Source organism: Sesamum indicum, linkage group LG4 (genome assembly GCF_026168435.1).
Source record: "Sesamum indicum cultivar Baizhima isolate 11 linkage group LG4, ASM2616843v1, whole genome shotgun sequence".
NCBI lineage: Eukaryota > Viridiplantae > Streptophyta > Magnoliopsida > Lamiales > Pedaliaceae > Sesamum > Sesamum indicum.
In genome coordinates, this window is record NC_142660.1 from 15,539,635 (window position 1) to 15,611,723 (window position 72,089).

At 31.2% G+C, this 72,089-nt stretch overlaps 5 protein-coding genes and 3 long non-coding RNA genes across 14 annotated transcripts; 3 read left to right on the forward strand and 5 right to left on the reverse strand.

The window, feature by feature from the left end:
- The first annotated feature begins 1,440 nt into the window (after window positions 1-1,440).
- Window positions 1,441-7,952, forward strand: CYCH;1 (cyclin H;1). 3 transcript variants are annotated; one of them, XR_847720.3, is made up of 15 exons: window positions 1,441-1,600; window positions 2,384-2,455; window positions 2,654-2,704; window positions 4,000-4,078; window positions 4,200-4,318; window positions 4,395-4,468; window positions 4,717-4,837; window positions 4,917-4,985; window positions 5,169-5,210; window positions 5,844-5,921; window positions 6,925-6,983; window positions 7,067-7,151; window positions 7,288-7,376; window positions 7,465-7,612; window positions 7,686-7,952. XR_847720.3 is itself a non-coding variant. In XM_011078375.3 (14 exons), the coding sequence occupies exons 2-14, from the start codon at window positions 2,396-2,398 to the stop codon at window positions 7,523-7,525; spliced, it is 987 nt and encodes a 328-aa protein (XP_011076677.1). In that variant the 5' UTR covers window positions 1,441-1,600; window positions 2,384-2,395; the 3' UTR covers window positions 7,526-7,952. The 3 variants fall into 3 exon arrangements, 2 of the variants coding, with proteins under 2 accessions (XP_011076677.1, XP_011076678.1); XM_011078375.3 differs by having other exon boundaries at window positions 7,465-7,952; XM_011078376.3 differs by having other exon boundaries at window positions 1,444-1,600; window positions 2,390-2,455; window positions 7,465-7,952.
- Window positions 7,953-15,148: 7,196 nt separating this feature from the next.
- Window positions 15,149-19,545, reverse strand: LOC105160980 (endoglucanase 12-like). The gene is made up of 6 exons (XM_011078528.2): window positions 19,351-19,545; window positions 18,430-18,843; window positions 17,259-17,345; window positions 17,021-17,170; window positions 16,650-16,931; window positions 15,149-15,499 (listed from the first exon to the last, which is right to left on the reverse strand). Exons 1-6 carry the CDS (start codon window positions 19,543-19,545, stop codon window positions 15,182-15,184), a joined length of 1,446 nt encoding a protein of 481 aa, XP_011076830.1. The 3' UTR covers window positions 15,149-15,181.
- Window positions 19,546-23,839: 4,294 nt separating this feature from the next.
- LOC105160876 (xylan O-acetyltransferase 1) lies at window positions 23,840-27,895 on the reverse strand. Of its 2 annotated transcripts, XM_088879388.1 has the most exons (6): window positions 27,758-27,895; window positions 26,968-27,626; window positions 26,695-26,866; window positions 25,379-25,578; window positions 25,096-25,254; window positions 23,840-24,440 (listed from the first exon to the last, which is right to left on the reverse strand). In XM_088879388.1, exons 2-6 carry the CDS (start codon window positions 27,570-27,572, stop codon window positions 24,092-24,094), a joined length of 1,485 nt encoding a protein of 494 aa, XP_088735514.1. In that variant the 5' UTR covers window positions 27,573-27,626; window positions 27,758-27,895; the 3' UTR covers window positions 23,840-24,091. The 2 variants fall into 2 exon arrangements, with proteins under 2 accessions (XP_088735514.1, XP_011076679.1); XM_011078377.3 differs by lacking the exon at window positions 27,758-27,895 and having other exon boundaries at window positions 26,968-27,717.
- Window positions 27,896-33,505: 5,610 nt separating this feature from the next.
- On the reverse strand, window positions 33,506-34,242 carry LOC148788506 (uncharacterized). Its single transcript, XR_016065357.1, has 2 exons — window positions 34,106-34,242; window positions 33,506-33,764 (listed from the first exon to the last, which is right to left on the reverse strand). It is a non-coding gene; the product is annotated as an uncharacterized LOC148788506 (long non-coding RNA).
- Window positions 34,243-35,085: 843 nt separating this feature from the next.
- LOC148788507 (uncharacterized) lies at window positions 35,086-35,857 on the forward strand. The gene is made up of 2 exons (XR_016065358.1): window positions 35,086-35,306; window positions 35,613-35,857. It is a non-coding gene; the product is annotated as an uncharacterized LOC148788507 (long non-coding RNA).
- A 2,219-nt stretch (window positions 35,858-38,076) lies between these two features.
- On the forward strand, window positions 38,077-38,601 carry LOC105160877 (uncharacterized). Its single transcript, XR_847721.2, has 2 exons — window positions 38,077-38,213; window positions 38,384-38,601. It is a non-coding gene; the product is annotated as an uncharacterized LOC105160877 (long non-coding RNA).
- A 3,431-nt stretch (window positions 38,602-42,032) lies between these two features.
- LOC105160878 (Pleckstrin homology (PH) domain superfamily protein) lies at window positions 42,033-42,851 on the reverse strand. Its single transcript, XM_011078379.3, has one exon. The coding sequence runs from the start codon at window positions 42,723-42,725 to the stop codon at window positions 42,291-42,293; it is 435 nt and encodes a 144-aa protein (XP_011076681.1). The 5' UTR covers window positions 42,726-42,851; the 3' UTR covers window positions 42,033-42,290.
- Window positions 42,852-47,705: 4,854 nt separating this feature from the next.
- LOC105160879 (flocculation FLO11-like protein) lies at window positions 47,706-52,934 on the reverse strand. Of its 4 annotated transcripts, none has more exons than XM_011078381.3 (7): window positions 52,738-52,934; window positions 52,178-52,517; window positions 51,681-51,798; window positions 50,288-50,402; window positions 48,507-49,559; window positions 47,992-48,245; window positions 47,706-47,915 (listed from the first exon to the last, which is right to left on the reverse strand). In XM_011078381.3, exons 2-7 carry the CDS (start codon window positions 52,341-52,343, stop codon window positions 47,900-47,902), a joined length of 1,722 nt encoding a protein of 573 aa, XP_011076683.1. In that variant the 5' UTR covers window positions 52,344-52,517; window positions 52,738-52,934; the 3' UTR covers window positions 47,706-47,899. The 4 variants fall into 4 exon arrangements, with proteins under 4 accessions (XP_011076683.1, XP_011076682.1, XP_011076684.1 ...); XM_011078380.3 differs by having other exon boundaries at window positions 52,178-52,622; XM_011078382.3 differs by having other exon boundaries at window positions 47,706-48,245; window positions 52,178-52,622.
- Window positions 52,935-72,089: the final 19,155 nt, after the last annotated feature.

Consider the following 72,089-nt stretch of genomic DNA (forward strand, 5'->3'; position numbering starts at 1 on the left):
ATTTTCAGCCCAATCCTCTTTTAATAGACAAAATTACCTCCATCAATATTTTTTTTTAGTTAATTCTTTACATTTTCATATTTTGTTAAGAAAAAAGTATGATAAATACTTAAAAAATATTGTTCATCAATATTTATATATAAAAAATATTATTACATCAAATTAAATTATTATACATATTTACATATGAAAATATCAAAATTTTAAGATTATTAAATATTATTTATAAGTTTTTAAAATCAAAATACATGATTTTATTTCTAAAATATTATTAATTAATTTAATTTTTGTGTTGGATATATTTTAAAATCATATTATATAAATAAATTACAATAAATAAAATTTAATTTTTTAATATAATATGTTTAGGCATAAAAATACTTAATTAAATTAATTCATTATATTAAAATTTACAAAACAAAAATATAACAAATAAATAAATAAATAAAAGTTAAAAAAAACGGATCGTGGTATCACCCCCCTCAATCGCCAGCCACTCCACTGACCCCTCCTGCGCCTCCAGTCCTCCACCCCCAGCCTCCGCCTCCCCCTGCCAACCTCCACCAGCATGCTTCTCCGTGATGTTTGGACAACTATGCCCACCCAAAGTTATGGCGACATCAGCATCTCCCCGCCCCGATTGGGGGGCGACAACGAGTTTGTTGTTGTCCGATGCCCACCTCCGCTACATACATACATATGTATATAATATATATTACATTAAATATATGTATATATAGAATTTTGTTTCATATATAATTGTGTATACTTATGTACAATTACGTGTATACATATATATAAATGCAAAAATATATTTTACTAATTACATAATATTTTTAAACTGTTCATTTATAATTAAAAAAGATCAATAATTACTAAAATAAGAACATAATAAACAAATCACTAAAAAAAATTGATACCGTTAAAGGTCATTGACAGAAGAGAAACGTGTGCAACATTTCACAAAATATATACGCTATGTTTGTTTTCATTTTCAAGTTATCTCTGGGAAGAATCAAAACACACCCAATGTTTGCCATCATTCAGAAATACCTTATCTAGGTGTTTTAAACTGTTTTAGCATAAATACATACGTATATATATATACATACATATACATAAAAATATATAAAAAAAGATATGATTTGACTATGAATTGATAATGAATAGTAATTTTTGTCTCCCAAAACACAACATTAAACATACAATACTTATTTTAAATTATTTTATAAAACAAATCCAAACATATATACTATCTCTAATACACACTTATTTATCTTTGTTTTTCTCTCTCTATCTCCATAAAACACAACAAAACACTTAAAAAACGAATCCAAACATTATGATAGAGGTTTTCATATATATTTTTAACACGATGAGTTTTTAGTCGAATTTTTAAAATACTCAAACTTATGCAATTTTTTTAAAAAATTGAAAATAAAGGAAACGAGGAGACAATGAATTAGGGGCTAGGGTTTTTTCTTTCTTGATTTTAATTATTTTCCAAAGAGGGTCACTAACTCAAGCCAACTCCCGATCCTCAAGCCTCAAAATTCCTTCCTCGACACGGACTCCGTCATCAGCGGCAGTATCAGTGACGGTAAGGGTTTTTAGCTATTGTAATGTACTATTGAGTTGATTATCGTTCCATGAGAAGAAGCCTCATTTTTAGGTTATCGTGGACAAAGTCTATTTGTTTCTTATTAGCTGTGTTGGGGTGTAAAAGCTGTGTTAGGAAGGACTCAGGTAGTTGCTCCCAAGGTTTGGATTGATCTTGAAAATGGAATTGGAAGTATCCTCTGTGTGTTCTTTGCATTTTCAGTTTCTTTTTTCTCTTTTGCAAGATTAGGATGCAGCATGGTATGTGGGAATAGAGTAGATTTGCATCTGTTTGAATGTAGAGGATTGTGCCAAAGGAGTTGAATTCTGAATGATAGATGGATCAAGTATTTGTTTGTATTGATACTGGTTTCTAAAATTACTGATATTGCAAAGTCGACATTGTTAGTGAAAGTGAAGCTGTATGCTGCATTTTGTTGAAAGGCGACAGTGGACTGCCTGCTTGTTACTATGCTACCCACCTTACTCTGCATAGCTCTTTTTTTGTTTTCATTTTTCAGCTATTGAAAAGACAGGGAAAGAAACATCCTAAGTTTTTGTCAATGCCTTCATTGAACACACAGTTCAATGCCTTTAATTTATTTTTATTTATCTTACACTAATACTAAATACAAAAATCAATTATATTGAGAACTCCCAAAAACATATACTTATCTCTATCTTCTCCTCTATCTCAATGAACTCTTATAAATAGAACCAAACAATGTCCTTAAAAAACACACTGATGTATTAGACTGATACCCTTTTTATTCTTATGTGTTAGAGACAGAGATCAATGGCGGATTTTACGACTTCGACCCACAGAGCAAATTGGATATTCACTCCTCAAGATCTTGTAATGACTATTTCCTTCATAACCCCAAACTCTTCTCTGTTTCTTCTTTTGCTCCTCATCGACCCCTGTTGATTTTGTCAAAATTTGATGTTTGTGCATGCAGCTAGGGGTTGTTCTGTTCTTATTTATCACTGCCTTTAATTTGGAAAACCATCTCCACCATGTGATGATAACCTCTTTTTTTATGATCTTTGGCAGAAGGAAAAGTACAAGGATGCTAATAAACGAGCTAAACAAGCACTTGAGAAGGTATGAATTTAGACTATTGTGGTATATATATATCAATGTGTAATTACCTGTTTCTATGTGCAATCAGCCAATAATAGAAATTAATTATGGATTTGGAACTGGGAAGTGGAATGTCATCAGATTTTCTCAACATTTTTGAGAGTAGAACCTTTATTTTTGGCCTATAAAAAAAGTCATTTCACATATTCTGCAGAGGGCATTTCCCTTTAGAAATAGATAAATTTTTTACTTTTTTAGATACATAAGCGCATGGTCACAGGGAGTAAATATGTATCCTAATTCATACAATTGTTCAGTGTGAGATTTCTAGTTAAAGTTCACTATCAAGGCACGTCAGAACTGTCATTCGCAATGCTTTATGATGCAATGTGCTTTATTATTTGATCCTTACTCTTGCTGCTGCTTCCAGGATTTTTGAAACTACGGATGTGTTTGCGCACGTGTGTGTTAGGCCTGATTTCACATAAATATTCATTTCTTTCTGAGAGCCCGACTTAACTGTTGCATTTGTTTGATTCTGAAACCTATTTTTGTATAAGCATCCACAGTGAGATGTCATCACAATATGTTTTCCGATAAGTATCTATAATTCGATATCTCTTTAGGTTTATCCTAAATATGTGAACAATTATCATGTGATGAGAGATTTGCAATATTTGTCAAGATGGGTTGCGAGATAGACAAAATGATCAACAGCTTTCCAACAAAATAAAAGGGCTAAGCAATAGAGAAATCAAAATCTAGCAATTGTAATAAGACTATTCTTAAGGACTGAAAATCATTTGTTCATTTTCTTTTTGTGATTACAAAAAATGCATTTATTTGAACCTACTGTCAGAGCTAAAGGGGGGTTACCCAGCATTGTACATGTGCACAAGCGCAACCCAGTGCATGGTGGCTTTGCCCCTTCTTGTTATGGCTGAGTGGGAAAATGGGGAACTAGCTCTTTTGGGTAGAACCTAGCAAACATGGATGTGCTGGGTCTTTGTGCGTCATGGGAGTTGAATTTGGTTAATGAACTTGCATACTTACTGTTGTGAAAAGTTGGTGGTACTGGAATGACAAGACTACAGTTAGTCTTAGAGGTCTTATTTCCTGGAAACAAGCTGGCATCAGTGGGAAATTAATAGTTCTTCCAGAGATGTGGATGAAGGATTTTAACAGTGCTGGCATCTTCTTGCTCTCTGATTTTAGTTCTCAAGTCCGTAAAATTAATCACAAACTTATTGTTGAAGTATTTTCTGCATCAAATATGACATTCCAAATGATGTTAAGACTGTAATATGTTGTGAAAGTATGGAGCAACGCGGATGGAAGTAGATATTGATGGATCGTTCTCTTATGCTGAACCCCAAAATGATGCGAAAGATAATGGTGAGTTCCTCATCTTAGAGAACGCACTTTACATCTGTTAAATATCACAAATTTTTGTTGGTTAATGTAAGAGAAAATAATAATTTTGTAATTCCTTGTGTGTTATTCTTTGGTGTTTTAGCTGACAAGCATTCACGCCCTAAAGCACTCAAGATAGAAGAAGAACAACTTTTGCGGGCTTTTTACGAGTTCAAAATTCAAGACGTTTGTGATGCCTTCAAGTTTCCACGTAAAATTCAAGTAAGTACATCTCTGGGAACAATTAAGCAAACTGTAGGTGAATTGCTATTCAAACTTAAGTTGTTCTTTTCTGCAGGCAACTGCTCTTATTTATTTTAAAAGGTTTTACTTGGAATGGTCAGTGATGGAGCATCACCCAAAGAATATCATGTACGGCTACTTCTTGATTACCTCTTCTCTTTGTGGCTATCATTTTTTTATTTTGAAATTCAAGAAACAAAAGCAATAAGCAAGACAAAATGAACTTCGTTCTTAGCTGTATTTTGCGGTTCACAATTGATGATTGCCACTGTATGCTTTCTGTGCGTGTCACTGTTTGTGCTGTTATGATTCTGGATGCCATATGCTTAACCTAGGATTTTTACTAGATAACTCAAACGACTAATTGGCTTCTGCAGGTTAACATGCATATATGCTGCCTGTAAGGCAGAGGAGAACCATGTATCGGCAGAGGAGCTTGGGAAAGGGATTGAACAGGATCATCAGATGATCCTTAATAATGAAATGCTTGTTCTGCAGGCATGAATATTACATACTTTTACTGTATCTTATTTGTTGTAGTTTGCTAATACTTTGATACTAGTTTCTGTCATTGCAGAGTTTAGGATTCGACCTTATTGTTTATGCACCATATCGGGCACTTGAGGGCTTTGTCAGTGATTTGGAGGTCCTCTTCCAATTTATTCTGTACTTTTGGTGTAGTTGTATGCGACAAAGAAAAGATTAATAACTTTTCTTTTATTGCTATTATTTTTTATATGTTTTAGCTTAATTATTACTTCTTTTGTTGATTGATACATTTTCATTGCATATGATGATCATATTATGATGATTCTTCTTCTCTCTGTAGGAGTCCTATGATGCAAAACTGGGGCAATCTGAGACGATAAAGGTACTTTACATCTCTCTGAGTTCCTTAAACATTTTTTCATCTTTTCTGCATTATGTAAATGCATTATTATTGTTTTGTGAGTAATATCTTACAAAAAGGTCAAGTTCAGAAGGGCTAATGACTAATTGTGTTGACCTTTCGAATGATTTTTTTCTTTTCACATTTGAATTGGTTTAATTTCTTTGCACTATTACTGATATTATTTAATGTAAGAAATTTCATTGATGAACCTTTTGTTATACTTTATACGGAGAATTCGTTATTGCTTTGTAGATTTAACAGATGTTAATTGATAGTGATTAGGCTCTGAAATCCTCCAGTTTCTGTAAATCTGATGAATATTTTGGGTTGGTAGGAAGATGCCAGAGATATGCACTTATCATGGTTGCTAGGAGTGTATAACTATGAGAATAAAATTTTATCCTACTGTTCTGAGAATGTAGCCAATTACAATATGATATATCTGTCTGGTATCAATTTGTGTCAAAGTTTATAGATTTGAATATATGTGTTAACTAGGTGCCTGAGACACTGATCCTCATAATCCAAGAAGTTAATTATGCATGACATTAACTACTAGACTTCCTAATTATGTTCCATATTCATGCTTTCACACTTTCGTATTGGCTGTAGAGTTTGCATGAATCCGCAAAAGCAGAAGTTGATAAAATTATGCGTACGGATGCTCCTCTGCTATACCCACCAGGGCAGGTATTGTTACCTTAATGTGAAGTCCTCTTCCCCAGATTTTTGCTTGGTTGACTTAATTTCAAATTTGCAATATCTAATGTTACATTTGCTTCTCATATTTTCCTGTAAATTTAGGTATGAAAATATGAAATTTTGTGAGTTTCTGAGAATGAGTGATCTTAAAACGTAGTATGAGATGGGAAGCAACTTCTGTAGCCTCTTTTTAAGAAGTTTCAGTATTCATTGCTGAAATTAACTACATTGTTGGGAAGAATGTATTTGCTTCTTTCTCTGTTTGTTGACTGATGTTCTTATTCTAGGAGACTTGTTTTGCCAAAACTTCACAATGGACTTAACAATGTAAGCATTTGCTTAAAATGAATTGGTTATTGCAAAGTGCTCCATGCATCGTGGGAGCTGTTTTGACATGTGTTCAATATCAATCTCGTCGTGTTACATCTGCATTGTTGATGAGTTGTTTCCTGATGTGAACTGTGCACAGAGAGAATGATTGAATTACTTTTCAACAGATTTCATTGAGTATTCCTGGTACATTTTATCGGTGGGCAGGGTTCTTTACCTCAGTGAAGAAGCAATTCTGTGTATAATTGATTGAGCATTGAGGTTGACAGATATCTTTGGTTCAACTATGTTATGTTAAAGGTGTCCTGAAGATGGACAGATATCAATCCGCATCACCCATTCAACCAAATTGGACCTTTAAGTACATAATGTGATTGGATGTTGCCCTCAATTTTGGGGTAAAAAAAATCAAAAGTTAGATCGTATATGAATTTTCCAACTTTTACATCAAATTTTATGACAAGTCAAATTTGTACCTCAAAGGATGAAGAGAGTGTGTTGGTATGATTTGTCAATCTGTTAGTTCTGATCACCCTTTTTCATGGTTCATGCGTATACTAATCTGCTTCTATTTCTGCTGGCCCACTACTCCTGCTGGGTATGATTTGTTCTGTATAAGCTTTTGATCAATAGCTTTGTGACTTGTCTATTTCTTGTGTAGCTGGCATTGGCAGCTTTACGTAGGGCTTGCGAGGTTCATAAACTTATTGACTTCGAAAGGTTCAAAAGCCGTCAACCTCTGAGCAAACTGTGTTAGAGAACACTTATTCTTGGAGATAACTTTGGCACTGAACCTTGTGCAGATACCTTCAAAACATGTTCTCTCGGCAGCATCCTGCTCATGCAACTTCAGAGCTCAACCTTGCACTGAATGTCATTGATATGCTGGTATAGTTTCAAATCCTGACCTGATGACATTCTTCCACCATCATGTCCAGGGTTATGTGCTTTTGGCTATAGTTGAAAGCGACTTCTATGTTGCTGGTTTTGACTCACCTGGTTAAAATTTTGGAATGTTATACAGATAAATAAGCTCGAGACCCCTACCTCCAAAGATGTAAAGCACATTGACAGGAAACTTAAGTCCTGTTTGGATCCAAGTTCACATGACAAGTACTTCTACAGACTTAGCATTTTACTCCCTCCCTCATTCTTGTCTCTCGCCGTCATATAAAGCATGTTTTCCCCCATTCCAATGCAGGAGTAAGAAACGAAAGCACAGATCTAAGGAGAGTTCAACTGAAATGCAAGACATGCTATGATGTTGAGGAGGGTTATTTATCACAACTTGGGTGGATCTGCTTGTTATGCTTCATCCATATTATACTGCAAGCTCCCATCTTATCATGGTTGAAGCTGACCCCTTTTAGCTTGAACAGAATATGGTTTGGTTAGAGGCTAACATGGTGATCTCATTTTCAGTAAATGGCTCCATCTTTGGCAGACGACCGTATTGCCTGAGGAGAAAGATTCTATCGATGAAATCACGCTGGATACAACCCCATAGAAAAAGAATATCTGAATATTGTAATTCACGTGTGAATGCTCATGTATTTCGTGTACCTTTGCTATATGTTTATACAGATGTCGAAAAATGTACTGTTGTACGTATTTGGTGGTGCGGATATGCATATGTTTTGCCACATTTCATTAGATATTTTGAAGTGGGAATATCAATATTCCTGTAAAGCATGCCTCTAACTTTCTTGGTTAAGCTTGTAAGGCAGAAAGATTGCTTTGTGGAGAAAGCAGAAGATTAAACTAGTTGCATTCAGGCTTTACCTCTTGTCCTTCTAAAATTACTATAATCTCTTGTTCTAAGTTCACAATATTTGTGTGCTAGTGTTCTCTATTTGGAAGTGGTTATGATATTTAGAAATTCTATAGGATGCATTTGGTTGGAATTACAAGTGCAATAGGGTGTTTGGTTAAGTTTATAATTTATAAACATTTACATCTTATAACAAATTTCAGTGGTTTAAAGATGTAAATCCTATTTCAAAATTAAATTGATAAATAAGAGGTCAGAGTTTATAAAATAAGCGAGTTTGTTTGATATGATAAGCCTTTTATATTGTAATAAAAAAGAATTTGTTCCCAAAAAAAAAAAAAAAAAACCCATTAAACTATTAAAGGGGGTGTTCGCGAAAATTTTTATTTATGAAAAAATGAATTTTGTAGAAAAAGTTGAAAGTTGTAGTAGAATTAAAAGTGAATAGTTTTGTAAAAAAATAAAAAGCAAACAAAAGTTAAATTAGATAGTGTTTGAGGAAAAATCATTTCTAAAACAAATTTAATTGTTTAAAGACTATTTTATCTCTATATGTTAAAAGAATATTATTTTTTATTATATTTTTATTTGTTATCTGTCAATAATAATTATTTTTCATAAAATATAATAAATTTTATTTTAATTAGTATATATCACATTTAATTTTTATGAAATATTAATAGAATGAATGTTTAATTTAATAATTCTTCCACTAAGTAATATAATTGTTGATTCAAAATACAATAATAATTAAACTTGCATAAAAGAAAAAAAAATCATTTTATTAATTAATCATAACCATTTAATTTATATATATTTTTTATGATAAATGAATAATATAATTAGATAATATAATAAATAAAATATAAAAATTATAAAATATTTAATATATGAAAGTGTAAATTTGATTATTGTTAAATTATTCGAATTATCTAAAAATTTCAATATCAATTTTAAATATGAAAATTTAAAATAAATTAAAAACAATAAAGTTGAATTAAAATTATTATAATGAGGTTAAAGTAGTAAAAACTAAAGTTGAATTTATTTATAAGTAAAAGCTGGCATATCAAACACCTTGAAAGTACTTTTTTGAAACCAAAAGTTGAAAAGCTCTCGTGCAAACACTCCCAAAATCTAAGTATCATGTAAATAAATATTTTTGATTGGGAAATAAAATATCTATTATGTGAAGAGTAAAATAAAATTAACAAAATATTGATGGTGTTTTTGTTTCTTGAAAGACCTCAAAATCTCGTAAGAACATATGAGTTGAGCTTAAGATACTAAACTTCTTATTCTGGGCTCTAATAAGTTTTTTTTTTTTTAAAAAAAAATATTCATTTTAAGTACCATCTTTTTATTTAATATATAAATTCTCAAATATTTTATAAAATATTGTCAAAAGCTTATAAATTTAGTTAAACAGCATCCAAGTTTTCCACTTTCATTAGTTCTATGAGAAAGTAATTGCAAGATTTGAAAGGGGGCAAATTTTTGTGGGGTGTTTTTATAATTTTTTAAAAAGGCGAGGTATACTCAATAATTACATTAATGGTTAGTTCATAGACCTAGTATGTAATCTATAAAAATTTGCAAAAATAGTTTTTAATAATTGTAAAAAAACTCTAACAACCTCTTTTTTTTTTTTAAATAAAAACGATGAATACATAATTTATAATAATATCAATAAATTGAGTAATACATTGATTCGATCAATAAATTTAAATTTATAGCAATATTTCAAAATACTCACATCAGACCAATACTTATTATGATGAATTATTTATATTAAGTGAGATAAATACTCACAGATCTAGTGGGACTCTAATCCATGATCTCGAACTTATTCATGAAACCTCAACTTTAACTAGTAAACTAGTACATCATCAGTAAAAACTCAAACTTAAAAACCTTGCTAAGGGTCCTAATTAGGTTAACTCGTATGTTCTGGAATTATCTCACAGCTTCTGAGGCGACCCATTCCCTTCTGGAATAATGTTGCTACCTTTGCCTTTTTATTTTGGGTAAATTACAATAATTTTTCTTGAGGTTTGACATAATTATGAGTATCCCTTGTTGAAAAATTATCAATACTTCTCTGATTTTAACGGCCGTCAAACAATTAGCCCAATCGATTAAGTTTTCATCTAGTTTTTATGGTGAATTGATTAAAATGCCACTGTGAATTAACAAATATAATTTTACTTATTTTTTTAATTTTTTATGGACTACGTGGATAATTTTTTTTAAAAAATTTTTAAAATTTTTTCATCTATCGTGTCCGATTTTTTTACAAATTTTATTTTTTTAAAATACAATAAGGACAAAATTGATAATTTCATACATCCATCTAAAGATCAATTAATTTAATCAAATATTATGAAAATATTTATAATTTTTAAATAATAAAAAATATTTGTAATTTTTGCCAAATCTCAAAAAAGTCATTGTAATTTACCCTTTTATTTTTCCCACTGCAACACGGAAATCTCAAGCTGGTATTAGTATGAGTTTAGTGAATTGGCTTGTATGACAGTAACAACATCTTGTATTTATTTATGATCATGTCTTAAGAATTATGGTAAAATAAATAATACGGTTAAAAATATATTTTATTCTCCTGAACTATTTTTAAGGTAATATTTATTTTTTTAAACTAATAAATTTAACACGTATTCCCTGTAATTACATATTTGACAGTATTATCCTTATATTATATATACTAGTAATTTGTGATGCACTCTGTGTGTGTGCAACTCTTATAAATATAATTTAAAATAAAATATTTATAAAATACTTATTATTTAATAAAATAATAGAAAATATTAATAAAAATAAAAAAGTGACCAGAAGAATGAATGAAAATAAAATAAAAAAAATAAATAGCTATTGAAAGATAATGAGGAATGAAAAGTTAGATGGGTGGGTGGAAAGTTAATAAATAATTTAATAAATTAAATTAAATATTAAAATATATACATATTTGTAGTTCAAAGAATAAAAGAAACTTTCATGTAAAACTACTTATGAAAGTAATAAGTTAGTATATAATATAAATACACAACAAATATAAATATCCCAATAATTCTTAAACGAAAAATGATATTATATACGCTTAATTAAAAGTTAAACACTTTTAGAGAAAAAATAAATAAATATATTATGTCATAATTTTCATATAAAAATATTTAAAAAAACCGATATGTAATTACTTTTTTATGTAAACATTTTAAATAATTAATAACTTAATTTTATTAAAAATTAATAAAATATGTTACATAATTTTTACATATGTAATAAAAATTAACTTATTTAACTTACTAATTATATTTTAATTGTAATTAAAAAATATTTTCTTCAAATAAGAAAAAATTAATTGAATTTAAATTGCAAACATTAAAAAAGAAATTATTTGACAAATACATAATAAGAGTCTTTCAATTGTTATAAATAGATCTTATTATGATCCTCAACTATTAAATTCATTGCAATCTAATTAATTAAGGTGGACGAAATATTCAATTAATGAGAAATAAAATTGAAAAAATTCAAATACTTTAATAATTTGTTAATTATTAAAAACTATCATGTACTTCAATAGAGTTATTTTTCATAACAAAAATACAAATATTAATGAAACAACTTCTAATCATTAGGAAAACAAATATATTTTACCCCTAGATATAAAAAGGCAATATATATATATATATAAAATAATTTACATGAATTTTAATCAAAAAATTTCATCTAATTTATTTTAGAAAGTTGGTATTTTTGCACATTTTTTTATAACCAAACTCGATAATAATATTTTTATTATTTTATTATTTTCTGTCATCTTTATTTCTCAACATTTATGAGAAACTCATTATTTGATAACTTATATTCAAATCCAAATTCAAAAAGCATTGTAAAAATTAAAGAATATATATAACTTGCATTTATTAAATTTATTTATTTTTCCAAATAATTAATACATTAATATTTCGATTTTGTTTAGTTAAAAAAAATACTGTTATGACTACATAGTATTTTTGAATTATTGGGAAATTATTAAAAACACTAACTTTTTGTATTAATTTACCTCTCATTAACGAAATATTTCATCCATTTTAGATAGATCACAATAAAACTTAACAATCAGGGACTATAGTGAGATCTATTTAGAAAAGAGGAACTATTACAGTGCATTCAAGATCTACTAAATGCCAACCACCACAACTGTTATTAAATTATAATTAATATTAAATAAATCAAACGATTTGAAGCCCAGCAACAGTATTTAACCCTGAAAATATATGTTCTCAAACTACCCAACGCCTTGCAAATGAAGGTGGACCGGCCAGAAAGTAGAGTAGTTTGAAGTGTCACTCTTGCTTCATGGTTACGAATTGAGTGGGAACACTCTTTATCCCATCAACAAGACAGTGAAGCTTTTCATTAACTACATTTTTCATTATTGACCGGAATGCTAGGTAATTTTTATGTAATAAAACCCAAAATAAATAAAATCTAGACTATTATAAAATTAAAGAAAATATTTTACTAAACAAGATTCGCAAGTTCTGATCATCATTGATTCTACTATATATGAATTATAGGATCATTAATTAGTTCCGAATACAAAAATATAAAAAAATATTTTTTTCTGAAGAATATGCTAATCAGAATTCAGTTATTTTAAACTAATCACACGACAAATATAATTTTAATTTAATACTAAGAGCATAAAAATTTCCTACTAATTCGACCACAAAAAAACATAGAAAAATCCTCTAGCATTTGGATTGAAGAACCAAGAATAGGAGAAGAGAGGAATAATTGCTGGAAAAATTGTAGCAAAATAGAAAATGTTCTCAAGCACCCTCATCAGCATGCAGACCAAAAATTCTGCTGCAGAGAAGCAAATTACGATGGGAGTGGTAAGAGATTCGTTCTTGCTTCATGGTAACGAATTGATCGGGAACGAATACATCCCATCAACAAGACAGGTGAAGCTTTCGCAATCAAACCACAGGAAAACACACACACAGACACACTAGATGTATATTTGACTGCAACGCACTCGATTCATTCACGTCAGCGAGTGACTTTACAATTAAACTACATGGGAAATAGTGGGTTCTTTCTCTGGGGGATGATTATGTACTTTGGAGGAAATCGACAGTGAGTGTTTATGATAATTTATGACGCAAAGAGACCTAAACCTAGTACTGTAGTAGGTGTTCCTGTGGAGGGTTGGAGGAGATAGAACTATATATATTAGTACTAGGAAGGGTTTCCTATGTTTTGGAGTTGGCTAGAAAGGGGGGAAGGTGGTGGAATGTGATTGGTTGTATGACAGCTTTCGAGATTTTCTAGAGATTTTTTGAGGTGCTTTTGAATGGATCCATTTCTTAGACGACACTTATCAGATCCCACATGCAATCTTTTCAGTTGAATAAGTTGATTTTGCAGTAAGATTTTCTTGTTTCTTACCTTTAATTATTTCTTCTTTTTTTTTTTTATAAATTACAATGAATTTTTATGAAATGTAATATAATTATAAATATTTTTAATTTATTTAAAAAATTATCAATAGTTATTGATATGTGATGAAATTATATCATTTTTAGATTGAAGCAACAAATTGTCAACTTTATTTTTTTGTATTTTTTAAATAAATTAAAAAATTATAAAAAAATTTGGATGGAGTGGATGGAAAATTTAAAACATTGTGAAAAAATTATCCGCTTAATCTTCAAAACTTTTTAAAAATAAGTAAAATTTTAATCATAGTCCACAAGAATATTTTTGTAAAATCACACCACAAAGTGGATGAAAACTTAAAGTCTAACAATTTAAGATGATTGTTGGATGGTCGTTAAAATTAGAAGATATTAGTATTTTCTCAAATAACAAAAAAATACTCAAAATTATGTTAAAATTCATGAGAACTCGTTATAATTTAACCTTCTTTATTTTTTCCCTCGTACGGTAAGCTTGTGTTGGTTGGATATTTTTAAATGTAAAAGTAATTATGTCATTCATTTTTATAAAAAAAAAAAGTCTACTTACTTAAATTAAATTAAAATAGCTAAAATTTATTTTGTAATAGAAAATTAAGAATAACTATTCTCATTAAATAATTTTGTTATACTCGTTTGTTAATTGATTAGTCTTTAATCTTAAAAATTCAAATAAGTTAGGACTGCATTTGAATTGATAAATTTGGACTTGAAAGAATGATTTTAACAAAGAATTTCAAATAATTTAGTGTTATATTTGGATGGACAGATTTTGACAGAAATTTCAAATAATTTAGTGTTATGATTCTGGTACCAAATAATGAAAGTATTTCAAATTTAATTTTTTTTAATTATACCAAATATTTTAAGAGAAAATTATTATTTTTTTCCTCTCCCTCTTCCTTTCCCTTTCCTCTCATTTAAGACCAAACGAACCCTAGGGTTCGTTCGGTTGAATGAGAAGAAAGTCGGAGTAAACTTTTCCCTTTCCTCTCACTTAAGACCATACAAACCCGAAGGGTTCGTTTGGTTAAATGAGAGGAAAGTGGTAATAAAAGGGGGAAAGGAAATGAATTATAATTTTTCTTTAAATTATCTAGTATGATTTGAAATGGGAGTAAATATCAAATAATTATCTTTTTTGATACGAGAAAAATAAAATTGAGAAGAAAATACTAACTTTTTGAAATTTTACTGATTAGTCATTTCTATTCATTTTGTCATAAAAAAATAAACAAGTTAACGTAATACTTAAAAAATTATAAATTACTGAAAATTAGGAAAATTATTAATAAAATTTTCCCCCAAACAAACAATCTCTTAAATTAGGAGTCAGATGGTCTCAAATAGGATTTTCTATTACTTAAAAGGTCAAAATCAAGAATACACATAAAATACACAAAATGCGTACACTAATAGAAATGTTTTTCGAGACGTAACCAAAGACTTAATCTGGGATCTCAGCCGTTCCCTTTTAAAACAATATTTTTCAATTGAAGAAGGTCCACTTTATTCATATGGTTAGTAAACTTAACATATATAACAATGCTGAAGAGAGTGCATTCTGTAGTTTGCAAATCCATATACGAATGTGCGTACAACTTCAGCAGGTCCGATACTTTGCTGGAAGCATGAAATCATGAGGCAAGTCGGGCTAAAACCCCAACAAAGGGTGCATTGTTTGCAGTTGCGGCCTCCCCTTGCCGGTAATTTTTCCTCTCGTCGGAGTACCCGTCGGCCTTATTCGGCCCCCCGACTACTGCCCCGTCAAGAACATTAGGGTTATCAGCATCCTTGTTGTACCATTCAAAACCTTGATTGCATTCGATTGGAGTCGCGTCTGTCTTGAACGACACGATGGATGCTCCTCTGTGGTGAACTCTCTTTGGATAGTTTGATCCGACACCCACCATGTAACTCATTTGCTTCGGGTTCGTGCCCAATATGTAGTCCACCTAAAATAGCAAGAATTCGAAGAATTAAGAGTTTGCATTGCATCGATTAGGATCTTGAATCTGGTTGGATTCGATAGAGTGCAAGCCTTTGTGATTTGATTGAGTGTCAAACTCAATCGTCTATCATACATTAATATCCACTAAAAGCATCATTAAATGGGACAATATCTTCGGCAGTACAACATCCCATGTCAACCACAGGAAAATTTGCAATATTGGCCGCATGATTATTTCACGTATGGTTCTATACTTTATGGAATTTTAGATTTGACCCTAGGTCTTAGTAAAATTTTCACTATTAGTTCAAAAACATAGAAAATATTTGGTCTTTCTTACTCAAAAGTTAAAAACTAATAAAACAACACAACCATGATCTTCCCGTAGTCGTTAGGTGGTGATTTTTTTTTAGGACGGAAAATCACTACATCATCCTTATGTGCAGGCAGTTAAAAACCAAATCAATAGTCACAACAATGAAAATAGTTCCTACCCCCTCAATCATTTGCTCATCCTTTCGAGAATCTCTTCAAATACACCCATTTTTTTTCTGCATAAAACAATTGAAAGACAAAAATTTGGAATTTCTGAAGGATAAGCAGATAATATAGGGCTTAGGAATTCTTTTCACTACTATGAAAGTTGGTATGGCTTATATGTGCATGTTATGAGTACTATGTGTTGAATTTCCCTCTAAAAAACATGCCAAATTGAGAAAAACGACTAAAGTTATTATATTTTTGAACTAACAGTGCAAATTAATTTTTAAACCAAGGGCCAAAAGTCAAATTCCATAAAGAATGGACCAAAGTTGAAACAACACAATCTTAATGACCAATTTTGCAATTTGGCTGGCAATCACATATTCCACCCTTATATTTGATACGATTATATGAAAACATAATCGGACATTTGAATTTGATAATGCATAATTAATGATGTTGCAAAGATAGGATTTGAATCCGTGAACTCAAAGTTATGAGCCTTGCAAGCTACCAAACTGCACCCGCCCCGCCCCCCGAGCCCCAATTTCACTCTATACTAATGCACCTAATATATCGCATGGGGTGCCAACAAGACGTTATAAAGTGAAATGTTGACATTATATTTATATCCAATAATCTAAGCCTGAGTAGTAATGCAGCGAGCGTACCTGTGATCTGGCAAAAGCAATCAAATCCTCAGGACGGACGGCGCCTTGAGCGCACTGGAGAGTATTACTAGTAGCAGTAAGAATATCAGCATAAGCAACGATGATAAACGAAGCACTGGTGACGTACTGAAGATTATTCCATTCGTCGAACCAAAGAAGTCCGGCACCCGTCCTCTGCGTGTTGCTATTTCCTTTCTGGATGATGTTGCAAACGTACTGCTCAGCATTAGTCTTGAACTGACTCAAACTGCCATCGCCCGGATACTTCTGCTCCAAAATTCTCTGCATTTCACTTTCATGAATACGTTAAAATCAATTATTTCAAGAGGTTGAACTAAAAATAAGACAGACAAATTTACAACACGACGTGCCTTTGTGACGAGGACTTGAGCACCAACGTTCTTGTCGTCCCATGAAAACATTGAACTGGTGCCAAAATTAACGTTTCTAGTGAGGAACCCGACGTAGCTGATGTCGTTGGTGGCCCGTGCTAGCCAAGCAGCAGCCCACAGCAGCTCGTCCTGTGTATTGCATGGATTGTTGAAAGATTGTACTTAATTTGAAGCAACTTATATAGTATATTAATGATGTAACTTTATTCAATCATACCTTGTATCCTGATGACTTATAAAACTCTGTAGCGTCTGGAATGCTGTTCTGGTACAGACCAGTGTATTTTGTTGCAAAATCGAATAACTGCAGGAAATTGGAGACGATCAGGGCTGATACTTGAAAATCGTTGTTGTTCCTAAAGCCGACAGGGTTAGAATGTGCCAAATAAAATACTTTTAAGAGGAATTAATGGTCCAAGGCATATGGATCAGTTTATTTATATTGCAAACTCGTGAACCAGAAAGAAGTAAGTTATTCATAACGAGCAATAAGGGCACACTGTTTGCAAATAGCTGATACATGCAAGCAACTCTTGCAACATAGGGTACTTGCAAAATACTCCTATTAAAAAGAATACAAAATTACTTTTTTATCTTTTTTTTTAAAATGAAGCAATTTACCTTCTTAGAGGGGTGATGTAATGCACGCCCCTTCCTATGCTTGAGCATGATTTTTACGAACAAAATATTATTTTTTATGTAAATGTATAGTATATGATAGTTATAATAATATACAATTATTTTTAAAAAATAAGTTAGTATTTTATATATAATAAGTATTTATAAAAATTACAGATAACATATGATATATAAATTAATATGTACTTCTATTTGTTAGTTGAATTTGAAATTTAAATTCAATCATAAATTATAAGTGTGTTTTATAATTAAATTTTTAAAACATTTAAAATTAGAAAAAAAGCACGTGAATTACATGAAGTGTAATTGCTTTATTTTGAAAAATACAGATAGGTAATTTGTTTTATTTTTTTTTTCAAAAAGAATAATTTGCTTATTTATAATATTAGTGTGGTAAAATTGAATTAGACCTCATATATATGTATGTATGCATGTATATGTATCATCAATTCTAATATGTAAGAGAAGGCTTTTTTCTCTCACAAACGGTGGTTATGACACTGCAATACCAATTTTATTATTATACCGCGCAATAATACCTCTAAATTTATTTTATTTTATTTTTATTTGTTGCTTGCTTTCTTTTTTCCTTTTATTTTTTTTAAAATTTGTGGTATGTAGATTTATATATATCTTTTCTTTTTTAAAATATAAAATATTATTTATTATATACACGCAGACATGCATGTCACAACAACTAATATATATACGAAGGAGAGAGAGAGAGAGAGAGAGAGAGAGTCTCGTGCCTGTTTGGCATGGTTGAGAAGGATGGACGAGTAACTGGAATCCGATTGACTGAAAGCAATGGATGCAGCGGCAAAAGCGGCGGCAGTTTCAGCAGCAAGGTCGGATCCGGGGTGCTGCTCGTCAATCTTGTGAACAGTTCGGTTCTTTCCTATGTCTTCGGCCCTCTGCCAGCAATTGTGATCCGACTTCCCATCTCCCACTTGCCCATACAGCAAGTTGGGCTCCGGGTGGGCTTTAATCAGATAATCCGTTCCCCATTTCACTGCTGCCAGAGCATTCCTCAACTCATTTCGGGCCTGAAGTTGAGGCCCGAATTCCACCACGCTCCATGACAGCATCGTCACTGTAAACGCCGAAGGGAACCCAAATTTCACGTTGTCTCCCGCATCGTAATATCCTCCCACAAGATCAACCTGTCCCGTCCATGCATTCATAATCAAAATTGGGCAATTCTAATCTGAATAGGACTTGATGAAATTATACTACAAGTATAAAATATTAGTCATGTTATTGATGTATAATTCAAGTAAATAAACTAATCACATAACAAGTTTGTTATTTGATTAATTTAAGTTGATCAAATCTGATTCGCGTAAAAAATTTCCATCAAAATTATAATCCCCATCAAAATATTTGTTATACATACTTTGGACCACAATAACTTAATTTGGCACGTGTATTGTATTTGTTTTTTTTAATTAAGTTTAGAATAATCACCCTAAAAATATGATTTTTTTCATTATAATTAATTATCACGACTGAAAATGAAATGTCAGGGAATAGTAACATTTATCATGTTCAAAAACTAGGGAAAATGTTTTGATCATAACTGAAATTATGAAAATATTGATGAATCATGAGCTTTTGTATTGGTTTGTTTGGTCAAATATATAACATAAGAAAAACAATAAATAAATTACCCCGGCTTCTTGACCATCGAAAAGAGCCGAATCACTCCGCCACTGAACACGCTGCTCGGGCGGTAACTTCCCAGACCTCTGCGCTTCATAGAACAACAGAGATTTAGTCAGCGCTGCTGCATAGTCTGCCGAGGCAGCATCCTTAACTAAACCTAACAAACATAGTACACACACTAAGCAACAGAAACCAGACATGTTTGCTGCTTTTCTATGCATGAGTTTCGAGTGGAAAAATGATGGTGTTGTAGTGATATCGTGGCCTAGTTTATATAGTGAAAATGCTAACGCTGAATGATTATTGATGCAAGAATTAGAGAGGGGTTCGATCTTTTAATTAATTTTCCATAAATAAGTTTTCATACTAGAGAAAGCATGCATGGACATAAATAATTTACCTTTCTCATGTGTGGTAATCTTGGAATAATGATTACGTGGTCTTTGGGTAATAGAGGAAAGGAGTGTTTATGGTGGAGGTTATTATAGGAAATTCCTTGTAAATTGAGGGAATGCAGTATGCACATTATATGGATTTATTACTGGTCGGACGTCAGTCCAAATTGGTTGAAGTCCTTGGCAAAATTGCATTTTTCATCCCGGATAAGGATGCAAATATTTCTAGTCTTTCGTTTGACGTAAATTTTAAAATGTTTTTAAGATAATAACTTTTCGGCACATTTACTCTTATAGTCTAACTTTCTTTAAAACAATAGAAGGCAAAATCACATGTTCTGCATGTGATTGTTATTGTTTTGATGAAGCTTTTGAAATAAAATGTAAGAAAAAATTGAAATATTTGTATCAACAGTGTAGACCCGCAAACTCTGTGGGATGAAAAATGATGAAGCAAAATTGCATTATTCATCCCACATGATGGAGGAGACTACACTTTTGGTACTAAAATTAAGTTTTTCAGCATATTTAGTCCCAAGAATAACTTTTTGTCGAAAAATAATGATTACATGCAAGACACATAATTTTACTAATTTTTTGAGGGATGATTTCACTTTTCATATCCAAACTATACTTCTTTTCAGTTTCGATATCCAAAGTTTTTCAAGTGATGAGATTTGGTACCTAAAGTTTATGATTTTCATTCGTTTGAGTACCCTCTGTTAAGTTGACCGTTAAAACAAATGGTTAACACAAATTTTGAGGAAAAACTGGGAAGGAGCTTGTCTATATAAGGGTATATTTGGCTGTCATTTCATCCATTGCAAAAAATAGAGTTGAAAGAGTGAAATTGAGGAAAATTTTGCTAAAAAGAGAGGGATGATGAGAAATCAGTTTCCGTCCTACTCAAAATCGAGTACGGGTTTGTCTAATGAAAATATTTACCTGGAAAAACTGTATTGTGAGTGTGGAATCGATCTACTATTGAAGACTTCTTGGACCAAAATAAATCCAAAAGAAGGTTTTGTGCATGTCCTAATTATAGGATAAATTTATTCTTTGTTCTTAGTTATGTTGTTTGTGTTATTATTTACCATTAATTTTTTCTTTTAATTTTTTGTTCATAACAAACATTTAACACACAACAACCAAATGCATATAGCAAGATTTTATTTTTCTTCCTCAAATTATGAACTTCATTTTCAAGCACTTTTTCTATGCTTTTGCACTTCTTTCAATTCAACTTCCAAGCTTTCATATTTGGTGTTGTACTCATTATTTCATCTTCAAGATGATTGATTTTTCTCAACAAACCAAGAATAATTTGCTTGAATCTTGAGCTCAATTTCTGGTCAAACCATTTAAACATTCTACAATATTTCTTTTCTGTGAATAAAAAAAAATTAATGGTAAATAATAACACAAACAAAATAAATACGAACAAAGCACCAATTTACCCCGTAATTAGGATATGTCCAGAATTTTCTTTACGGATTTAATTATTTTGGTTTAAGAAGTCTTCAGTGGTAGCTCGATTCCACGCTCAAAATATGTTTTTTTCACGCAAATATTCTCATTAGACAAACCTGTACTCGAATTTAAGTAAGATGAAAACTGATTTCTCCTCATCCCTCTCGTTTTTAGCAAAAATTTTCTCAACTCCACTCTATCAACTTTATTTTGTGCGGTGAATGAAATAAAAGCCAAACATGCTCTTATATAAATAAGCCCCCGCCTAATTTTCCCTCCAAAATTAGGTTGACAATTTATTTTAATAGTCAACTTAACAGATGGTACTTAAGCAGATGAAAATCATACACTTTGGAAACCAAATTTAATGACTCGGAAACCTGAAATACTAAAATTAGAAAAAGAATTGATACACTTTGGATATAAAAAGTGAAACTATCTTTTTTTTTTTTCGACATTAAATAGGTTGTAGTATTATATATATCAAAAAACAATTTAATATTAAGATCATTTTAAGATTTTCGTAAAACGAAAAACAAAAGGTATTGACCTATAACGTGGACTAAAAATACAAACTAAATCCTGTATATATCATGTATTTTATATTAAACAAAGTAAAATATGTATCATGATTTAAAATAAAAAAATTCAATTCATGTCATTATGTCATGCAAGAATGTTATTAACATGTGATATTTATCAACATTAAAAAATATAATTAATTAATTAACTTGTAATTTAAAAGTCTAATGCATTGTAAACATGCGTTGGTCCGCCAATAAAATTGTATCATCAAATTAAGTGTGATAGAAAATATTTCACTTCATGAATAAATAGAATTAGACAATCTCATACCCACAAGTCGACAGGACTAAATATCGAAAATTAAGATCTTTATACTTTATAATAATCACGGTCTAGACGTCCAAAACTCTATACCCAAAATAGGTTGTTTCATAGGTTATAAATAAGTATGATTAACTAAATATCCTGATTTTAAGAAGTTATATTCACATTAAGGGTAAAGTCGATTGATTCTTTTTAAGGTTATGCCTGATTCCACAAACACTCCTTACTCTTTGCAAAATTATACATTGTATATATCTTTAAAGGTTGTAATTCTAATTTACATCGATAGCTCATCAAGGACAAAATATATATTATATCATCATCCTCTAAGATAAATTACACAGACACTCCCTTGGTAGGCATATTTTTAACTTTGTAAAAGACAAAGAGTGTCTGTGTTATTACACATAATCAAAGAGTGTCGATGTAATTTATTCTAAAACTAATAAATTTTTACCACGCACATTTATGAGCTCTTGAAATAGCTCCTAGGATCCAATGAAGGTTTTGTTCGATTGGGCAATCAAAAAGTTGGGCAGCAAATGTATAAAGTGATGAACAGAAGCAATTCACATATATGCCACAGTGCAGTAAAAGACCATGAATGTCAAAAGACAAGTTACCTTTCATCTTTATGCATGGAAAAAGAGACTACAAAGTTGTCAAAAACATCAACACATGCCATTGTTACTATAACAGACAATGTACAAAGACACAATTTCTACCAGCAATTGTTCTTGCTAATTATCTCATGGAACTCTTTACTTAATTATCTTGTCCTCAAATAAAAGTCTCAACGTTAGCAATGTCTCACTACCGCTGCTATGATCACATGGATCCCAAGGAATGCTATAGTTCAATAGTCATAGAAGGTGGAACATGGGCTTGACCAGTAGCAACTGCGTGACACCTCTCACTTTCTTTTGGCTCAATGCTTGAATCAGAAGAAGAATCATTTCGAGTTTTTGACCACAGCACACATGTTTTGGCACATAGATCCAATCTGTAAGTATGAGTTCCTGGCTAGTCTAAATTATATATTAAGCCTCTAATTTGTAAAAATGCAATACATAATTATTATTTATTAAATGTAATAGGTTATTGGTCATTCCATTATTATTATTTTCATTTTTACCTATTTAGTTAGTTATAAGATGATAGGAAAAAAGAAAATTTTGGTCGTTCTATAACTTTGGTTTGAATCCATTTTGATTTTTTATCTTTGGCAATATTAAATTTAGTCCTTTATATATCAATTTTGCATAGATTTGGTCCTTTAGCCTAATTTATAACTCTTTTGCCCTTTTGATGAAAGACTAATAGGCCATCCTAACGCTCTAAGTGTTTTTCAATAAATGTAGACTTTTATACCATTAGGCGAGCATTAGCTTCGAGATGCAAAATAAATGAATATATATGAACTAAATCTAATTGAGGTGAGAGAGAAAGCGAAGTTCGATTTTCTGCAAAATATACGGAGGAAGAGGGAAAAGGGTTGTTAATTTTCCTCCAAAATGCGGATTTCTGATTGATTTACCCTGAAAGGATTAAAATTACTACAAAATCATAATTTTGATTATTACAATTACTAGTGTCTTACTTATAGCAAGTGATCATCACACCCTTGATTTATAGAACTAAAATTGCAGTTTTGTCTTAATCGACTTAACATTCTCTTAGTTCAACTTTATATGGCTAATATACTTTTAACAGAGTATGCGTGTGATCAAAACAAAGTAATTAGCACGAAACCATCAAAAGATTCAAAACACGTACAAAGTAGTTACAATTTTTCTTTCATTCTTATTTTCTCCGAAGCAATTTCATTTTACAATTGAGGTCTCAACTTCTCATCAACAAATATTGTCCATATTGTCCACATCACATTGTTTAAGCTTCACCGAACATATCCAAATACTCGATCCATCGAGTTTGTGCTATGAATAACAAAACCCAAAATTTCAAGTGACAATTAATGTTAGTACGTCGCTCCGTGCTACATTTCATGATACACGGAGACGTGCGCTGTGTGTCAAGACCGCGATATGATGCGAGTGTAGAGGAACTCGTTCCATGTGTCTGGCAGTCCCGGCAGGCACCAGTGGATGCAGTCGGCGAATGTGGCCGGATCAGCCTGCTGCTCGGGCGTCAGCATTTTGCCCTGGCGGATGGTGTGGACGGAGGTGTGTGCGTCTTTTCTGTACTCGGACAGGGTGGTTATGTTGAGGAAATTGACGGGCACTTTCATGGAATTCGTCACATTGGCTGCAATAACAAAGAGCCTGCGGTCCGTTCCGACGTTTAGAGGCATCGATGTGTTGAGTATTGGGGCTGTCTCCTTTGCACATTTGATGCCATCGGGGTTGTCCCAATCCAAGCTCCTATCCAATTTTGGAAATAAAATTAAGGTAAAATATTATTACAAGAGAATTATAAATTTAGTAACAATTAGGATAATCTTATTTAAAAAGTGCAATTTTTCAAATAGAAAGTTAGGCCAATGATCAAGTTGAACGAGCTCAACTTCCTTACACTTATAACGAAAAGTACATGAGAAAATAATAATATAAAAAGTAACTATTAAAAGGTAGTTATGCGCGATAATGTCATCAAACTGAGTTGCCATTAATTATAATATAGTACAGATATATTAGAAGTATGACTAAAGTACTTCAAGACCACAAAATATTAGAAGTTTCAAATAAGAATGATCGCTTAATTAAAAAATAAGAAAAGGAAAAATAATATTTTTTGCTTTATATCATAATATCGATATATTTTCTATTCCATTTTACAAAATTCTCATTTATAATCTTGAAGTTGTAAAACTGCATTTTTCGTTAAAATAGTAACGAATCTGACATAAAGGTTCAAAATGATAAGTTTTAATATGTGGGACTATTCATAAAGATTTCGTAACTATGGGACAAAAATTATATAAATCCTAAACTATAAGACGAAAAATACAATTTTCTGAATGTTAAATTTCAGCTTCTAAGCAAAGGAAAAAGAAGCGAACTCGAGTATTATTATTACTTGATGTGAAGAGGGGACATGCTCATGAAGAACACTTTGGTGCGATCTGGATCCACATTTTTGTCGACCCACTTAGACCAAGTCCGCAATACTCTCCCGTAAGCCACAGGCCTTGCGATCTCATCGTACTCGGTCGACCCCTCGTCGAAAGATCCTCGGCTGTTACATTAAATTGTTAACCTTAAATAAGACATATTCAAACACAGACACTCACACGCACAGGCATGTGTGTGTGTCTTGGTGATGACTGACATGGTAGGAAAATGGACAGATGAACACTTACAGAACTTTCATGGCAAAAGTGTTCATCCACCAAATATATGTGTTGAAAATGAGGTAGTCCACATTCTTCCAGTTCTTGCCGTGCTTCTTGATTGACTCAGGCATGATGATGCGGTTCAGAATGCTGTGCATGTTGGGATCATCAGAGTTTGACTCCACCAAGAATGGAGCCCAGTAGAACTCTACCGTCGCATTGTAATCCTGTCAAGTTAGATATGTACACAAAATCAAGAATGTTTAAAAAAAACTGGAACATATCTATCTAATTATGTGCAGGTTTTCTAAATTGTTTTCTGGTCCTTGCTTTTATGCAATTGAATGCAGAAAAGTTTAGGTGAATCCAACAATTGAACTTATATGTATTTAAAATTTTAAAAATACTATGATCTTCCAAAATGACTCAAAATTTAATTATTAGTATTGCAACAAACACACAGACACACACTTTGTGGGTGTAAAATGCAAACCATCTGTTGTTCAGTATATGTTTAAATTAGGGTTGATTACATTTTGCCCTCCTATGAAAATACTAGTAGGCATAAAAATGACCCTAAACAAATTAAAACAAATACGACTCTTGAACTTTAGAAAAAGAAGTTCATTGCTTCCTGCTTTAATGAGTCACGCACGTTTTTCTTTTTTTACAATTAGTTTAGGGGTTGCATCGTCCTTTTCTTTAATAGTTTATTTAGCCTACTATTATTTTCACGGAGACTCTATCACATTTAGTCCAATTAAACTATACAAAAAATGTAATATTAAATTATAACAGAAAATAGCACTTTATATAAAAGCGAAATTATACTTTTAGTCCCATAAGGTAGGCGATCCAACACTTTTAGTCCTTTACTTTATGAAATGTTAAAATGATCTCAAAATTAGGAAAACTCGACACATTTAGACTTATGTTTTACAAAATTTATAAAATGGTCTAAAAATTGAAAACACTCAGATGCATGTAGTCTCATAGATCTCACAAAACAGAAGATTATATGTACCAAAATCCTCTAAAATAGAGGATTAAATGTATTGAATCCCTGTTCAATGGAACTAAAAATATAATTTCGCCTAATATAAAATTAGATCTTTACTACAAAAGGTGGAGTAAACGTAGGACAATGTTCAATTCGGTTTGACACTCTTGATTCTTGTTTTGCTGAAGCAATTATTCTCTACTGGTCCCATCAATGAATTGAAGTCTCATATAAGTTAAACAAAAGGCAGCAAATTGACGCCCCCGAAGAAAATGCAAAGATCATTATATATATATATGAATCAGACTAATTAATGCATGCGTTGAGCATAAAATTAATTAACCTCAATTCTGAAAATAGATAAAGAGCCCGTCTTGTTCAAGCTCTTCCTGCCCGGAGGGACTACGGATTGAACTAAACATATCATGGATTCCCACTGATTCCGATTCAAAGAGTCGCCGACGAACATCAGCCTCTTGTTCCTCAGTTTCTCAAGCAACAATCTTGCTTTGAATCTTTAATGATCATGAATCAAACAAACACAGTAGTGATTATATATATCAGTTGATCATGATCAGAAATTTAATTAAACTAATCAATTAATTTCAAGACTTACTTAGGCAAAGAACAGTCTCTGGGCTGCCATCTCCAGTTCTGATACATAGAATCTTTCCTTCCGTTCCTCATACAAGTCACCTGTGCTGTCAAGAACTCGCACTCGTCCTCTTTGTACAGTGGGTGTGTGGCGTTATCAAGAACCCATTGCCCCGTGAAGAGATCACAGTCTTCAGGAGGGATTTCAATCTCCTGATCCTCCTCCTCATCATCGTTTTCCCCGGTGGAAATTTCAGTCGTCTTCTCTTCTTCTTCCTCATTTTCTTGATTGGACTTCTGATCATCGTCGTGATCATTAGAAGAAGTAGCAGAAGTAGACCCCTCCACTTCCGTCTCCACGACGGTTCTTGCGTTTACAACCACCGAGACGGTGGTGGCTTTATCATCGCCGCCAGCAATACCAACGTTTCTTTCCTTTTCTTGAAACACGTCGTTGTTCCCTTCTTGGATTTCTTGAGGCTTGGGGCGTGAGAACGGGAATTCAGCGATGGATTTCACGTCCTCGTTATACATGAAACATCCAAAGACAAAGATGGAAATGACCACCACGAACACCGACAGGTTGCCTCCCTTCCGACCGACGGAGGAGTAGGCGGAGGGCTTCATGGAAAACGAGGTGGAAGAGAAGAGAACCGGAGTGAATTTGCGGCGGAGAGAGGTCTGCATGAGAATGAGAGCAGAAGGCGTGAGAGACGAGAGAGGGGAGAAGGGGGAGGGAATTTAAGGCCTGATGAGAAAGAAAAGATTATGATCAAACAAACAAGAAAGCATGAGAAAGAGACTAACATTACCTTTTCTTTTCTTGCAAAATAAAAAATAAAAAAAAAGATAGAAAATTTCTTGTTGCTGTTGTTGTTGTCTTCTGTTGGTAAATCAGTTTATTTCTTGAGAGGAGGGTTTGGTGGAATGGGGCTGTCTTGAAAGCAACGCACAGTAGGTTAATGGTGGAGGGAGGGTTGTCTGTCTCAGCGGCTTTACTTCTCATCACCAGCTTCTAACAAAGACACACACACAAACACATAGATAGTGTGTGTAAGAGAGAGATGAGTTAAGTTGAAGATTTGTTCAGAGAGATGGTTATCAGTCACATTTTCATGTGTTAGTACGAGGACTGTGTGCACTCACTCTGGGCTTTCTTGGTGTAGCTGGTTTGCCCTATTTTGGGTTGCTGCCCTCCTTCTTAATTTCCTTTTTCTGGTGCTAGTTGCTGTTAGTTTTTTTTAGATGAAAGTTGCTGTTTAGTTAATTGCCTGAATCTTGTGGTGGGGTGGGCGAATAAAATTCTACAATTTTAAAATTTTAGTAAATTCTAATTTTTTTGGGGGGGTCAAATTGGCTGAATAATTGTATTTGATTTGCTCATTATTCAATAAAATTGTAATTTTGCAATTTAGTGCTATAATTTTAAAGTTTTGGTAATTTTGATCATTTTCCGTTCAATATGGCAGTAACATTACATGTAACTTACACATGATCCAATTAAATTACAATTTTAGTCCTGCAAATCAATTTATTCAGGATAAAAAATGTCAATACTCTTAAGTTACAGGACTAAAATCGAAAGTTAATTGAATTATATATAAGTCACATGTAATTTTTTGGCAAAATTGAAAGGAAATTGAGAAAAGATTGCGCTTCTTCTTATGGAAAGGTGCTACTAGTGAGGGCTATGTAAAGGTAGCATGGAGGGATGTATGTAAGCCAACTGCAGAGGGAGGACAGGACTCATGAGACATCGCTATTCTTATCGTGCCTTAATGAGTAAGAAATTATGCGATGTGATTCATTGTGATAGAACATCCATATGGGTGGAGTGGTTGTACCATGGGCGCTTGCGTGACAGGTCCGTTTGGACAATTCCTGAGCATGGAGGTTCGTAGGGTTGGAGAAAAATCCTTTGCCTACGTACCATTATTCGACCATCGGTGGATTACCAAGTGGGTGATAGGGCTACCTTTTATTTGTGGCAGGACCCATGGCACCCCCTCGGACCACTTATTCAAAGGTTCCCACGTGGACTGCAACTCACTGGTCTTGGACTCTCGGAGAAACTTAATAAGGTCATTATGAATGGGCATTGTCACTGGCCCTCATCACGTACATGTTTGGAGATTGTACAGAATTTGCCCATAATCCATGGAGACAATGATCATGTTCATTGGCGAGATACGAATGGACGTTTCACTGTTGCATCACTATATCGTATATTAGACCCGTCGGGATCCAAAGTAGGTTGGAGTTCACTACTCTTAGGCTCCCTGAAGATCCCTAAACATACATTCATACTGCGGCTCGCTATATTAGGGAAACTATTCACAACGGATAAATCGTGGTTGTCTTATCTTGGCACCTGTGTTCTTTGTGACGAAGGAGCAATAGAATTACATACACACTTATTTTTCCGATGTCGCTATGCCAGACGATGCCTCATAGCTGTGGGACAGGATGTTCGATTCACATGACCGAACCGAGACTGAGCCTTAGACGTGGAGTGGGCTACTAGGAAGTAGAGAGGGAAACATATCATCAATTTATCCTACCGTGCACTACTCGCTGCATATGTCTATCATATCTGTAGAGAGTGGAACTTGCGCCGCTTTGAGCATGTTGATCGACCATCGAGCACCATCGCTGTCATCATAGTGGACGACATTAGACAGAGAATCAATAGTGCTAATTTATCACACTCTGTTAGTATTTCTGCATTATATAGACTATGGTGTATCCCATGGCCTGTCATGGGAGAAATCGATATTTGACTATTGTATTGTACGCATGTACCTTTTTATTAATGAAACTTACATTTACCCAACAAAAAAAAGAAATTAAAAGGAAAAAAGGCTAAAATTACTAAAAATTTTGTTAAATCCTGTTGCATTTTGTATTAATATTGAACATATACATACAATATGTATTAAATTATTTTTAAAATAAAATAAATAGTGTAATTTTGGTAAGCATGATGTGAATATATTAGGATTAAATGCAATCCTCATCCTGTAATTTTTTGTATTTGATATATTAGTTTTTTATTTTTTTAAAATAGTAAATAGGTCTTATAATATTTTAATTTTTCACAATTTTGGTCTTTCAAGCACTGGAGTTTGCAATTATTGCTGAAAAAAAGCATATGCCCTGCACATTGTTTTTTTTAATTTGCAGCTTTTGTTCTCATTGGTCAATCTAATGGGCCAAAATCGCAAAAATTAAAAATTATAGAATCTATTTGCTACCCTAAAAAGATAAAAGATTAAAACGTCGATGCAAAAAATACAGGACAACAAAATTTTCTTCTATATTATCATAAATTGACCAATCGGAACAAAAGTCCCAAATTAAGAAAAGTACATGCATGACACATGCTTTTTTCAAAAAAATATATCAAACTCTGGTGATTGAAGGATCAAAACTACGAAAATCTAAAAAGTTACAAGACATATATACTATCCTAAAAAAATAAAAGACTAAATAACCAAAATATAAAAGATACCAAACAAAAACGGTATTTAAGCCAAGTATATTAATTGAATTGTAAGACACTATGTAAACATGACAATACCTTAACCAGGTGGACGAGAGGCGAGAGCAAAGTGGAGTGCACATTGAGATGGATATGCTCATGAAAAAAATGAAGAACAAATCTCTGAAAAATCTTGACCAAATTAATTTGAAGCATATCATCAGGACTTAATTAATTTACGTAGATTAGCATTTAAATCTATTCGGATGCATCAAAAACAGAAATTAAAAAAAAAATTGTGTAGCAAGCGAAATTTCACAAAATGCAATTTTAGGTAAATTAATTTGATGGGGATATTAATTTGCGGTGATGAAGAAAATCTAGAATAAGTCCAAATTTGGCAAAATTGTAATTTTGATCCCTTGGACACGGTATTGCACTTTAGATTCCATATTGTATAATGTTGATATTTTTTATTAAAAACACATAGCAGATATTGTTTCAGATCTTAACAGATTTGGTCCCATAGAATTAGTGCAGGAAACCACATCTGCTAAATTTTTTAATCTTCTGGAGTAAAAAATGTTAAATCCGTAAAGTATGAGACAAAAGTGCAAAACTTGTATCCTACGGGATCAAAAATATAATTTTTCAATCTATATTTAAAATTAAACTTTTTTTAGGTAAAATTTAGCAAGAAAAAAAAGAAAGAAAGACGGCAAATATACTAATTAATTTAACCAATCAAAATTTTCATTAATTAAAGTAAAGATTATTGAGTCAAAATTTACCTAATTGCGCCCAACCACCATTACTATTGCTATAAAGAAAAAAACAACAAAAAGACTATTCCCTACATTATAAATAATTATAATTAATCAATATTATCATAATTTTAACTATGATTACTCGCACCAAGCATTGTAAATAACTATAATTTAGAAATTATGATATATTAATACTATCTATTACTACGATCATATAATATTAATATCAAAATTTAAATTTTGATTAGATCAATCAATATTTATTTTAATTTTAAATTTGCCCAATAGTTTGGCATTGCTTACAAAAATAACCCATAATAATTATTGTCGTGGTATGCGTTATAATTTTTTATTATTGACTATAATAATTAATTAGGACAAAAAAGATCATATTTCTTGTATAACAAGCCAAGCTTCTTAATCGTTTATACGGTTAGGTGCTGTTATTACAATTTTTCACTAATAAGAATTGCATTTTACTTTCCACAAAATTAATCTTTTTGTGATTGTTATTTTACTTTTCTATTCACCACATTGCATCCCAAACTCAAAAGTTTTTAAATTTTAGTTTGAAGCATTAATTTCCTTAAATTTCTGAAGGAAACATCAACGCCCCTCAAGACTTAATGAAGCTCGTGCCATAAACGTAATATTGTCGTTAGAAATTCAAAGGAAGTAAGATTTGTGACTAAAATTGCAAATTATTTTTGAGTTATAGAATGCAGTGTGGTGAGTTAAAAAATAATGAAGTCAAAATCACAATAAAAATAACTTATGGGACGTAAAATGTAATTATGTCGTCTAATCTTGATGTAGTCATCGGATATTTCCACATGAACTTTCCCTGTCAGCAACAACCTAGTTAAGTGGATGCATCATTAAGAATGTTCTTAAAAATGATTAAGTGGATATCAAAATATCCTAATAATAGGTAGCTTTATGTTTGAGAAAAGTAAAGAGTAAGCAACCCTGTATATCTGTACAGCAGGTATACCAACATTTTCATGAGATTTTGCAGTAGTTCCACACATTTCCCTCATTTCAAGCTAAGAAAACTACTGCCTGCCACAATGCAGGAAAAGAGATTTGTATTTATTATTTTTTTTTAAGAAAAGAAAGATCAAACTGTTTCCCAACTCGTCCTCTGATCCGCAAAACATGTGTCCTGTCTTTCACATAAATAAGATGTAGTATAAAAAAATAAGTTAATAACTCTTTATAAAAGAAAAAATTATTTTTTCAGTCCGTTAACTTTACGATGACTGCTAAAATTAATAGTCTAAATGGCCGAGCCACATAAATCCTTCTTTTCACACATCTGAAAGTTTTTGACATATATAACAAATATTAAGTTAAAATTTTGAATTTAAGTAAAAATTACTACATAATTGATCATAATGAAAAATAAACCTGTGTTTTGATTAATTCAGTTGATTTTATAGATGTGAATTTAACGGAATAATTATGATTTTGCTCCCTATACTTAATCACTTATTCAGTTTTGGCCCCTAAACTCTCGGACTTGACAATATATATTAGTTCTCAAACTGATACTTTTTTAACAATTTTGGTCCCTGCCGTTAGATTTGGCGTTAGAATTAACGGAGAAATGTCATGTTATGTGCACGTGAGGCAAAAATGATAGCGAAAAATAGGGAGAATTACAATTTTGGTCCTTAAACTTAACCACTAATTCAGTTTTAGTCCTCAAAACTATCAGACTTGACAATATTAGTCTTAAATCTAACCAATTTTTAACAACTTGTGCTTCATTCTTCACCAACTCCCATTCTTTCTCAAAAGAAATGCTAGCTCGATTTCCACTCAATTTTGACAAATTCACTGATAATTTTCTATTATTCACTAAATTAAACTAATTAATTTTCCTCATTGTCTTCAAAATCCATTTGATTTTTTTTGAGTTTTAAGGCCAAATTCCCAAAGTATAGAACCCTCAAACCGTAATCATGATTTGGGGAAGCATGAATTTTTCTACCCGAATTATGAGGAGTCCATGATGTTAAAAATAAAAGCTTAAATCCAAAATTGCAAAAGAATGGAGACTAGGCTTCTGAAGAGTTCTGAAAATGAGAATTTTTTCCCCTAATCATCTTTCAAGTAAACCTTCAAGCTTGAACAAAATTTTCCCTCCACTGCTGCTTCCGTCAATTCTAACGGAAAACCTAACGACAATGATCGAAATTGTCAAAAAAGTGTTTATTTGAGTACTAATATTGTCAAGCCCAAAAGTTTGAAAACCAAAATTGAATAAGCAGTTAAGTATAAGGACCAAAATTATAATTATCCCCGAATTTAACAGTAGATGAAAATAATTAAAGTTGTTTTATTGAGATGATATAGTAATTAAGCATTAACAATAAAAATCACAGAGACATTCCCGACCGCCTGAGCGGTTAATTCTGCAGAGACTTGAGATATAATCCTTTGGGAAAATAACAAGTGTTTTGCAAACGGGAGCACAGGCTTCAGCAACATCCGGCACACATTCATATTTAATTACTGCTTCGCACACTATGTATTTGGCTCCTGGACGTCCCTCGACCAACCATTCTGCATAATATATATAATCAAGAAATTAATTCGTATATATAGAGTCAGCAGTTTTGGATTCATAAAAACTTTAATTACCAGTTATTTACAATTTTAATCCAATCATTTGATATTTTGGTCCTATATATAATTTATTAGGGCTGTAAAATGATCCTTCTCAAAGTAGGCAATAAAGTGACATGCGCCAGTCATATGTCGATTAGTGGTTGATGCTTCTGACGTGGCAATTGGTGGCTAATGTAATTAAAGAAAAGGGTGACGTGGCATAAGTTGTCATATCAACATAAATCATCCAACAATAAGATGTATTTTTCCAAAGAAGAAGATTTGGATATGTATACCTGATTTGAATAGAGTTAGTAGGGAAAGGAGTAGCAGAAATGAATTCATAAACTTTGCCATTGAGAGTACAAATTAATGTTGTCGGAAATGATATATATATATATATATATATATATGAAGAGTGAGTCTAGCAAAGTTATGGAGGAGAAGCCCTCGAAATTAACCCCATTTATATACAGGTGAGCCCAGAAATTCAATTATCTAAATCTGCCAAAAAATTAAAAAATAATTCACAAACATATCCCTAATTCCTACATTTTACTTTTCACTTACCACATGAGAAAAGGCCTATTTCTGTAACATGTTTACAATTTAATATAATCTCCAAATTAGTTAAATGTATTATATGTTAAATACCATATGCCAATAGATAATGACAATTTCAGTTAATTTTTACACAATTTATATATATATATATGGGTAATTGCATCTATTTCTTTGGGATTTTGTAATCAGGCTTCATTTGGTAAAATTCACTTATATATAAAGATAAATTACAAATTTCAATAATAGAAAAAGGAGAAAATCACTCTGAAATCAAATCATATTATAACTATTACAAGAATCAATTAAATATTACTGTAAATTTCTAGTGATTACACATTTATTTGAAGAATATCAATTCCTGATTCTCAATTATAAGGATGAATAACAATTTATCCCCATGTGAAATTGAAAATGAGCACATTATCCCCCTATAAAAAAAAATATAGCAATTTACTCCCTTTTACTTTTTAAAATGAAGCAATTTACCTCCTTATACAGGGAGGTAAATTGTTTCATTTTAAAAATCATAGGCAGATAAATTGTTGTATTTTAAAAAATATAGTGATGTAAATCGCTATTTGTTTTTTTTATAAGGGAGTAATTTGCTCATTTACAATATCACAAGGATGATTGCTTGCATGTTTCCCCATATATATATATATATATATATATGTGTATATATTCCTCATCAAAACAAAATGTTGAAGAAGAAGTTACAATTTCTTTAATTAGTGAAACGATCTAATTTCTTTAATTTGGATCCTTAAATTGCTGTAACTCTCTTATAAATAATGAATGGGATTTCAAGCCCTTATCCACCACAATTATTACATTAATCTAAATCATTTCAGAAGGTGAAAAACTTGGAATTCCCAATGGCAAACCTCCTCAACTCAATGCTGTTTCTAGTGCTGCTTCTAACTCTCGCATCAGGTCCTCTACTTCTTCATCTTTCTTCTCATCATATTTCTCTTTTGCATATATATACTTAATTTACACGTGTAAATAAAAATTACTATCTCGTCTGAAAATTTAAACTATTAACTTAAGAAAAATTGGTTCTCGTCGACGCTCTGTATGAATTAATTACTGATCAACAATTGATATTTTAATTCAATAATGTAATCATCATTTCACTAAGAAAACAAAAAAAAGGGGGGCGGGGGGTAAATTTTTATAGTTCTCGAAATTAATTACTATGATTATCATTTCTTTTTTTTTTTTGGTTTTTTTTCCTAGAATGTTCGGTTTACGCAGCAGAAAAGGCAACTACTTATTGCGATAAAGATATACAATATCCCTGTGACCCAGAGCTGCCTAGATCAAGAAGTCCTTGCGATCAAGGATGCAAAGATTCAATTCCTTCAGGCAATATTATAAGCAGTGAATGTGTTGCATCAGATTTGTGTTCCTGTGTATATGTTTGTTAATTCTGAATTATAAGGGAATTGAATCAAACAAGACCCAATTTGTTCTTCTTCTCACTACATTCAACACAACAATATTTTATGATGGAAACAATCAATGTTTTCTTTTACATATGAATTCAGTATTCTCTATATATATATATATACATATATATTTATACACATATACATATCGAAGGATTTCAAGCTTTTTAATTTTTTTTTTAAAAGGAAATATATCACGACTAATTATCTTTTAACAATATATGAAATAGTATTAATATTTGTATGAAATATAAAGATATATTTGTAAATTACATACTACAAATACATATATAAAATAAGGAATTTGAAACACTATGAAGATAATGTATAATATCAATAGTATTAATTAATGAAAAATCTCTTTTGTAATTGGACTGGTGCCCATTAATTAATATAGATAATGTAAATTATAACTGACTTACTTTTTAAGGAAGATCTTTTTTTTTTTTTATCAAGTTGAGTTTCCTACTATATTGTAGGTGTTGTCTGCTATAATAGTAAGTGTTGGTTAGATTTAATTTATTTGATATTAATTATTGATCAGGGTATGATTGTTATAATAGTCTATGTTAGATATTGATATTCGACATGAGTGATTGTAATCATCTTATTTCAATTAATAACAATTCATTGCTCTTACTTCAAAAAAAAAAAAAAAAAAAAGATGAGTTTCCTACTCTAAAGCCACTTCAGTATCCGGAATTTAACTTTTTCTTTTTATAAGGTCCAAAGTAGAAATACATAAGCTACCTATATAAATTTTAATATGTATTAGTAATTTATCTCACATTCTATGTGTGTGTAATTTTATAATAAAATATTTTTTTTATTATTTAATAAAGTATATATAAAATAATATTAATATTAAATTTATAAAAAAAGTACATAAAGAAAAAGAAGTAACTATCAAAAGACAGTGAAAAAAACAGGAAATTAAAAGAGTGGGTGGGTGAAAATAAATAAATTAAACTAAATATAAAAATTGACACACAAAAATAATTGAGACACCAATTTACCCCTTTTCAATTATATATATATATATATATATATATATATATATATATACCATCAATTCTCTCAAGAATCTTTTTAACATCCCGTCAAACATAATAAATATAACCTTTTTCGCGACCAATCCTAAAATAATAAGATTACAAAGATGTAAAATTATATAAATGAAAGAAAATTATTCTTTAACCCGTTAACTTTACCCACTAATAACTTTAGTCTTATAAATACGCACTTCATGAATTTAGTCATTCAATTTATAAACATACTAAAATTAAGTCCTCTGATGGTAAAAACTTTTAGTTTTTACAGGAAAAAATGACACGACAGCCATATTGTTGACATGTTTTGACATTTTTAATCCTATGTAGCATAAAAATGACTTAGCGGCCATATTGAGTATTTTTTTGTGTGAGTAGTTAAGATATAAAATAATTATTTAAATTAGTATATATTAAAAATTCTAAATAATAATTGTGCATAAAATATATTATATTTAATATATTATTTATATTAAAAATTAGTGTATAAGAAGTTTTTTAATTGTATAAATTATAACATATTTATTAATTTAATAAAAATTTATAAATCTTTCAAAATATTGTTGGCAGCCTCCATTGATGTTTTCCGATCAAAGAGCAGCGGTGGATTGAGTTTTTCGAGTTTTCTAGTGATTACAAATAGTTTTTTTCATGACATATTTTACCTTATGCAACGAACTGTTCTTCTTTTATTACAAATAATTAATACTTTTTGTAACGAATTCACCCTTTTATTACAAAAATTAGCTTTATTGCACCAATTATAAAATTATGTTACCATATATATAATTAGTGATTGAGACAATTTATGCCTTTGTTATAAAAAATTAACTTTAGTATAACTATAATAAAATTTCCATACCATATAATTAACTAGTTTTTGTGACAGCTTATACATCTCTCACAAAAAAAATTAACTTTATTGTAATAATTATAAACTTTGTTACCAGATACGTAGTTATTGTGACAATTTATGCCTTTATTACAAAAAAGAAATAAATATTATTGTAACACTCATAAAACTTTTTTACCAAATAACCAGTTCTTACGACAATTTATACTTTTATTACAATTATTTTGTTATAATAAATCCATTTTCTTTCGGTGGTTCTAACAATCACATATAAAAGTGTAATCGAAATATGTAACAAGATTATATCATCATGAGATTATCAAAATTTAGTGACTCTAATAAATGGGATTTGAAGTTCCAATTGAGCACAACTTCTCTTAAGATAAATCATACCATTTTGGTTGAGTCAAGTGATAGAATAATATTTGAATGGCGAACCTTCTGAAGTCGGTTTTGTTGGTCATTTTTCTCATAGCTCTCACATCAGGTATGTCTCAAAAAGTATACCTCAAATCGTACAATGCCAGCTTCCTCGTCATCATCATTATTATTATTGTAGTTCTTGACGGTTTATATGAATTAATTATGGGTTGACATCTTATATTGTAATTTACAAACTACACCCAATAATTCCAAACCTTTGCTATATTTGTTCAGATGATTTGGTTTACAGTGCAGAAAGGAATAATTATTGCAACTTACTAGTGAACCACGAATGTGTGGTGGCTGCAAGAGACAATTTATGCTATGAAGTATGCGTAGCTGCTCTCCCAGGTAAAGATGTTCACGATGGTGAATGTGTTGAGACCTACTTGTGTAATTGTCTCTATGTTTGTTAATTATTTCTCATCAAAGGAATTCAATAATCTTTCTCATGCCTTCGTTACACGTTATTTATATATACTATTTCATCACAAAATTATTTATAATATACTACGGAAAAATGGATTATGTTCTACATGATAAATAACTGCGGTTTAATTAAAAAGGATGACAAATTAATTGTTATTATTTACCACGGTCGAACAAATTCGATGCAAAAACTTAATTATTTTTTTTTTACCACGATTAACCAACATATGAAATGCGTTATTCAGTCTCCGTAAATTAAAAAAATACTTAAAATATTAAAATAATTAGTTTATACAAATATTTGATTTATGAAAAATTGTTGATGTATAAAAGAACGTATAAAATAGCACAATATTGGAGAGATCAAACTAAATGAAAGAAGAGAAATATAAACTCAAAGTATTTTATTTAGGAAACTTTTAATGATTTAGGATGCACTTTTGGGTCAATTTCCTTTAGAGTACAATAATAAATATAATTCATATATGAGATCAGATTAAAAAATTGTAATTAAATAAAACTTTTATATGCTAGAGAAATGATATAAATGACGTTTATTTCTAAATTTACACACTAATAAAATTAATCATTTTTCTATCTCTAAATTCATAAATATTATTTCTATTACAACTCAAAATATGTTCACACTATAAAAAATTATTTCATTATAATAAAATGTTTGGGACGGGTATGTTTAGTTGGAAAAGCCGCCACAATTTTCGATAGATTTGTAAAGAATATGGGTAGTTTCAGGCGGATTTCAATTGCCTGGCACCGCGCTTGCCATTTCTGTTGGAAAAATAAATAAATAAATAATCGTCTCAACTTCTGTCCAAAAATAGGACATAAAAAATTGTCTATGTTCGGAATTTAGTTGGAATATTTTTTTGGTTTATTATTTATAACAGTATTTCTGACGAACAGCAATCCGTCTGCAATTCTCGATGCAATTTATGACAACATAATTTTTTTTCGACGATAAGCGCAGATCCAAATTTCTGACTGTTGTTAGTCGGAAAAGCAATGGCAAAACTTTGATTTGGAACAGAATTTTGGACAGCCATCTTCATCTGAAAATTCAATGGCAAATTCAGACAGTCTCTTCAACGATGTCTACGTGAATCTTTACATAAGTTTCATGGCTTTTATTTTTAAGATGATTAAGTTGTTAGGCACAAAATACACTTCCAAGTTCATGAATGTATGAACGTACGATTCCTCACCAGTCGAGTTCTTACGTGCACGAAGAGTTATCTTATTGAATCAAAGTGCAGTAGAGTTTTGGTCTCTTTACCTACGAGTTCTAAAAACTTGGTGAAGAAAGACCCTTTTATAAAGGTTCGTTTGGTTGGGATTGATATACTATTTGGATGAGATTTCGACCAAATTGGGTATAATTGTCAAACATCGAACCCATAATTTAGAACTAGGATGGTAATTATCAAACGTACTTACCAATCTGACACCTACAAGAGGTTAGACTTCACACTACCTCAACGGCTCAACTCAGTCGAACGCTGCAATTTCAACATCACCACCGTTTTGCATGATTGCAACTAACATGCAAAAGTCGATTTCACAAGAGGCATGCAATAGACGACCACGGAAGAATGATAATCTACGCTACATGCACCAAATGATGGAGATAAACGTTAATAGAGGAACCTACATTGTGATGAGGAATGACTTGAAAAGCAAGTGATTTCCACAGTTGTGTACGGCCGAACACTATGGATTGAATGGGATGCAATAGAATGTAATCTAACATTCCAAAGATGTATACTTATGTTTGTCTCACACATTAAGGAGGTCATATGGCAGCAATTGGATTCTAATCAAGGATATGACTGCTAGCTAAAAACGGTTCTCCCTAGAGATGATCTACATAGTGTTATCACAGGAATCTAAACCAGAGCAGATGTCTTTCTTAATTTGAATGAAATAAGTGAATTGATATCCGATATTTGAGATTATGTCGACAAAGGGCAGTGAATAAAAGGGAGATAAATTGGTTAACATGAAAGGACTGGTAGAGCTGGAAAACAGAGCTTAGAATGAAATGATGTTGAGAAGAATTATAACCCTTATAAATCTGAAGATGACTCTTAATGAAGTGAGCAATAAAAGTACTTCCATGTCGACAACTCCAAATAAATATGAGTATAGCCAACCCCAGATTTAAGTATGACACAAGAATTCGGAGGACGGAGTTCTTTTAGGCAATGAGTTTCTAAAGCTCTTCAAAACTAGATAGTTCTGCTGTATTGAGGTCCTACGTAGAGCTGCCTGAACTGATTCACACAACATAACCAGCAAGCACTACTCTGTGAAACATGTAATGCAAGAACCACCACCATCCACTCTTTTCCGGCACCCTCCTCAGCAAGTCAATCATACAGAGATCTCACAGGAAACACAAAAGTGTACACTATTCACAAATTAAATGAAATTCTAATGCCTCCACATTGAGGAAGTAGAATACCATTTCTTTAGGACAAAAAGGTATGGGGGAAGGGAGAGGAAGATAGAGATCTTCGCCAGATAAAAAGATTTCCATTTGCGTCAAGTGTTCCAAGTTTTCCGCAAAATGAAACTGGGAAGTTCCAACGAATGTGCCTATCTTTCTGGGGTTTGCTAATGCATCACTTTATCCATATGAGATGCTACAAAAGAAAGGAAAGGTACCAGATTTGACTCCCAATTGACATGAGAACACATTTACTCAGAATACTACTTTTTAATGATACGTATGGGAAAGACCCAGGGCCTGAGTACATTCCAAGTCCATGGATTCTGGGTAATGAGTAAAATTGGTGATGAGAAATACAAAATAAATAAGCTATGAGCGATGGTTACCCAGACGAACTGAAGTAGGAACAATGGATTAGGCCGCAATCTCCAAATAGGAACTCCTAGTTCACCACAATTATTGAGCTCAGAAAGAATACTGTCTCATTTTTATTGAATTTGGTGGACTGCAACTGAAAGTTAACACATCATCTTAAAAGTGATTGACATATCACATGATCAGAATCAACTACAATTGCTATACATTCATGTTCAACAGAACATACTGATATCAAGATTTGAAATCTTGAAAATATTCCAACTTCTGATAACAAAGGAACATTCTTGGAAGAAGATATAATGAATTTAATCAATCAAATCAGCAAAAACTTGCTCAAATATGGCAACCAAAACCAAGGTAATAACCAAGCTTAGATTGGCTATAAAATTTAAAAAGGTCACAAGTTACAATTACAATGCTTTTTTCCTCACTTCTTCCGCCCTGCATCATCATTTCCTAATGCAAAATGTATGTAATTAAACCTGTAGTTCGATTTCAATACTTTTGTTGCCAAGATACTGTTTGTCAAATTTAAACCGATCAAACAGATTATTATAAGTAACTTAGTCTTAAACACCAGCAATCTTCTCCGGAACCAATTATCCATATTGAAAGCAAATTCACTGCATTTATCACGTTTAAAGACCAAATTACATGCTACCATACCCAAAGCCCTGAACCCCCACCAAGCCCAACCACGAACAAGAAAAAGGACGAAAAATACATCAGTCAGCCATATACACAAGCAGACATATGGAAAAGGCAAAAGTTCCCACATCAAAACTTAAAAATTCACAAAATAGAAAATTCCAGAAAAAAAGAAAAAGGAAATGAACCCTGCTAATTATTCAAACGTTTACCAAATTACTTCCTGCTATCATAATCAAGGATCTCATTATCAGTAACAGACCTCGAGTGCTGAACAATGGATCGCCCAATCGAATTAATCCAGTCCTCCTTCTCCTTCTCCGAATCGGCGATGAAGTACATGGTATCATTCCGAGTCGACAATTCAAAAGCGAATTGCCGATTAAGCACATCCTCGGCGCCCTTGACTGTGAGGCAACTGGCCACTGGGATGACGCCTCGCGGCTTGGAAGCCCGGGTGACCGTCGATTCCTTGAACCAGAAGAGTTTCCCTTGCTTCAGAACGAACCAGCGGCGGCGCCAAGTCTTGATGTACTCCCCTTGCTTGGTAAGCCATCCGGCGCGTTCAGGTGTGCCCCAGAACTCCACTCCGTCGTAATCGTCGGCGTTGGCTTGAGTTGAGCCCATCGCTGCTCGCCATAGGCTCGCCATGGATACTGATTTTGGAGATGAAGATCGATCGATCGATCGATCGACGAAAAGTGAGAGAGAGAGAGAGAGAGAGAGAGAGCTGTAAATGGAAAAGAAGGAATCTGTTGTTGGATCTTTAATTGATCAATGTCATCTATATCCACACGACTTCTTCTGTAGCTCAATTTTCATTTATATTTTTACTTCTAATTCTTTAAATTATCTTTGAAAAAAATACAAAAGAAAAAATTATCAACATTTAATATAAAATTATCAAAAAAGACAACTAAAATTTTGATTTTCTTATAAAATTACATTCTAAGATATAAAATCCTACTCTCCATTTTGGAGTTGTGAGATGAAGTGGGCAAGTTTAATTTTCGTTGGAATTCTTTGCATCATGAGTAACGTAGGAAACACACACACACACACTCCTTTTTGCTTCCTAGCTATCAACTCATCAGCTGACCTAACCAACATAATTAAAGATAAGGGAAGAAAAACAGGGAATTCAAACTTTGAATGCACTCATGCAACATAGAAGATATGATGGTTGACTCAGGAAACTCTAGCCCACATTCGATTTGATCGAATCTAAACATGTTATAAGTTAAATACATTTATTGTATTATTGATGTGCAATTAATGAAAAGTGATACACTTGTTCACTTCTACCAAACTTGATCCAGACAAGTACGCACGCTACTACAATAATCACAGAGTAATTGTATTACACTTGTTATGTAATTAGTCACTTTTCCTGAACTGTACACTATAACACGATAAGTATATTGCACTTGCTATATGATTGGTTCAAATTCAACTGAGCCGGACTAGAATTTCCCCTTCTTGAAAGGCCTGCAAAGGAATTGTTTGAGAATGTCTCTTGCATTTGAGTGATAAGTTTCCCCAATGGGCGTTTGCTCCGATCTTCATCTCCTCCCTTTCCATCTGACGTCTGTGTTAGCCCTATCGGCTTCTCTTCCATCTCTAACCACTGAAAGGGCTTTTTATTAGACGGGTTACTGAAAAAAGATTTTGTTTACAGTTAAATCATGGGTTGATAAGCAATGTGCATTGAAGCTGTAAAAAGAACAAGAAATGTCTTTTTGGTGATAAATATAAATATATTAGTACGCATAATAAGAAGAGAGTGTTGAATAACGTCTAGTTTAATTGGTAAAATTGAGGCCTCATGACTCTAAGGTCATGTGTCCCAAACCCCAGTAATGTGGGTATATTATTTTACTTTAATAATATGTATTGTTCTATTCTAATAATAGGCACCGTTCTACTTTAATAATAGTTGTTAATTAGATATATTTATCTGATATTAATGATTAGTATATGATTCTTATAATTGTTGGTTATAGTTAAATATAAATATTTGATATTAGCTGTTGTAATCGATTTATTTAATAAATAATAGTTTATCACTTTTATTTAGAAAAAATAATAATAAGAGGACACTAATTAAGTGATGAATTAAATAATTTATGATCATAAAGAATCAATAGCAAATTTTCAAGCTATTAGTAAAAATTAAAATTAGGACAATTTGATCTTTAGTTTAAAATAAATTCAATATATATAATACAAAGGAACGGTTAAGGAAAAGTATTAAGTTTATATCCAACAAAGTTGATGAAATGATTAACGAATAAATAAACGCGTAAGAAAGAAAATCCAATACAATTACATAACCAAATTAAAATTGATTGTAATATATTTTCAAGTTTAATTAGTATAATTAAGAATTTAATATATGTGATTGATAAAAACTATGACGAGAATATTACTAAGTTCCCATATTGTCCAGTACTTTGTTATGGACATCATTTAGGTTTATATACAATAAAATCAATGAAAAAGATAATATTCATGAGCTTAATAAATAAAAAATTAGAAAAAAAAAACTAGGAAAAAATGAATACTCACTGATAAGAAGTATTAGCAAGATTCGACCTCTTTACCCAAGATTATTAATAAAATAATCGAAATGAGCGTGAAAGAACTATGAATTAACAAAAAAAGATTACAATTCACAAATCTATCACATATTTTATGAACGCATGTGACGCAGGTCGCACAATTTTGGGATCGGATTGCTCAATTTGGTATCTTGAGATCGGGTCGCTGAATCCCTTCTCGAGCTCCCTACAAGTAAATCCTGATAACAGAACAAACATCAGGCTTGCCGGGTAGCCCCCAACTAAGGCTCCGATGCCTAAATTAGAAAAATGGGGTCGAAAGCGATCAAGAGAGAATGAGTGAGATCAAGAAAACATGATAAATGCACTTGCCAAAATATTCATAAATGCCAATATTTATAGTGGTACGGTACCGCATGGTTGGGTACCACGTGGCATTATCTGAGCGTTCTGACGTCAGGTGATCCAATGGCTATCAAGGTAGGCGGATCCCTTGAGTCAGGGTCGGGTGGGGTCGGGTGACCCGGCCCGAAGTCTTCACACGCATATCCTGGTATCAGCTGCAAATTCTTTTAAAAAATAGGGACTTTTTGGTTCTTTATAAATTACCCTCATCAGCATGAAACAAAATAATTGATAACAATATAATTAAAAATCAATGAAAGAAAATTTGTTCAGGCCTTCTGTCTTTTCTTATTTTTTGAATTATTTCAACTTTCACATAGGACATAGATAGGTATGAATCTTCCATTGTCTATATTTAAAAAAAAAAAAAAAGAAAAAGAAAATTAGCAGTTTTAAGTTTTTTCTTTGGTATTCTGAAGCAATTGTGTATTAGAGTCCAAAAATTACTTTAATATTCACTATAAATATAAAACAATCAATTAACATAATTTGAAACAATAAAAAAAAAACAAAATTCTAGATAAATAGAATTGAGTCAAATTGCTCAATTTTAGTCAAAATATATATATTAATATATGGTACTAACCCGACCAACAAATCCTAGTCTTTATGAACTACCATTAGTCATTATTAATTCAAAAATATTTCTCTCACAAAGTATTAAGACATAATGATGGATGTATTATGATTAAATAGATTAATTAATTTGATTATTCGAATCAATATAATTTTTTACAGAAATCGATTTTTGAAATACTACTATTATATAATTGAATTCGACATATTCAATAAAATATAAATAAGTAATTTTTAAAAAAATAAATTATTGAAAGGAATTTTTTATAATTTCATTTCATTACTGACCATTCATCTTTATCACCAATCATGTAAATAATATCAATAATGGATATCGACAATTTTATTATCTTCTAATCTATTAGTTTCATCCCTATGTACAAATCATGCCTGAAATCCTAAATAAAGAATGAAATTAATGAATCTTTAATGAAATCTAATTTATTTCATTTTATATATAGGAGAAAAGAAAAGTTAGTGTTGTCAATATATTTAAATAGGAGGATGAAAATGATATTTAAATAAAACCTAACTAGAAATTGAGGTTATATAACTAAAAGATAGCACGAGTCATGTTAATGTGTAGGTATTGATCTATATTGTAATAATAGTTGTTGATTAGTTATACATATTTGATATTATAATTAATATATAGTAATTATTGACAACATAATATAACTGTAATCGATTCACTGAAAAAATATTGAAAGAAACTTTGTTCGAAAATGCAAAGCTTTTTGGTGGTCCAAATGTGAAAGACGACTTCTCATTTCCTCCAGCGAAGACCCCATGAGCTTAGGACTCTTTCATTACAGGAAATACCACAACTGAATGTTAACATCAACACGATTGTGGAGATAATGTGGTCCAATTTCTAGGGGTGTTTTTACAATTAGTCTTAAAATGGATAGCGATATGCACACTTCACAAGGACCATCATGCAATTTTCAGTTTCACATAATTGTCATTGATAACCCCTCAAACTTTGCGAGTATGTGACTTAAAGCCCAACTATGGATCAAAATGTATCATTTTGGTCCTTCCGTTAGCGTTCCGTTGGAAGAACCAATCTCAAGCCTTGAAGTTAAAAGTCCACTTTGCCCTCATTGATCAAGCTACCATAATCACTTGCCTTCAAGAATTCATTACAAGATATATTTTAAATACGAAACATTTTGGGTTCAAAAAATAATGTATGACTATAAAAATTTGTTCGATCTGACTTTAAAATATCGTTCAGATTACGAGTTCATTCAGGAGATAGTAGATTTCCTTCCAACGCCCACATTTTTAGACAAGATCATTGCATTAGAAAGCATGGCTCCAACACAATCAATCTTTCAAGAAAGAGTCAGATATTAGAAGGTGGTGTGCTATCTTAGAGTTGTTGAGGTCGGTGGGTTAGTTCTTGCTTGTTATCTATATGATGGTTCAAGACTTCAAATGCAAAAATATGCAACTAGGATCCTTTTAAAATCTGCAAAAGCTCATGATGTTAACTCAGTTTAGATTACTATTTCCAAAGTGGTCTGCTTCAATTCCAAGCATAATTGCGTAATTTAGTAAATAGTTGGTGTATCGAGTTATTAAACTCAGCAAGAGAAACATGAGTTGGGGTGTTAACTAGAAGGAATCGTTCGCAAATGAGGTAACATTTATTAATGCTACACCAAGCTTGGTGCCTTTGTGCATTCAAGGTATTAAACACCTGGTGCAGTAACCAGAAGACTGAAAAAATAGCCTTTTCAACAACGATAATTGATAATTTTGCCAAGGTTGACGTAGGGGTTTTTAGTTTTTCTAACAAACCAAACCACATTGCAAGACCTGGAAAATAGAAATTGCTTTCATGATTATTGGACATGAGTTAGAGCTGCTAGCATTTCACCTGAAGAAACCAACACCCATCAAGTTCCAGTTCGAAAATAACTAATTTGACATGGAAATAATAACATAAGAAAAAGGGTATAACTAGATTTTTCCTATTTCCCAACTAATTCAGTAGAACTTGAGAGAACTCAATTTGACATTCTGAGAGAAAATGGCAGGTTTGAATTTTGAATTAGTGTAAACAAATTAGAAGTATCGATTAGAATCCCACAATAGGAGGTGGTGGTACATTCCATTGCCAAACAAACAACAAACTGGAAGGCAGTTCAGCACGTAACCAGTTGCTACTCATAATACAGGATATCAAATGACATACTAACCATCCGTAGAAATTTACATCAATATATAAGACAGGTCTTCGGCAATTCATTTTTCCTGGAGGACAGTCGTACCTCAGTTGTCATTCTTGCTGCGAGCAGTGGCTCAATTTAGAAGGGGATGGGTAAAGCGGAAATTATGTATGAGGAAGTGTAACAAACCATCACCTGCCATGTAAGCTGGCTGGAGACCGTATGCCCTTATCACTGCTAACATCATCATCTACTTCGGGTCCATCCATGCAAAGGGCATTGTTATTGACACTCACTTCAGAACTGGCGTTGCTGCTCGTTGCAAGCGGAGAATCCGAGACACTGACCGTTCGTCTGGTTGGTCCACCAGATCTCACACTATACATGGAGGACGCAGGGATGTTGGTCATGAGAGGCCTTAGGTTGCCTGGAATAGTCCGTCTTATATCCTGCACAAGGATAAGACTTGTATGTAAATTAAGGCAGTAAAACAAAAATCTAATTAAGCAGCATTGTATATCCAGTAACATGCTTTTGGGGTAAGTTGCAAACTGCCCCCAATACCGGCAACAACCTTGTTTACTATATTTCTGTAAGAGTGTTATGTACTCTATGCTGACAAGTATTCAAGAATATTCAATATGATTAGGAGAAATTAATTGTATAATTAACTGAATAGTGATTTCGACAAGATGCGAATAGTAACATACCATATGTCTGATAGCCATATCTAGAGATTTCTTTGAAAGCGTTCTTCCAAAGCCTGAGCTGTCTGGAGATGAGGACTTTCCAGATAAGTTGCTGTGAGGTGAATGTTTATCATCTTGCTTGGGTGGGACTAGTTTCCTCATGTTTATTACCCGTTCAACCATTTTAGTCCCAACAAGAACAGGGCTCACGTTGTCATTTGCCTTAGCATGCAACCGATTTACGGCAGGTACAGGCACAGAGCTTCCACTGCTATGAATAATGCCATTAGGAGGTCGCCCTCTTGCTGGAGAACATGATTGCCGTCTGATCCTTCCATTCGGAACAGGCTCAACAGATGACGATCGAGAACTTGGTGCTCCAGGTCTACCTCTAGTGGCTGAAGGTGGCCTGTCAGGCAGGGACGTCCTTAGATTTGGTGGAACATCAAGGGAGAACCCAGGCATCTCCGAAGGCTTCCACGGTCTGGGTCTCATAGTTGGAGAATTAGACCGCATTGGCACAGGATTTTTTGTTGCATTGGAAACTGGCTTGGCAACCAAAGAGGAATTTGGAGACTTAACTGAAAGAGCAGGCGCACTTGTTGCACTGGATATTGTTGTTGGCCTACGAGTTGGTGTCGAGGCCCTAGACGTAGACTTTGACGCAGGTATAGAGGATCTGCTTGTTGGTGTTGACGATCTTACAGTAGACCTTGCCGTAGGAGTAGAAGATCTTGGAGGAACTGTGGGCTTAGCTGAAGACAACGTGGGACGAGAAGTAGGTGTCGCAGATCTCGAAGGCCTTGATGTCGCAGTTGATGTTACTTTAATTGACGTGTTTGAGGTGGGTTTAGCTGCAGCCAATGTAGGCTTATTTGATGTTGAGGTCAAGGTGGATCTAGCTGATGAACTCAAAGTTGGTCGTCCAGTTGGTGTTGCAGGTCTTGATCCAGTACCCCCAGAAGAAGATGGCCTACGAAGCCCTCCAGTTGATGTATTCAACCCAGGGGATGAAGTTGGCTGTCTAGATGATAAATTACTCCTTCCAGCAGGCTCAGGCTGGGGATTGGATAGCTTCAACCACAGAAATAATTTGAAGGCAAAGTTAGTTAAATAATTATGCAGATAATTCTCGATGCATTTTTAACTAAAATTAAATTAGAACAGGCTCACACAATTTGCTAAGATATCAAACACGGCCATTATGCAATTTCTATTCTATTTGAAATGGTTTAGTACAGATGGAAATACCGAACGACCAGAGTGGAAATGAAATTATATGTTTCAGGAATCATCTGAATCAATATTCAATTTCTACCATCACCTAAACACCAAAATGCTCCTTGAAAAATTAGAGGTGAATATCCAGTCTTCTCCACATATGAGTCGCTGCATGCCATTAAACAGGATAAAAAGACTTAACTACTTATTGGGCATCATCATGTAAAATTAGGTATAAAGAAATGATAAACTTTCCCACAAAACTCTGATGATGATGCTGTGTGGTTGAAAAACCTAATTGTATCTTTAGTTGGAAACACGTCCCCACAACGCAAGTATTTCATGCTTTCCAAAGGATGCTATTTACAACTTACCAAGCTGATCATTGGGCACTTACAGTATATGCTCCCTAAAGTTAGGATGGTTAGATTGAGTTTATGCCCTATCCATTTATCAAGCTTCTGATGAGACAGAGATGCTGTTGATTCATAGATCTACCAAAGCTTCAGCAGAATGCCACTGCATCCCCTTTAACTAGACTATTCCTAGAAACTAGGAAACCAAATGTCTTTTCCACTTACTCTAGACTTCAGAGCTGTAGGTCGAGCTTTTGGAGTTCCCAGCTGGCTCATAACAGTTTTTTGTGATTCCATCTCTAGTGAAGGAAAAAGAGGCGTACCAGGAGGTGTCAAAAGCCTGAAAACATACAAATGCAAATGTCAACAAAAAATCAAACAGAGATGGCACAAAACCACACTGAAATCAGAACCAGAAGTTCCATTGGATAATCCTACTGAAAGCTGAGCCCAAGCCCTATTAACACAACAACCAGCAGTATATATACAATTGCAATAACACTCCTTGACATCCGATTAAAAAGAATCAATAATTTCCAGAGGATACAAAATTATCCACAATATGCATAGATATTGAAAGAAAATGTTATCCTTTATCTGATGATGGTGTAAATGACACCAGCAGCAAATATATAACAGTGCCACATTAGCAAATGCCCCTGTCCATAAAGCACTAAATGCATTTTTTCGTCAGTAGCACTGGTGGTTGAAAGGGCAAGTTACCCTTTCGTATAGCCCCTTGAATTGGAAACATCTGCCAACAAGCATAGAGCAGACTCTCCAACTGTGTGAGACAATAAAATTGGGAATGTGAAGCATCAGAGAACCAATGTCTGCCACAAGCCACACTTACTATGCATCCAGAAAAGAAAAGAAAAGATAGCCAATATACAATATCTATTAAACATGTCATAGAAATTTTCCCTCTTCACATCCAGGTAACTGGATTCTCTAGTTATCTACAATTATAATGGTTCAACTTCAGCATCTGAATGACCTTCAAGAATAAACTGCATGAATTTCAGGAAAATAACTAGCAATGCAGATATATACGGGCACCAGAACCTAGACATATATAATTCCACTCAAAGCAGATAAATAACTATGGCCATGAACAGCATTATTACATGAATGTACATCAGAAAAGTTCTATTGTTCACATAATTTTTTTTCCATGAAATGCATCTGAAAAGAACTTGGGTAGTCAACCATGAAGAACTATGCTGTTTCGATTTGTTGCAAGTTGGTCCTAAGTATGCATCTACCATAGAAACAAAGAACCACCTTGTGCTCAAATCATTCCTGATACATAAAGCTAAAATGAGCTAATGAATCAGTCATGTATATTTGAAAACAAAATGACTAATAAGTATAATAAGGTTGTGTTGTATTACTTTAAAGCTACGCAATATTATTTCTTTGTGCCCATCATGACAATGTAGAAAAAGAGCATTCCTCAATCCTTAACTGCAAAGGTTTTATTTTCCAAGTCCTTTTCATAAGGAATTAAACTAATTAAATTTGATAGGATAAACAAGCCAAAAATTGAAACATCCACAGTCGATCAAAAGAAACCCAAGAATATAAGGTAAAGCCCAGGAAGTAAGGTTGCAATTACCAATCATAATCATTTTTATCATTGTCAGAATTGAGAAAATCGTCAGCGCCAGTCTTCCGGACAGGAGCAGGTGTTCCTGTAGTTATATTAAATATTGGAGAACTACCAGTTTTTGGTCCTGAGAACGGGGGCACAAATGAAAAACAAAGGAAAAAGATTGCCGAAATTAGAACACTGTTATCACCAAAATGAGGGGAAAAATAATATTAAGAAAATAAATATCCAATCAGTACAAGAATCTACCTAATAATATTTTCCAAACAAAAACGATTACTTCCATCCTTTTTAAATTCAAAAGCACATCATACTACGTCAACAAATTACAAATATTCAGAAACAAATCTACCGAAAAGATTCACCAACTAATTAATTAACAAGCTAATCAAAAACCACCTAATCTTCATCCAGTCACAGCAAAACCACCGAACAGAAAAAATAAATAAATAAATAAAATTTCAACGAAACAAAATAAAATAAAATAGAAAGCTTTTTCATACCAAGAGGAGCATCAAACTCGTCGGAGTTCTGGAGAAGAAGAAGATCGTTGCGTTCCTTCTCGCGCTTCCGCATTTCCCGAAATAGTGCCAAGTCCTCGTCTTTGTTATCCTTCAATCTCAGACTCCCCATTTGCCCCCTCTCCGGTGCCCTAAAACTCCGATTCATCCCAAATACGAGTAGAAAACCACAAAACGGTAAAATCAAACCCTAATTTACCATCCACATTCCATAATACCCGAACTCGAAAACCCTAGCCTCGCCTAACCCACACAGAAAGCTTAGTCTTGAGAAACGAAACGACGACCTCACATCCACAGATCGAGAATCGAGCTCCAGCACCTAGAGTAATTTAAAACAAAAGGCAGCTGAAAATAAGTCGGCATTTCAAATCCTCCCAAAAATGAACCAAAATTTCCGCACTCCTCCACCAAACACTGCTAAAACCTACAGAGCAAAACAAAAAAACACAAACAAACAACATTTGCAGAAAAATGCGTGAGCGCATTCCGAATGCAGAGAGAGAAAAGGTGGAGAAACGGAGCTGAAACGTGCGACATACCCCACGGATCTCTCCACGTACTTAACCCAGCCCAAACCCTCGAACCTAGCAGTAGAAGCACCCATGAGCCGGAAATAGATCTCCGGTCACCGGAATATTCCAAAACACACTCCGACAAGTGGACTGTTCTTCTTCCCTCTTCCTCTCCAAAATCCTACAACCAAACGGTGGGACTAGTGAGAGGCAACGAGAGCAGAGAGATATTCAAGGAGATGGAGAGGAGAGTGGCAAAAGTTGCAATTTCTAGGGAAATTAGGGACTGAATTGGAAATTGAAAGGGCAAATCCGGTAGATCAATTTTTCTTATATGTAAAGGATGATTATAAAATAATACTCTCATGTATATCAGGATAAATGATCAGTTTAATTAGGTGCACTTTTTCAACTATTTTAATAAATTTTATCTCGTTTTGCCCTTAATTGAGAATTTTTTGTTAAAATAAATTTATACAGGACTAAAATTATAATTCTTCTATATTATAGAATTGAAATTATAATTTTCATATATATCATTATAATTAATAAATTATATAATATTATTTTTATTAAAAATATTAAAGTCTTAGGGCATAGGCTAAATTTGGTGGTACATCACAAACAAACATTCTTGATTAGAATAGGTACAATTCACCTTTTGGGATAAGCCTCAATGTTTGATTAAATTCAATTTTAAAATATTTCATAAATTTTTACATCTAATAATATATTTGAACAGCTTATCAAATATTTTAAATATTAATTTTAAACAATTAAGAAAATATATGGTAATACATAAATTAATCAGATCTATCGATTTCTTTTAAGGACTTGTAAATTATTTCAATCGAGGCGAACACATCATTATTCAAATTTGTTTTAATGATCATCAAATTTAAAAATTTATTAATAATCTAATCAGGGTCAAACAAGTTTTAATTAAATCAAACATGAGTCGAACTCGAATAATTTGATAATTGTAGGTAGATTTTATTATTTTTGCACTAATCAAGTTTAGTTCGACAGCTTATTGAACAAAAGAACATGTTCATGTTCGATATCGTTAACTTTAAACGAAATTCTATTAGGCGAGTAGTTTTATTTATGTTTTAACCCTACTTATAAACGGTTGTATCTTACTTACGGTTATATATTTTTTTAAAATACTTTACAGTATCTTGCAAATTATAAAATTTTTAATATATATAAAAGGTGAAGTAAACAATGTTTCATTAAAGGTTACAAGGGCAAAACCATCTATTTATCAGACAATCAATGTTCATAAATTGGACTCAGCTCAGTGAGAATGATTTGTTTAGGTTGCCTAAAATAAGGTTAATAATAATAATGGACCCACCAGTCCACTTCAAATTGGGTATGGGTCAATGTCAAGTTCATAATGACTTCCCTAGCAAATATGAAATATGGCTCTCCACATTCAAAAAACTTTTTTTTTTTCTTATAGAACACTAAGTACAGCTAATAGATAAATATTCACAAATTCGGTAAAATTTAAATTTGTTTATGAAATTTCAATTCTAATCATTAATTTGAAATATTATGGACAGACATCTTTTACTTTCGTATGATAATTATTGTAATCATTGGCCGATATTTTTTATATAAAGATAATCCAAATCCACTAACAAAAAAATGGCTCATAAGATTTCACCATTTGGATTTTAGAGAAAATCACTGTTCGATAACAATATAAAATACGATTTCATAGATTAGTCCAAACATATTTTTATTTTTACATAAAAATCTATACAAAATTCTCATTGAAATTTGAAAATGTAAACAAAACCAAACATGGCGACGAGATTTGAGATTTCTGTTTTTTTTTTAACAAGTTAGTCATTCAATCGCAGTCTCAGTTTTTTTATTGTGTCATTCAAATTTAGAGGACAATATATTTTAAGTGACTCAAATACTCAATATTTTTAAATTCATCATAGTGATCCAAAAATATATTGAGATGACATAATTATTGAAAACAATACTTCAAGATGATAATTAAAGATTTTGAAACTTCAATTGTTCAAACAAGTGCAACAAAATTTACTATTATGGAATTGAATGGTCAATTCACAATTATCTATGTATAATAAATCACAGTAAAAAAGTTTTATTAAAATGTTGCGCGCTCGAGTCACCACATATTTATTTTACTTTTTGTAGTATGTCTTATTCTTATTCTTTTTTTTTTATTTTGAATATATTTATTGATTTAGAAATATCTCTATATTAAATTAATACTTAAACTTAATAATGAATTATGTACTTAAATTAAGATCTTGTGGGTTCGAATTTTATTTTAAATAAACCAAAAATAAGAATTTCTTACCAAAAGGACAATTTCAAGAATATGTTGGATGTACATTGTTAAATGGCAAAAGAAGCCAAAAGGGTTTTTTTGTAATAATTTTATTTTTGTGGTGATAATAAAATATAAAAAAAATTATAAGTTTGGATATAGTAAAAGTTAATATCATCGAAAATTAGAAAAATACTAAAATTTGATTGTTTTAAAAGCTTCTTACATTTGATTTAAATAGACTAAATTTAAACAGTTCGAAATCATAAATTATAAATTTAAAAAACACGTTTCTTAATTTATTTTCAAGAAATATTTATAAGCATTTAAGTTAACATATTAGGAACTCCCCTGAAATAAAACCCGCACGAAAATTTTATATAATTTTTTATAATTATGTAAATAATAAATGATTTTGCAAGCACCATCGTGTTATCATTTATGCTTCTCCATGAAGTAAAGCAACTAATTATTCAAAATATTCAACATGCAATAATATTTATAATTGTATTATATAATAATGTTGGGATTCCATTATGATCTAATATTAAAATTATAGATTATGAATTATCTAATTATATAAAATAATAACATCATAATTGCTTTCTATTTTGTAACATTGCATTAAATCTACCTTAACAATGATTATTAAAGTGGTTTACGATAAATTCTGGAGTGATATTTTTTTTATAGAAGTGGAAATTACATAATTATATTAATATATTAATAAATTAAATAATATTATACTAATATAACAAAGAATATTCGATTCAATCAATATAAACAAATACAACAATGAATATTGAGACGAGTTATAATAAATATATATATATATAAAAGTGAGATAAATATTTATATGTTTTGCTAGACTCGAAATATACATTGAACTTGTTTATAGAACTTCAATTTTAATTAATTAGGTATGACGTCATTGGTTGAGCGACATTTTTCAGAACTTTGAATGAACTAAAATTACGAAATTCGCCCTGCCCGAATTTTTGAAAGTTCAAAAGTAGCTCCGAGTATTGCTGCTGTGCCCCAAGAGTTTTGGGTATTTACAAAATTGCCTCTCCATAATTCGCATTTCTATAATCATGACTGTTTCCAGAACGGTAGTTGGAAGTGGGTAAGGTGTTCCGTTACGCTTCCTTTTTCCTGAATTTGTTTGTCGTGTTTCACTTTTTCGAAAAGTCGTGTTTTGCTCCTATTCTTTTATTCTTGAAAAGTGGGAATTTTTTTGGTGTTTTCAAACTTTAAATTTTATTAGTACTAATAATAGTAAATTAACTAAGCAATATGGACTATCAGTAATTCATTTGAAAATATATATTTAAAATATTCACTTCAATTAATTTAAAATCAAAATTATCGAAAAAATCGTACGATAAATTAGTTTAAAAGATAATTATACTGTATAAATATGACGTTTAAGAGAGTTTTGGAGTAAATTTATCTATTTATTTTAAAAAATAATACATTTTATAAGATATTATTTTTTTAAAAGAATATAAATTTTTTTAAAACATTTTATGCACCGTGGTTCATGCTCTATTATCCAAAATTATTTGTTTCGACCTCATAAACCTCACAATTGCATTTTCAAAAAGGCGTTTCGTTAATGGGACAAAGCCTTGGAGTTTATAAATCATGCGAGCTCATTTTCTACAATAAATGTCAAAAACGGGACACCATTAGTTTGTAACTTGTATGTATATGTGTATCTATATATACTATCCATCGTGGCACGTCATTCATGCATGCATATAATAAATAATCTTTCACATTTTAAAATATATTATAAATAAAAATAAAATACATAAACCAATAGATCACATTTAAAAAAAGAAGTAAATAAATAAATAAAAACCAACTTAAACTATTATCGATACAATAAAGAAATTTGTGCAGTGGAGTTAAAATGACATATATAAAATCACTTTTACAAAGAAAGAAAAAAATACAATTAAATATTTAAAATTATTTATTTACGGGTACCATTATCACATTAAAAAATAATATCGCAGTGTTACTAGCCGTCATTTGTGAGTACACATGATTTTTTTATTATATATTAATATTGTTCACAAGGGTATTTCAAACAATTCATCATAAAAAATAAAATCTAATCGAAATTAACGAATTAAACTAATTATTAGATGACCCTTAAAATAAAAAATACTAATAATTTATCAAAAACCACAAAAAAATATTTAAATAATTATGTCAAAATTTAAAAATCGCGTTGCAGTTTACCCATTATATTAATAGAGAATAGTTTGTGGTAGCATGATTGGTGGGCAGGCTTGTATGGTATTATATATTCTTTTCAAACAGTTCTGTCGGAGCAACAAATCTAAGGCGCTGTTTGAAAATAGAGAATGTTGCGGTATTTTTTTTTTTTTTTTACTATAAATATATGAATGAATATTTAATATTCGGATGTGCAGATGATTGATAAGTACGACGCAGCTGCTTCACTGACTCAGAAAAAAGAGGTACACTCTTTAAATGCTGCTTCTATTAAGAACAATAATGGGCATCTCTTTTACAACTGTCCACTGAATTTTTCCAATTTATGAGCACAACATTATTTGAAAAAAGTGTAATCATTAAATATTTTCTTGTCATATTTAAAAAAAATAGCGGATACAATACGATGAATTTTTGTTTAGGGTTTTTACGAGTTTGAAATATGTTGAGTCGTAGTTACTGTTTGATAATTGAGTTTGTAATCGTCTGAGTGCACACGCACAACTTTTTTTATAACATTAGAAGAATTATAATATTTAATTATGATTAAATATCATGGTTAATAATAAATAGTCGTAGCAAATAGTTATTTACCACAACCACGCAACGATTGTCGATTGTGGTTTTTGCAAAGATTTTGGCTATAACTCTTAGCCATGGCAAATAATTTTTTCATGGTGGAAAAATTAATCTTTTTTTACATCAATTTTAATTAATCATAGTTAATTTTACTATGATTTTTAACCCTAGCCAATAATATTGTAGTTAATAGTAATTTTTTTTAGTGTAATTGGATAAATTACAAATAACCCATCTATGTTATTTGAAATATTTTAAAAAGTCCGTGTTAAAAATAAAATACTATTTACCCCTTTGTGTTTTTTTTTTTTTTAAAAAAGAAAAAGAGTATGTTGCCCCCTTACCGCATTTGAACTTACTCTTAAGGTGCAATAACAAAAATACCCTTTCTAAATCCCTATATATTTGATCTGATCTAAATATGTGGATCAAATTTAATTATTTTTTTGTACAAGTACATATTTATAAATAAGCACTGGGATTTGATATATCAATCGTTCAAATTTATACATACATTTTTTATATATTATTATATGATATTAAATTTAAATATAAACAATACAAATAAAAATATATTATTTTTATATATATAATTATATATTTTGTTTCTATATATAGAGAGACAATTGCCAGCAAATTTCTCTCTCCTCCCCTATCTTCGTCGTCCAATTACCTCTCTTTACAAGCCTATTACTATTGAGAAACCTGTCCAACAGCAAGTATTTTGACACCTCACTCACTGCCAATTTTTCAGCCATTAGCGAGTTATTTTTATTTTTATTCAGAAAATCTTAACCCATGTCCTCGTCTTCTACCACTTTTTTCTCTGCAGTGCTCCGCATTTTCTCTCCCGACCACCCACCGCCTGAACGTCGTCTGCCTTCGTGTTGGAGAAATATCACCACCATTCTCCAATTGAATTTCTCGCCAGCGAACCAACCAATCCTCTTCTTCCGCCGTCGTCCACCATTACCTATTGTCGGCCGCCCCTCCATCGGCGAGATTTGCTCGCTCCACCGCCGCCAACATAGGAGGAACACATTGGCTTCTTATTTTTATTTTTTATTTTTTGGGGTTCTTTTTTATATGTAAATTGCATTGTGTCTTTTATATTATACTATAAAAGTATGTATAATTTAAATAATATACAAATTTATATATAAATATAAACATATTGTAATTGCGCTTTTAGAATTATTTAGGGAAGAAGGGGTATTTTGGTCATTGCAAAGGAGAAAATGCTAAACCCAATCGCATTTGGGATCGTGAATTATACTATTAGACAAAAGAGGGTAATTTGCTCTTTTTTTAAAAAGACAAGAGGGTAAAATGATATTTTATTTTTCACAAGAGCTTTTTTTTAAATTTTAAATATCACAAGGAGATAATTTGCAATTAATCCTTTTATAATCAGGGATAGCAATTGAGTCGGAGAAAGCAGGCGCCTGCCCTAAACCAAGCAGGAATGTGGCAGGTTGAAGGTCTAAATAATATTGTTTGAATTCAGGCACTAGAAAAAAAAAATTACTGCTGGTTACAATATTAATGGGTATAACTAAAACCATGGTAAATGACTACTATGAACTACGGTTAAACAAAGCTGATGCAAAAAACTAGCTTTTCCACCATGAAAAAATTATTTACCATGACTAAGAGCCATGGTCAAAACATTTGACATGACTTTTACCCACAAATGTTTTAGCCACCTTCGCAAAAATCACGACCAACAATCATTGCGTGGCCGTGACCAATAATTATTTGCTGCGACTATTTGTTATTAACTATGATAATTTACCGTAATTAAATGTTATAATTTTTCTAGTGAGGGTGACAGTCTCAGTTTATTCAAAAATTGTCTCAAATATTATTTATTAATTATCATTAGTTTTTTTTCTCTATACGTGAATTCTGGAAAGCGAATCGTATTGTAGCAATAATTTATTAGATATGTATAAATAATAAATCGAATGTTTCTAAAACAATTATATCGATTAATTGAAAAAAAAATCGGGAATTACGGTTTAGATTCATTTGGCCCAAATTAGGGCGGATTTTGTAAAGGAAAATTGGTGGAATCTCAAAGTCCGACAAAATTGTATCGTTATCTTGTCTTATTGAGTTACGAGTCTATAGTGGTAAGAGATTGATTTTTTATATTGCGTTGTTTTCATAATAATTTATGTTTATGAGAAGGCAGGATTCTTGAACTACCAAATTCATGGTTATTAAATGTTAGGATAGGATGCAAATATTTGTTCAATAAAAACTGACAGCATTAAATATGAAAAATACCCTTTGTTTTCGTCAGGAATTGACTCTATCTTTCTGTGTAGAAAACTCCACAGAATAGTAGTGCAGTGCCACCCAGTGATCAACATTATGGGGAATTGAAATTTTTGTAGCAATATATTTGGAAATTGGTGTTTTATGATAATTTGTAGAAATTGGTAGGGAGTTGTTTATAAATTTTGGCTTAAATTGATCTAATTCAAGAAATTTAAAAGTAAAAATTGTGAAACAACAACAGAATGTTCAACATTAAATTGACAAACGCTTAAAATAAGCGTTTGCAAACACCTCCATAGTTGGGTTGTATTAACAAAAGTATTTAAAAATAAGGTAAAATGCAGACCCCTAACGTATAGGGTCATTTGCACTTTGCAACCCAACTTTTTTTGTTTTTATATTTTCTCATCCAACTTTTTGATTTTGTTGCACTTTACACTTTTGGGGGAATAATGATGGAATATTCCGTCCGGGTATGTACATACGCCTAAGGGCGATTTTGGGTAAGTTGAGAGTAAAGTACAAATGACCCCATCATTTGGGGGTGTCTGCATTTTATCCTTAAAAATAAATATTTATATTTTTAACTTTAAAAAATGTGCAATTTATTAGTATCTCAATCCTTAAAAAATCACCACTTACATAATTGGTCCCTAAATGTACACTTTCTTTTACTTTTTTGGTCATAGTTAAATCAAACGGAGAAAACCACATGCCACACATGTAAGGTTGGGAAGGAAGTAGGGGAAAAAATTATTTTTGTCTGATTTAAAAATAAATTAACGAAAATGATTAAAATCGTAAAAAAAAAAAAAAGAAAGATATCATTGTAAGTAGTGATTGTGGAGAAATTGATATCTCATAAATTGTATCTTTAGGAAATAAAAGTGTAATATTCTTTCTCTGTACCTTATTCAGAACGAGATATCTAGATAACTAATTTGCTTAGCAAAATTTTTATTGACAAAAGTACTCAAAGTAATGAAATAAAATACTAGAGTATTCATGAGTGAAATTGAGAGTATAAATTTCTTATTTATTGTGTACAAGTAAGAGAATAGAATTGATGTAAAACTCTAAGAAAATAAAGTTGTTTTAGCAAAAGTTGATTTGTTTTTTCCCCACTGGAAGAGCTTTTAATTTATAGGCAACACTCAACTAACTGGATAAGATCGATTCTGGGGCGAATTTAGTGGAGAGTTCTGACATATTTGGCAGAGTATTATCTCAAGGTGATCAAATAAGATTGAAACCTTCACGAATTTGGTGGAGAGTCATCTCCCGACGTTTTGAGAATCTCGCGGATTCGATGTAGGGTTATCTTCTGACGGTTAGAGTCCTTTGTAGATAATGTTATTTTCTAGAGATAAAGATGTATTTTTGGCAAAGTGGTTGAGGAGGTACCTTTCCTCAGTTCGAAATTCCGAGACATTAGGATTCAGAAGTTACTCTTGACTTGCCACGGGTATCTCCTAAGGCTGTTAGGGTCCTTATCTGATTTTTTGGGTGTGATCTTAAAGTTCCTACGTGGACGCCAGGTAAGCCACCTACGGAAGCCGCGTGATATGGGTTTCGACTTCGGTTGGGGGATTTGAAGTTGTTAAACTTGTGGCCCTGTGATGCTTTGAGATTGATTTTTGGTCGGGCGTTTGGGGAGAGATTGGCGGGGCATTACGCAGCAAGTCAGACTACCGTATAAAAGGGATGAGCATGTTTAGAGATCAAATTCTATTTGTTTTTTAGATTTGAATAGACTTGATTTTTAGTGATTATCATTGATTTTACACATAGCTTATAATTTCTTTGACTGTAAAGGGAGTAAGTACTCCTCATTTACTATTTTTGAATTGTACGCTTTATAATTTTTTTCTGAGGTAATAAACAGGTAGGGATCCGCCAAACCCCCCGCAAAAAAAAAAAAAAAAAAAATTGTGGGCCCGTGAGGCCCTCTCAGTGCTTACATCTTTTTGGCCCGATTTATTTCTTGGGGACATATTCTGTTAGATTTTCTAAGGGCTCTGCTTGAACTAAGCTTTTTGAGCTCCTCGGGCCCTTATCCAAATTCCAAAGTGGGCTTCCTGGCATTGTATTCCTCTAGGTTTTTACGATCTTTTTATTCATTTTTTTATCAGTTCAGCCTCTTTGGACCAACGCATTTTTATGGCATCACAATCAATTTACTTTCTAAAACAATCTGATTCTTTATTTTATTTGACAAAAATATGAGAAAATTTAAGTTATGAACACACATCGAGTGCGCCTGATCACTAGGTTATACTACTTAACAAAACTCAAAAGTTTAGAGTAATTATCTCAGTTGGCAAAATATAACTTGTCAAAAACGCCCTTCATTGCACTTTTTTTTCTTCTGTAAATAATCATTTCTTTTAATTAATTAGTTTCATCAATAATTACCATTCAAACATATTTATGATTAATTTATTTTATTAGGATCTTTATCAAATATTAATTCTATCTTTCTTTATCTTATTCACTTAAATAAATATAATAAAATTTTAAATTATCATATGTATCAAGTGTCTAAAAAGAATTCACCATTTCTTTCTTTCTTTTTTTTTTGGCCATATATAGGTTCTTCATTATTTTTTATTTTGAGAGAATCGAAGTGCATGTGATCTGTCCACAGACCTTGGCTATGGGACACTTTTGGTAAGATGGGATCTTTCTAGTGTGGTGTAGTGTCCTTTAAAGAACTGCGTGGATTTGAGTTTAGGGTTGGAATTCGAATTAAAAGGATTTCCAATCCGATTTTTAAAATATTTTATAAGATATTTGAGAATTTATTATAAAATAATATAAAATAATTAATAAGAAAGAATTTAAGAAAAAGAATTTCTTATAAGATTCGAATAAGATATTACAATCTTATAAATTCGTGCTTGTGAAACTCGAATTAATAATATTTTAATTATAAAGTTTTAATGGGTATTCGTATTTTAAATTTTTATTATATTTATTTGATTAAAAAATAAAATAAAATGAGTTATACTTATAAAACTGTCGAGATACTTCTTTAAATGATCAAAGAAACTATTATTTCTGTGAAGAATGTACAAGACCTCAAGGTCGCTAGTTCGGACTCGAGGTTGCATCGCTATCTCATCAAGTCATCGCCATCTCATCAGATCATCACTTGCGACCTGATGATCTATTTTTTTGTCCTTTTCTATACAGTTAGCTATTTTGTCATTTTCTGTAATTTGTTAGGATTTTCAGTTATTTAATAGATTTGGTTAGTTAGCAATCAGTTAGTTAGATTCCTTCTTGTTGTATTTATATAAGTTTCTCATTGTGTTTTCTTGATGATGAATAATTATTAATCTTTCACCATACTATTTTGAGAATGGAGATATTTTCTTCTCCCTTGAACTTTAGATTTCTACAATTTCATGAAAAAAATAAATATATTATCAAAGTCAAGTACTCTGAACATTTACACTTTATAAAATTTATAGATGTTTTGAGGATTGGGCTGTTAAATTAATAAGACTCAATCCAAACATTTTATGAAATAGCAATCGACCATGCTAGATGAGTGCAATTTGTTTTTTAAATCTATAAAGATGTATAATTGATATATTTGTTAAGTATCAAGTGAAATCTATTTTTATTAACAAAAAGAATCAGGTTGTTATAATGAAGCAGCATGTCTGATACCCGTCTCTTCAAATCAATATGGGATAGAAAATTTGTAACATTCTTTTTCACCCAATCCACACACGCTCTCATGTGCAGTGTGGGCTTATCCTCGCCGATCCAACATCAAACACTCGCATACGAATTCTCTCTCTTTCATCCAATTCACGCATGTCCCTATTCAGTATGGGCTCCCCCTCGCAGATTCTACATCGAACATTCACATATGAATTCGCTCTCTCGGCATTAAACACACGTATGGATCCCCTCGCTCGATGTTGATAGGGTCTTAAATCCCTACTGTCAAGAATATACACACATACAAATCCCTTCTCTCTGGGCATTGACAGGGTTCTAACTCCCTATCATCGACCTTACGTCAGACACTCACATATAAATTAGATTAATTTATTTTTAACAATTGTTAATAAATTATTAGTTAAAAATCACTCATCATTGATAAGTTTAAAATGACATTAAAGTATAATATTAAAAAGAAAAAGATAATATAAAGATTAGAGAATGTTACAGAAATAAAATATAATTAAATAGCGATACACATTAAAGCATGTGCAAGTAAACAATGACCAATCTTATCAAAGTAAATTGCTTATAAAAAATTCAAAATAAGAAACTTTAGCTAATTTATTTTGTGTTAATATTAGATGATTTTCTTATATTACTTTTTGTACTTTCATATTAATTAATTTTAGTGCAAGATCTATGAAATACAATAACTAGTAAATAAAATTTAATTTCGAATAGCGAGTTATAAATCATAGAATTAAATTATTAGGTAAATTCGGCTACAACTCTTAAAATTTTGCATAATTATGAATTTTTATCGTTGTTTAGGAAATTATAAATACTTTCTCAAATGAAAAATAATTTTGTATCCGCTAGACGGTGATGTAGTAATTACTAATTTACTCTTATTGATTTAAAAGAAATATTTAAAAAATATAAAAAAAGATTGAGGTGGGTAAAGTAAATAATCCATACAGCATTTAGTTCATAAAAATATTTTAAAAAGTTTTTGAAAAATATATAAAATTATAATTCATAATCCAAAAGGGAATTTTAATCAGTATACAATAAAAATTAGATCAGAAACCTAATGGGGATAACGAAATGGAATCGTTGTTAAACATACGTTAAATCAGGGGGAGTATTTATAATTTCTCAAACAATAAAAAATATTTATAATTAAATCAAACTTCAATCGCGGTAATTCTTTTTTGAAAAAAGGTCAAATTTGCGATCTTCCTCAAGGTAGAGTTGCTGGGAATGAAACTGCTGATCTAAACCCAAAATTTCATGGGCTTGAGCTAAAGCCCAACTCTATTAAAATGGGTTCAGAACACATACCCTTCCCTACATTAAGAGGCAAATGGGTAAATGGATCAAAACTAGAATGGGTTGGACCAAATGGATATTGAAGTGGATCCGCCTTATGGATCTGGACCAGATTGTGTTGTATCCATCAAAGCCAATATAAAAAATAGGAAAAACTCTCCTGAGATTTGATGTAGTCATATGTAAATTTTCTGTAGTTTGAAAATTACTTAATATTCATAACGTTTGTTTTTTTCTAACAAAAAGATCCATCTGTTAGTCAAAATTCACGAAATTTGCTGATATTAGGAGAGAAAAAAAAAGAATTGAATGAAAACCTTATTGGCTGCAGATTAATTTATTGAAGGTCAAATAATTTTTTATCTGACCAAACTACCGTTATCCATCTTCACATATTAATTCAACCTTATTACAATAGTCTGGTCATTAAAAAAAATTATTTGACCGATAATAAGTCAATACTAAGTCAATTTGGAGGTAAATATAAATTTTTATTCCTTTTTTTTTGTTAATAGCAGAAAATTCAGTGAATTTTAACTAATGAATGGATTTATTTGTTAGACAGAAACAAACATCAGGGGTACTAGAGTAATTTCTCAGACCACATGGAATGTACATATAATTACCCCAAACCTCATGGGAAGATGATGTAATTATTCATAATCCAAAAGGACATTTTAGTTAGTTCACTAAAAAAAATTAGATGAAAACCTAACGAAAATTAATTGAATGGGCTTGTTGTTACACAAATATTAAAATTAGGGGATATTTGTAATTTCTCAAACAATGAAGAGTTAAATATAATTATGTAAAAATCTTAGATGAGGTGACTATAATTTACCCAAATCATTAATTTCACAGAGCTAAAATCAAATGGTGTAAATTACAACCAGCTCTCCTAAAGTTTGTCGTAATTAAAAATACCCCATTGTTGTTTTAAAAATTATAAATATATCTCTTAAATCAACGACCATTTAACAAATACCCTCTCGTGACAGGCTCTATAGGAAATATTCATTAGACGATCGGAAATTCAAGGGGGAATAATTTTCTAAATATAAAGAAGTATTTATAATTATGACAAACTGTATAAGAGTCTATTGTAATTTATCCAATTCAAATAAGAAAAAGCCGTTCGTGCATAAAAATGTCACTAAATAAAAAAATATATATATATAGCATATAATTAGCTTTTAAACAATCATATACAGCATAGAGTGAACTATAATAATTTTTATAAGAAATATGATTTCAACACTTCTGAAGTTCATATTCGAGTTCTATTTATGTAGTTATTTATTTATTTCGACAATTGTTTTATTCTTCTAAGTAGTACGTTCTGATTTAACTTTTTGTATTGTATCTAATTAATTTTTTGGTATACTTTTGAAATTATAATATAATTATACACCACTTTTCTTTTTAGTTGGCTCTTAAAAACCCACCAGATGATTGGTCAACATCATATGTGCCGCTCGAGTCTCGACAGCTGACCACATGAAAATCAATACACAGGTCAAGACGTACGTTCAGCCCAACTAAATGTCTTATCAAGAAGTTAAATCCATATCATAAGTGTGAAAACATTCGATCTTAACAACTAAATCACAATATCTGATGATCGATCGTTTCTATAATAACAATAATTTCAATCAAACATCTAAATTCATTCATAATTAAATTACCAACAAACTTAAATATACAATTGCTCACCAATAATTTCCACCACATCAGAAGCAATGAATGCAGTGAGTGGAAATGTATCAAGAATGTGAGTGAGATGAGAATCTTGCTTAATTTTTGCAGTGTGCAAGTGGTGTTCATCTCTTTACAATAGGAAAGAGATTTGTAACTTTCCTAGTTATTATTACCCCCATCATCAATCCAACTATGTTAGACCATATTTCCAGCTTCTTTCATCCTATCAAACCACATTACTGATCTCAGAACATAATTAATTGGCCAGAATAAAGTCATCTCTAGGGATGTTTGCTAATTTACCTACACGTATTAAATACAAGAAGGGTATATTACATTGAATCTCCTAATATTAGAATAAATTACACAAATATTCTATATTTATTATAAAATTATAACTACACCCAGAGGTCATAATTGAAATTGCAACAACACCCCCTATTCAACGGTAAGTTTACACAAACGCCCCCTTAAAAATATTGCTCTAACAACACTCGGGCAGTGAAGCTATAATTTTACAAAAGGCAGGGAATATTTGTGTATTTTGGCCTGACTTTAGAGGGTGTCAATGTAATTTCGCTTTGCAAAAATTAGCAATAATTTAACTTAAATGTTTGTCAATTTATTATTGAAAAAAGTATTTTTTTTATATAAATTTTATGTTTGATGTGCTTAAGTTAAGCTCATACAAGCCAAAAGTTATAAGCTTCTCCCTACTTTTATGTAACTTGGTAAAAGTTTACATATTGATTTTTTCTTTCCCCAAATAATTAAACTTCAACTATTTCCTATTTTTACTTTTGTGTTCAAGCACTTTTAATTTATGCTTCAGGTAAATTTATAATTTTCTCCCCAACTTATTTCCCCTACAAAACAGAAGTTATTGCAAATATCTCCTTATTGTTGCAATAGGGGTGAGTTTGTTCTTAATATTTAGTTCTTAGTAATGCATAATTTAACCCTTTTTGAACACTGATATAGTTCAAAATAAGATAAGATCGTTGGTATTTATTGTCAATCCCATCTCCTGATCAAAACTAATAGACGCGAGAGGAACTCTAAAAATGATGCTAAAAACTATAACCTTTTGCTAGTAATGAACGTTGATTATAGTTATTAAAATTGTAGTTAATAGTCATTTTTTTTCTTATATAAAATTTGATTTTCGATACGGTTCGATTGACCAGAAAAAAAAAATCAAAATCGAACCAAATACTAAAATTTAAAACAAAAAACGAATACCAAATTAAATTTTGGATTGATATTCGATGAAAAATAAACTTTTAATCCAATTAATTTTCAGTCGAATAATCGAAAATTACATTCCCCACAGATAAATCAAGTTTTTGATTTCGCCACTACCTTTAGGAGTTGTCTATATCAATTTGCTTGTCCAGACCATATGAATCATTTATAATAATATAAATTTCATTTTGTGTTTCATGTGTATTACGAGAAAACACGTTTAAGTGTAAGTCTCCTGAATTTCATGATTCCATTGATTTGTTCATTAATAAAATAAAATATTAATTAAATAAGAGCTTCCACAATTGTTGCTAAATGTGACAATTTCAGGATAACGAAGTCTTTTTTTGGTAATTCTTTCAATATTTACATCGACTTTTTTGTGGACATAAAAAGTTGCATTATTGAGCTGCAAACTCTGACTAATTAATTAATTTGTCATTTTGTGTCGATAACGTTTAGTTTAGTTGATGATACTAAAGTCGTATAATTTGAAGGGCATGAGTTCAACTCCACCAATTTATGGGCATTTATTTATTTTAATAATAATTGTTGGTTAGTCATACATATTTGATATTAGCAATTTACGTATATTCATCCTTGCCGATTGAAATTCATGGTATAATTGTAACTGATTCTCAAAATAAAAACTACTGTTATTTTACGAAATTCTAATTTAAATCGAGTTTGCTTGAACCTGCACCAATAATATGGTAAGTGTTGTACACTTATGGTGTATTGTTTAGGAAAAGTGACCAGTCACTTATCATCATATTTATTCTGTAATTGATTAGTTCGATCAAAATTGATTCGAACAAAAAAATTTCGTCAATTTGTCGTTAGGAGACATGATTTTACCTTTTCAAAATGTGTTTTTCTAAAAATATAATCTAGTTTTTGAGTTATGGCTGAAAATAGTTCCTTTTCTGTTTAAAATATTTTGGAAAATATTGTATGATATAATTTTAAACAGCGGTTGAATGCATTAATGCAAGAGGGCTATCGTATGAAATAATAATAGGTTAAAAATTTGGGTAAATTACAATGACCTTCTCTTAAGTTTGGCATAGTTACGAATACCTCCTTATTATTTAAAAAATTACAAACACTTCTCCAATATTTGATGAAATTATGTAATCCTTGGATAGATGTATGAAATTATCAACTTTACCTTTACTGTATTTTTTTAGTTTTCTTTTAAAAAAATTAAAAACTTATAAAAAAGAATTTCACGGGATGGATGAAATTTTTTTAAAAATTATAAAAAAATTATCCACTTAGTTCATTAAAAAAATATTTTTTTTAGAAAATAAATAAAATTATAATTTTTATTCTACAAGGGTATTTTGGTCAGTTCATCATAAAATGGATGGAAATTTAATGGATTGGCCATGGCCGTTAAAATTAGGGGCTATTGGTAATTTTTTAAATAATGAGGGAGTATTCATAATTATGTCAAATTTCAGAGAAGGTCGTTGTAATTTACCTTAAAAATTTTCCTAAAAAGAAAAAAACAGGTCAATAAGCACGCACTACAAAAAAATAAAAAATTAATCACAAGAAAAATATACGATAATTTTAATATTATCATTAATTATATATATATACAATTAGTGAAGAGAATATTTATTTTGTTGTAATAATAAATTTCATGATTTAATTAATTATTATTATTTTATAAAAATTGTTATTAGAATGAGTTAGTGACAAAAAATATACATAAAATTGTTACTAAATACAATTAATAACAACTTAATAAAAAAATACGTACATAGATACATAATAAACGTACAAACATAACTTTTACAACTCAGAGCCAAGATCCATTGATCACAGACTTTTATTTAAATTGTCTACCTCATTAATTATTATTAGCATTATTATCATATAAGTGAAAACGCGACTTTAAGTATCATGTGGCAGTAGGGTTGCGTGGGGCAAGAGGGATGATTGATGCAATGGGGGAAAGCGAAACGACCGTAACCAACCATTTTCAAAAGAAGAAACACGTCTTTGCCTTTTGTCTGCTTAATCATGATGATTAAACGTGTTTTCCTCATCTATTAATTTTGAGAAGGAAAAATATCATTAGTGTCACTAATAATTCCAACATTAGTCCTTTCTAAACGTCAATTCCGACCACTTTTTGGCTTCATGTGTGGGGAATCAAACTTTTTACCTCACTTTGATGCTGTCGGTTCCTTGTCCCACTCCTCCACGCAACTTTAAACATCAAGATTGAGTTTTGGTAAATTTCGTAATGACTAATCACCAATTTTACTTTATTGTCTTGGTCTACTGGTTAAAAATACAATTAAAATTTTATTAATAAATTTAATATTGTGAATTCAAATTTTACTGAATGTGTAAGTATTTGTCCCATTTTACGTAAGTTATTATAATTTATTTATCACTATTAATCATATTGATATATTGATTGAATTGATGTATCATTCAATATAGGGAGAAGGGTTTGTAAATGTTATTAGTAAATAAAACTACTTTAGTATTTATACATTTATTTATTTTGACTAGATTGTATCGGCAACTTTTAAGATTACGTCTAATTATACAAATATTTATTGTATTTTGAAAAATTATAAATATATAATTTGATATTGTAATTGTAATTACAAGTGTACAATCTTTTCAAGGGCGAAATTTTACAGATACAAGCTTAAAATAAGTTGCATCGACACCTTGTCAGAGAATGTACTGTAATTTTGTAAAGAATGTGGGGTGTTCTTGTAATTAGATCTAACATCGAAGTTGTCAATTACATCCACAACCCTTGAGGTTTGATCAAATTATAAAGGGATAATTACATTTACACCATCTGACCTGTGGTCTATTTACACATACTACCTTTGCCTTTTGTATAATTGTATAAATCACCCATGACTACAAAAATAAGGATAGTTTGTATAAAATAATATTGATATTTTCTAATGGATGTATGTGTAATTATCCAAAATACAAGGATTATTTATATAAATAGAATATAAGTCAGGGGATGTAGATGTGATTTTTCCAATTATAAATAGAATATAGGTGAGGGGTGTAGATGTATTTATAATTAGATCAAATAATAGGAGTTAGGTGTGATTTAATCATAAAAATCTGAAGTGGTTCAAACTTGATCTAAGAGATGCATGTCAATCCAAGTCAGCAAAAGTGGGACACTCTTCCCTGTTCTAATTTTTATCTCCGCTTTTACATTCGTCTTAAGGTATTTATATGTCCTTTTGGGAGAATTCAATCGTTTGAGCTCAAATTTTTTAATAAAATATCTTGAGGTTTAAATTTAAGTGAGTCTGTGAATGTGTTGGATATATGTGTAAAAAAAAAAAAAAGAAAATCGCAAGATATTTATAAACGTAATTTGCCGCATTTACATAACTATTAAAATATAATTGCCGATGAGGCCTACGAAGTCATAGATTCGAACCCTACCTTATGTATGGAATATTATATCTATTAAATAGTAGGTGTTGTGACTTGTGAGTGATGTTTAGATTGTATAATAGGTGTTGATATTATTGATCAGAGTACGATCGTTGTAATATATAATTTTTGTTAAATATTGATATCCGATAGAAATAATTGTTAATCAATTAATTTCAATTAATAATAATTTATCGCTCTTACTTCCAAAAAAAATATAATTTCACACACTAATTAAATGTTCTGGAGTGGGTTTGTATATATATATATATACATAAGATTCAATTTATTAAGATATTATTCAATACATTCAAGTTCATAGACTGGTTTAATATATACTTGTATTATTTTAATATTTAAGTATTGAAATAATTGTGTATGTATAGTAGTAAAAAGGTGATATTAGTTAATATTCAATTCTTTTTATCAATTCAAACTATTTCTTTCACCAAGTATGAATAAAATAATGGTAAATGCATTATAATTGAATAGATTATTCCGTTTGCTTTTTTGAATCATTTGTTTTTTTTTTCCTTGTTGTTGC

Excerpts from the sequence above, each read along its gene's own strand:
- LOC105160980 (XM_011078528.2), bottom strand. The coding sequence starts at position 19,545 with ATGTCTGGTTTCTGTTGCTTAGTGTGTGTACTATGTTTGTTAGGTTTA. Across the intron at positions 16,932-17,020 it reads CTCAAGTCCTCGTCACAAAG|AGAATTTTGGAGCAGAAGTA; the intron begins GCACGTCGTGTT and ends AGTGAAATGCAG. Across the intron at positions 15,500-16,649 it reads TTGCTTTTGCCAGATCACAG|GTGGACTACATATTGGGCAC; the intron begins GTACGCTCGCTG and ends TTGCTATTTTAG.
- LOC105160876 (XM_011078377.3), bottom strand. The coding sequence starts at position 27,632 with ATGCAGACCTCTCTCCGCCGCAAATTCACTCCGGTTCTCTTCTCTTCC. Across the intron at positions 25,579-26,694 it reads TATCTATTTTCAGAATTGAG|GATTACAATGCGACGGTAGA; the intron begins GTTAATTAATTT and ends CTAACTTGACAG. Across the intron at positions 25,255-25,378 it reads ACTTTTGCCATGAAAGTTCT|CCGAGGATCTTTCGACGAGG; the intron begins GTAAGTGTTCAT and ends TTAATGTAACAG.
- LOC105160878 (XM_011078379.3), bottom strand. The coding sequence starts at position 42,725 with ATGGCGAGCCTATGGCGAGCAGCGATGGGCTCAACTCAAGCCAACGCC.
- LOC105160879 (XM_011078381.3), bottom strand. The coding sequence starts at position 52,343 with ATGAATCGGAGTTTTAGGGCACCGGAGAGGGGGCAAATGGGGAGTCTG. Across the intron at positions 49,560-50,287 it reads CTACAGCTCTGAAGTCTAGA|CTATCCAATCCCCAGCCTGA; the intron begins GTAAGTGGAAAA and ends CTGTGGTTGAAG. Across the intron at positions 48,246-48,506 it reads ATATGGCTATCAGACATATG|GATATAAGACGGACTATTCC; the intron begins GTATGTTACTAT and ends ATCCTTGTGCAG.